Source organism: Lissotriton vulgaris, chromosome 10 (genome assembly GCF_964263255.1).
Source record: "Lissotriton vulgaris chromosome 10, aLisVul1.2, whole genome shotgun sequence".
Classification (NCBI taxonomy): Eukaryota; Metazoa; Chordata; class Amphibia; order Caudata; family Salamandridae; genus Lissotriton; species Lissotriton vulgaris.
In genome coordinates, this window is record NC_141698.1 from 1,047,399,524 (window position 1) to 1,047,471,612 (window position 72,089).

A 72,089-nucleotide genomic window follows, 5' to 3' on the forward strand; every position below is an offset into this window, starting at 1 on the left:
TCCTTAGTGCAGAGTCAACCAAGGAGAAGCCTCCCTGGTACAGCGTCATTTGGGAAAAGGCCCCAGTACAGATACATTGGACATCCCCAGTACAAAGGTATTTGGGTAGAAGTGTCTCTCTACAGATGTGCTTAGAAAGAAGCATTCTCTAGCAAAGAGCTGTTGGGGGTGAGGTGATCCAAATGCTGTAGAAAGCTTTGGGTTGCGGTGGTGATGGGGAGACCCGGGCCCAGTACAGACCACTGGAGAAGATTCATGCCCAGTACAAAGGGGGTGGAGATAAAGAGTCTCCAGTACAAAACTATTGGAACAGAATTCTTCCCCGTACTGAGGTGTAGGGGAGGTGTCCCCTGTACAGATGTATTGAACAAGATATTTCCCATTGCAGAGGTGTGTGTGGAGTGGGGACCCCCTGTAGAGAAGTGTAGACGATGGAGACACCCAAGTACTGAAGTAACCGAGGTAAAATCATCTGAGGGCAGGTTTTGGGAGGACCCATCCCCAGCATAGAGGTACTGGGAAGAAATATCTGCACTGTAGAGATGCTGGGTGACTAGTGTCCCTGTTACAGATGTTTTGGAGAGAAGTGTCAGCAGTAGACAGGTGTTTTGTCTCCCCCTGATACAGCTACTGAGACATGTCCTCAGTGCATTTGTGTTCAAAGAGGACTATCCCCAGGTGAGGTGCAGAGGTCTAGGAAGAGGGGTGTGTCCACTACTGAGGGGATGTGGAAGAGGGCTCTGGGTTAGGCTGGGGAAGAGGTGTTTCGACTGCATAGGTGGTAGTGGAGAAGTGTCCCTAACAGAGGTGCTGAAGGAGAAGGGTCCCCATTCCAGATGTTCAGAAGGAAGTCTGAGATGGAAGAGGCTCCAGCACAAACGTATTTGAGGATGAAGTGGCCCCAATTTTTAGTTAGTGGTGGGAAGGGCATCCAGACTGGTACATGGATATCACTATTCTAAACACACAATAAATTCCCAAATTTGGTGGGTTCTGGATCACACCATTAACGTGTTTTAATTTGTACAATTCTAAAACCAGTGTCTGCGAATCAGGACAGAAACCCCATCAGGTGTTTAAAGGAAGTGATATTTGAAACCATACGTGGGCGGATTGTACTGCAGTCCCTTGAGGGCTGTATGAAGAACATGTTCTCAGCTGTTTCCTGTGACTTCCCACGCTCAACTTGTTTTTTGTTGTTGTTTTTTTAAAATGTCTTAATTGATTCAAATAAAATGCTAAATTTTTTATACACATGCCTATCTAAATTGTTATAAACTAACGTAACCGTACTTGACTGTATCGGATATCATGATTTGCCATCCTTTAGTGAGTGTGCTTTCTTACCTGGGGGGTTTATTACATGTCTAAAGGAAGGTGCTCTTGAGAGTTGACTGAACATTGAATACAAATATTACTCTTCTTTTTAGCTGTGGCTGAATTATTAGTTTGTATGATTCTTGCTCGTCTATGTTTCTTCAAGAGATTTGGAATTGCTCTGACTATATTCTACATCTATGTTAAGTGTATTGAGGATTATTCATATGCGCTTAATGTCAAATTTGTAGTTCAATTATCCAATTCCAGCCCCCCTTGGAGGACGGCATAGTCCTTTTTATATCCACCCCTCGCTCCACAAAGCAAGGACCAAGAGAGTGGTAAATAGAAGTGAAGGCCCCAGCTAATGCTACAACATCCTCACTGACTTGTTATGTTTTTTTTTTATAGAAATGTTTTATTTTTGCAATACCATAATAAAAATTACAATGAATACATGAGGAATTATCATTCATCAGTAATGCATACATAAAATGAGAGGGGGACATCAGAGTATAAAAGCAGTAAATCAAGGAACCTTGGAAAAAGTAAAGTACTGCAGGTAGGGCTATATATACAAACATTTGCTTATCTACTAAACAGTGACCAGCCGTCATTAGAAGCAGGCTGCAGACCATCCTTTGAGGGGAAGGGGAAAAAAATAGGTAAGAAAAGTGATCAAGCAGTCCGTGAAGCTCTGTTCCCAGCCCTCTCTTCCTTCCATCTAAATTGGTTCCCAAATATGCCTGCCAAGCATTCTCCGTCTTCTGCCCTTTCTCTTATAAATCCCCTTTTCCAGGTTGAAGATGGCGAGCAACCTAGCAAGCCATTGCTGAAATGTCGGGCCGTTTGGTCAAGCCAGGCAGAGGCAATTCAGATTCTCACCACCGACATGGCCAAGACAAGCAAATATTGAGAAAAATCTTGCGTTTCATCACTGTTAAATCCCCAGAAGCATTTTGTCAGGCGTTAACAATACCTTTAAATTCAAAGTTTGATTCAGGAATTTTTCAATTGCATTCACTAAAGTTACGAGCAGTGGGCAAGGTTGAGAACATACGAATTAAATCTGCATCAGTGCTGTTACAACAGGGGCATCTAATTGCTTCCTGTCCCCCCCAACCCCCCTGGGCTATCTTCACCGGAGTGTAATGCAAAGATTTTTTTTTTTTAGGTCGAAGACCGAAGGCTGCGCTTGCGCAGTCTCCGGGAGGACATTTAATGTTTTGGAGTATGGGGGCTTGAACCGCCTCTCTCCTCCATTGGCTGGCTTCCTAAGCGGAGGCAGGCCATTGAATGAGAGGGGCATCACTCAGTTCAAGCCCCGTCTCTTTCGGATTTGGGGGTGTGTTTTTTTGCATTCTTTCGACTGTGACGTCATCCGTCACTCAGAACGCCAAAAACACGCCCCCGAATCCGAAATTTTCGGAGGTTTACGGCCGCCATTTTTGTTGTTGTTGTGCCGTCCCGCAGCTCTCCTTCGTCTCTCCTCTCTCATCTCTCCTCGCCTGTGCTGGTTCTCCAGTAAACCCAGGCTCAGTCGTGGACTTCACTTCAAGAGAATGGGGCAAAACAACGGAGTGCCATTTCCAAGGGCAGGGTCCATTTAAAAAAAATAAATAAATAACTAACTTACACCAGGGTGGCGAGATCCCTACCGAAGCAGGTGGTCATGGTTTCATTTTTCACTAACAATGGTGTTGAAAAGAAACGAGATTAAAATGCTGCTTTTTGGGCCAGGAGATGTAGTGCTTTCCACACTGTGTGATCCTGGGCGAATCGCTTAACCGCCCACTGCCTCAGTGCCCTTCTCTGCCAAAACCGGGAATGTTAAAAATGAGACGATACGAGGTGTTGAGCAATATCTGAAAATAATTAACATTTACAGTGACTTGTCTCCAAACTCTTTTCTGACAACATACCACGCGAAAATGAAGTTTTGCCCCAGAGGGCGCAAGCAGTGTTTGAACACCACACGTAGTGCTTTATAATTGAACATTTCCCTGCGAGGGGGGTGGTCCTCCTAATGCAGTCTGAGTGGTTATAAAATAGCTGTATTATCACCTGACAAGTGCTGACATTTTAAACGGAGGGCAGACATATGGGGAAATTGTGAGATTTCGAAACGGGAGCGTATGACAAAAACCTGCTGGAGGGGGGTAGTCGCGACTGACCCAGCCCTGGCCCTCCCGGCTTATCAGAAGCTCATTCCAGTAGGGACTACTCCGTGGTGCATCGACCCATTTTAAGAAGATTTCTCAAAAAAGAGCGCCAAGTGTGAAGTGGTGGGCGCCTGCCAGGCGAGTCGTGAGGCACCTGCAGTCAGTGCAGTTAATTGGCGTGTACACACCGTGGACCCAAACACCCGGCTGGGACCTGTGGGTCAGAGTGGCCTGTGCCATATGTTCTAAACCCGGAAGGGGTAACGCATTCCCGTGCACGTTCTCTGGATGGAAATCTCCCTCCTGCTAGACGTAGTGGTAAATTGTATTTTTCGATTGAGGCCAAACGACAACAGCAGCATTTCCTGGCTCCCAGCCCCAAACTTGGAAATGCTCACTTTAGCGCTTTGAAGTGGATCATTAAGCGCTTTACGGGTGTGCCACGAGGCACGCTAAGGCGAGTGGGTACCACCTGGCGGTATAGGAGAGTGGCCGTGTCCTCTTGTGTAGGGTGTACCCTCTTGAAGCCAATCCACCGGGTAGAAGCCCAAACTTCTCTTTGGCGAGGCACGCTCCAGCTACCAAGAGACAGGCTTCTATAATAGAAGTTCTATTAGAACCCGGATCGGGAACATTGGCATGGATTCGGTGAGAGTCCATGGAAATTCCCCAAGATGATAAGCCACGCCCTGAAAACTACCCAACAATCTGGAATTATATATCCCTGTTATAAGTCCCTTCAGGAATCCGGATGAATCACGACCACAGGCCGACGTCATCACAAAGCTCCGTGGGGTCAGTCAGGGTTGGCACCTCTCTTGGACAAAATGCAGACCATGTTTCGTCCTTGCAGATTCAGGGAACCCGCGGCCAGCGCTTGACACAGATGTGTTTATCTATTCCTTTTGAAACGATAACTTGGCCTCTGCTGACTTTCATAGTCATTAAGGTACGGAGACCAACGTTTGCTGGTTTTGCCGCTTTTCTTACAGGCCTTTACATAGGAAATACTGGCCAGGTGTAGTGGCGTTACATAGAGATGGGGCTGCATTCCCATATGTCACTGTCCTGGCACCTCCACCCCTTGGTGCCCAGCCCAAGCCCCCTCCATTTGGGAACAGCCACGTGATTCCTGTGCTCAGCTCACATATTCCTTTTTCTCCCATTCCCCAAGAAGACTTATTATTTTCAGGAATTTTATTTAATGTCGGATTTCATACAGCGCGTACTGTGAAAAAATTTGCCTCTATGCTCTGTGTGAGTTCAGGCTGCGGTGGGTGTTTATAACTGGTCAAGATTGAGAACTGGGAAGTTGAGGCTGAAGGCACTTTGATTTTCTCAGTGTCATATAATTCAGGGGTTCAGAATGCGTGCTCATCCAGTCCTTGGCCTTTCTGCAGAGCGCACAGAGCACTAACCGGGTATGCCAGTTGTGATTCTGTGTGCGAGAGTGTGAATGAGGCATAGATCTGCGGCAATAGTGTGCGTGTGTGAGGGGGCGGTGAAGGGAAAGAGAGGCAATTGAGGGAAAGGAGGCAAGGGATGAAGTGTGGGATATGCAGGTGGAAGATTCCAGAAAGAAGGCCAGAGGAAAAGATTGTAAGCATCTAACCGGAGGCCTTCAGGAGAGACTGGTGTGAGGAGGAGGAGAAAGAGGGTTGATGGACTGCTTAAAATATTTGTGACTCTGTATGTGCGTGTGTACACTTGCTACACACGTGTGCAAAATCTGGCCCCTTGTGTGCTCCCCTTCCCTAAAAACACTTCTAGAGATACCACCGGTCACGCGGCGACCCTGGGTCCAAGTGATCGGTGAGCGCTGCACCATACGAACACAGGGTAACGCGTCACTTTCACACTTCTCACAAGTGCACCGCCGGCTTGTGAATGTAGTGCCCCTCCCATGGGCACGGGCCCAGGCCACAGCGGGCCAGGGCCACACCTCGGGTCGCATCTGCATCAGATTTAGTGTGGGTAAAAGGGGCTGCCTGGTGGCGCTGAGATGTGAAGCCCTTGATGTGGAACATGCACACCGCCCAGACAGTGTGGGCTTCTTGACACTGAAAGGACAGACACGGCGCATGCGCAGCTCACCGCCTGGCACAGTATGAATGCGAGCGTAGGCGCCGGTGCCAAGGTAAAGGCCATTCTGCCGCACACATACAAACAACTTTTGAGTACACAGTAAACATTTTACCCGCGAGCACACGTCTTGCACATGTAAGACACATAGGAGCAATTAAACATCCTTGCATACATGCGCTGAATGTTTCCTCCCATCGTCTGCTAGACAAATAGCAGCGCCAGATTCTCACACCAACCACGCACGAGGCAGCTCGAGAGAGGTGCAAGCTTCCCTTGTACACGTACAACATGAAGTGCAGCAGTGCAAGCTTCTACCACCTTGAAGAGAGACCGCATACAAGGTGCAGGCTTCTCTTGCACAGAGCACGCGTGCAGGGTGGACAGCCGCAGCGCAAGCTTCACTCACTTGCAAGAGGCACAGCATGAGAGGTGCAAGCTTCTGTTACATGGAGCATGTGTACAGGACAGACTGTAGAAGTGTAAGCTTCACTCACTTGCAAGAGGCACAGCATGAGAGGTGCAAGCTTCTGTTACATAGAGCACGTGTACAGCACTGACTGTAGAAGTGTAAGCTTCACTCACTTGCAAGAGCACAGTGTGGGATGGTGAGGGCACAGCATGAGATGTGGGGGCTTCACACACACACGTGCAACTTGAAGTGTAGTAGTGCACGCTTTTATCACCTGCAAGAGGCAGACGTCGGTTCAGCAAGCACATGAGCTGTAACAGTGCAAGCTTGCATAACTTGCAAGAGCACAGCATAGGATCGGGCGAGCACATCGTAGGCTGTGGAGAGCACAGCACAGGTTGAGGCAAGCACAACATAGTATGTGGAGGCTTCTCTCACACGTACAGCCTGAAGTGCAGCAGTGCTTCCACAGCGCCATCCTTCCACAGCACCACCGCGCCATCCTTCCATAGCACCACCGCGCCATCCTTCCACAGCACCACCGCGCCATCCTACCACAGTCTGTGTGTGTGCGAGGCTCTGTCTGTGTGTGCGAGGCTCTGTCTGTGTGTGCGAGGCTCTGTCTGTGTGTGCGAGGCTCTGTCTGTGTGTGCGTGGCTCTGTCTGTGTGTGCGTGGCTCTGTCTGTGTGTGTGTGGCTCTGTCTGTGTGTGCGTGGCTCTAGCTGTGTGTGCTTGGCTGTGTGTGTGTGTGGCTCTGTGTGTGTGTGCGTGGCTCTGTCTGTGTGTGCGTGGCTCTAGCTGTGTGTGCTTGGCTGTGTGTGTGTGTGGCTCTGTGTGTGTGTGTGCGTGGCTCTGTGTGTGTGGGTAGGGCTCTGTGTGTCGGTAGGGCTCTGTGTGTGTGTGGGTGACTGTGTGCGTGTGTGGTTGATTTCTGTTTGAGTGGCTGTGTGCCCGCGAATTATCTCTACTACTCTCTAATGCTCACCTATTGCCATTGTAAATGACAATACCATTTATTTATGTTTTAAAAAACAAAAAAGAAAAAAAATGTCATGAGCAATGCCAATAGCTCTACCTTTAATAATGCCGAGACCATTGCATTGTAAATGCTTGTTTAATGCTGGGTTTGATCTGTCCTAAGTCTAAGGACTCCAGGAATCTATCTTGCTCAAATTGTAATGATTGTTTTTGCTGCCGAACAGTTGCTTTAGACCCTCTATGTAGATGGGTTGTTTTACGGTTCTAATAACCTCTGGAACTAATATGTATTTCCATGTGATATGGCATATTTTCTTGTTAAAGTAATGAAACCTAAAGGGAGACCATGAAACTCCGGCGCCGCAGGAAATATTTGATATTTTGATTACTTTCAGGAGTCTAAGGATACCAGAATTCAGGTTTACTAAGAAATGTCAACAGACTTTCACCCTTAACTGCTTTCAAGTGGGTCCTATGTAAACATTAAACACGCCTACACATTTCAACCTTCTTTAGAGTGTTTACTGAGCATGTGTATTCATGTCAGTGGACCCACAAAAGTTTTGCTTTCTTACGACCGTTTTGCACTCTTTTTGTGCATGTTTTTTGTATTCTTGCCCGAGCTCTTCTAGTCTTCTGTTTAATTATGCCAAACAACTTAAAGCAACACTTGTAACGTACGTATGTCCGGTACTAATCAATATATTTCTGATTAAATGTGCACATTTAAGGGTGAGTACAGTACCTCTCCTCCTCCGTTACTCTTAAATGTCCAGGGTGTGAACTACCCCTTCCTCCTCTCGTGCTTTGTCCGCCTATTTGTTCTGGATCCGGCCTGCGTCCTTGACACACTAATAATGCCTGCAGGCTATTGTGCACCACCTTCTGCAAAAGTGTACATTTGTATTTTGGTGATCACAGCTGCCAGCTTTACTAACATGTTACTGCATCTCTCATTCTGACACTAGTGAATCTGAAATTAATTGAGCAAGATTGCATTACTCGTTTTTGTTGAAGTTAGAAAATCAATAAAAATATATATTTAAAAAAAAAACAAACCTTAACTGGTCAGTCAGCTAAGGACAGTACACAAACTCATGGCAGGGTCTGCCCTGAAGTGAACCCTACAAATGTTCATGGTCCTACTTTGGACTTCGGTCACACCTCGCCACATTCCAATTTTGTTCGCACATGTTAATGCTTTTGTTCTGAAAAGGGAAATGAGAATCCTGTTGGCGAAGAACTCTTCGGTTTTGACCTCTAGCCAGCCTGACCCATCAATGACCTTCTCTTTTATATAGGAGAGGTGTGGAAAGAGTATCTCTAGCATTATGTATGAATAGCGCTTAGAGCGAGAGCTACAGGGAACTATTAATTCATTTTGTGTTGTATAAGCATATCATGACGATTCTATTGTCAATGGACTATGAGGACCCATTTCCTGTATTAAGAGGACTGTTCCACCTGACCGTTTCCGACCATTAATTGCTTTAAATGGCACTTTAAACTGCATTTTTTTCACATCTGGGAATAAGGCCAGCACCAATGGCATTCCACTCTGTGATTGAAAGTTTGCACACAGATTTCTTCAAAGACCAATTTATTTTATTTTTCATTTTTATTTTATTTTTCAACAATGTAATATTGGCATATCAACAGCCATACAGTGGTGACAAGTGCCCATCATGAAGTACACTGGACAGGAAATCAATAAACCAGATAAGTGCAAAAGAAAAAAGACAAAACAAGAAGCATAATTTATTACATTATCTCCTTGAGCAAATAAAGGCTTGCTCTAGAAATTCTTAAAGAAAATAAAAGCAATGTATAGAAGTATAATAAATATTTAAATGATTTTCTCAAGGCAAAGCCCCTCTTTATTTATTAAACTCCAATTATCCTCTCCCTACCCTCTCTTTCAACCTGAGATTTGTTAGCCAACCCTCGTTGGAAGGTTCCACATTCTTCCAATCTGCTGAAGGCGACTGACACTAATTCTCTGTGACCCACAACCATAAACAAGCATTTACAGTGCAACGGTTTCGCCTTTGAAAAAGTTAGAGCTATTGGCATTGTAAACGACAACATTTTTATTTGTGTTGGTTTTCAAAACAGATAAATATATGGCACTGTCATTTATTATTTACTGAGAGGGCTGCGTCCAAGGAAACACATTTCACCCTCCGCGCCCTGCACTCGCCCCTGCGTGGGGTGTATGCTCCTATCCTCAGCCCTGAGACACTTCCTCAAGCCCCCGTCCAAGCCCCATACCCTCTATTGACCCACTGACAGTTGGCGCGAGCTCAGTCTCAAACAAGCTCTGGGACCCACCTCCCAATGAGCTCTGGACACAAGCCTCCTTTAAATGCGCCATCCCCAGGGAATGATGCCACAGGCCATCGCAAAACTCTGCTGACGTCATTAAACAAAGCCACATTCAGGAATGCCTATCGTTGGGTATTGTTAGAGATTTTGGACTTGGAAATGATTTTGTTTTGCACTGGATCTCCCCTTTCAGGCTTGAGAAACGCATGCCTCCCCTCTCCCCCATAACCCTGCGATCAACCCCTGCTGGGTCCTCGAATATTACAGCCGCCTCTCCACCCCTGGTCATAAACCTCATCTAAAAGGGGCCTACGGGGAATGATGTCACAATGCGCCTCAAAACCCTGCTGACGTCATTAAAAAAGCCACGTTCAGGAATGCCTATGGTTGGTGCTCTAGAGATTCAGGACTAGATATTTTTTCTCTGCACTACATCTTTTAAGGCCCGGCACATGCATGCCTTCCATCCCCCTGGAGCCAACCCCACCCCGTGGGACACACGCATGCCCCATCCCGTCCAATGAAATGATCCTGAGGCCCGAACGCACATACGTCCAATATTATTCCCCCCACGTCCTTGGAAACATGCCCACACCCCACCTTTCAACCTTGTGCCACCTCAGATGCCCTGCCTTTCTCTTAGCCAGCTGCCGAGGTGCCCCTCCCCCTCCCACAATGACTCTACAGAACCTGAAATGTAACACCAATTCAAAAAGCTTGTGAGTGGGGGTGCAAAAAAGTACATGATGCATTGTGTGTTCTGCCAGGAGGGGCTTCTGAAAGAGGGGATGACCTTGAATCCCCATTGTTTCACTTTTCCAACCGCACTTACTGGACAACACTTTAGTTGTGAGATTCTTCTATCCATTAAGTCTTCCCACCAGTAATACGAATCAGTGAGTTTGCCTTGTTTTGGCAGCACGTGGCAGTGCGCGTTGACAGGTGCCCCGGCGATCACGTTTATTGTGTCGGAGTTTTGAGTTCTTCTTTTTTTTTTTTTTTTTTTTTTAATTAAATAATCATTTTGCAACTTTTAAGTAAGGAGAATCAGGGTCACCCTTTCCCTTTTTTCTCTTGCCTTCCCACCTTCCTGGTGGATTCCGGAATTTATCTTAGTGGGAAAATTGGGTCCCCTTACATCCATTTACTTATTTTGAAGGTTACTTTCCGGGGTTGATTGAGCTAGCCATTCTGGCTACTCTATTTGGCCTTCACATAAATTGTTGCTTGCACTAATCATAGGACTCAGGGGAAAAAAAAAAAAAAACAGAAAAAAAAGAAACACATCCCAAGAGCCATCTCGTTTTCGTTAAGTCTTTAACCGCTAGTATGATGATTCTTCCATAACTCCCAAAATTTGTATTTTTTAGAAAAAGGTTTTTTCTTTTTAGCTAACCTATAAATTCTTAGAATTGACGTGAGCCACTCACCCTTAGTAGGTGGATTTGGCATAATCCATTTTAGACAAATCTCCCTCCTAGCCAAGAGGATTAAAATAAACAGTAGATTTTCTTCATATTTTGTTAATTTGACTGCTGGAGAGCCAAATACCCCAAATAATATTAAATCAATACTCACAGTTAGCCGTTTTCCCAGTACCTCTTCGATAGTCTTACCCACTTCCTTCCAGAAACCGTCGAGATGGGGGCACTGCCAGAACATGTGTAGGTCATTGGCCTTCATTAAACCACATTTTGGACATGACTTCACCGTATCTCCGCTGAATTTGGATAATTTATCCGGCGTCCAATAAGCTCTGTGGGTGGTATAGAAGTGGTTTCTTTTTAATGCCGCAGAAGTTACTATAGACCAGCATTTGCACATTGATACTTGCCATAAATAATTCGTATCCATCGTTGGCAGCTCTTTCCCCCAAATTCTCTCCGGAATCCGAAATTCTTCCTCCCCCGCAACTATGAGAGCCCAATACCAGAATGATATTTCCTTCTTGAAAGGTTTTCCCAACATTTTCTTTTCCAGTGGGATATTGCCAGTTTTGTTTTCCTTCACAGACTTTGTCCAGCTCGAGAGTTGATAATACTTGAATTTAGAGAGTGAGGAATTCGTGATTTGATTCAGAAACTCCCACTCCAAGAGTTTATTCTGATAAAGCAGTTGTCCCCATGTCGCTATTCCTGCTGTTTTTAGGGGAGTTGCAAGGGGGTCTTTAAGACACTCCGGTGTAGTAGGTGAGTTCCATATTGGGGCTTTATCACTATAGAGTGGAATATTCACTGTCGATCTGACACAGTACCAGGATTTAGCCGCTGCCCTCAGAGTCTTCAATTTAATTTTTTTGAAAAATTTCGGATGGCCGAATTTAAACAGGAAGTGGCTAGTATTCTTGGTTAACTTCTGTAAATATAATGGGTAATCTTCATATGGACCTAGCATAATTCTTATATTTTTAAATTGAAATGCTCTACAATATTCCAGGATGTCCGGGGTAGCTAACCCTCCCTGATTTTTCTTTCTCCTTATTTTAGTCCAAGCAATTCTAGGTTTTTTGGATGACCATATAAAGCTTGATAACTCTCCCTGGATTTTCTTTAAGTATTCCCTATTAAATTCTAACGGGATTGCACCAAAAATAAAAGTAAACTTAGGCAAGATTGACATTTTTAGAATATTCGATTTCCCTAAAATCGTCAGGGGTAGGCCTTTCCATACATTCAATAATCTCTTGACCTCCCCCTGTATCTTATGGAGATTAACTTGTGCTACCTTATCTAGATCTTTGACCAAGTCGATACCCAAATATCTGATTTTTTCTTTATTATAAGGACTTTGATAGTTCTCATTCCAAGTCATGGTTTCTGTTTTGGACTTATTTATTAAGTAGCCCGATATTTTCCCAAATTTTGTTAATGTATCCTCAGTAGCTATGAGAGCCTCCTCCAAATCAGATGTAAAAATCATGAGGTCATCGGCATAGAGAGATACTTTTTTACGCCAGTCTTGATATAAAAAGGGGACAATGTCAGGGTGATTCCTGAGGCATTCTGCTGCGGGCTCAAAGTATAAATTAAATAGTATTGGGGATAGGGGACACCCCTGGCGTGTCCCCCTCTTAATTGAGATTTGTTCAGTCAATTCCCCATTTATTAGTATTCTGGCTTTAGAAAGGTTGTAGATTTTTTCTACCATCTTTAGGATATTAGTTCCTACATCAAACTTTTTTAACACCTCACTTAAATATATCCAGTTAACTCTGTCGAACGCTTTTGCAGCGTCGACAGTGATTATGGATAAAGGAATTTTCTCGCTCATAGCTATATCCACTGCTCCAATTAACTCATGGGTTAATTCTTGAAGGTGTCTTCCCGCAACAAAACCTTTTTGATTAGAATTAATCAAAGTGCCTACTACTCGTCCAAGTCTCTTTGCCATTATTTGGGTAAAAATTTTATAGTCACAGTTTAGTATAGATATAGGGCGATACGACTCACATTTCTTAGGGCTTTTACCTGGTTTTAGGAGAACTGTGATAGTTGCATCATTCCACGATTCTGGGAGGCTGCAATTTTCAAGGAAGATTTTATTAAAGAGTGAAGTAAGATGTGTCACTAAAGTATCCTTTAATTTAATATATAACTCATTTGGAAGGGCATCTGGCCCTGCAGCCTTACCTCTTTTTAGATTTCTTATAATTCCCATTACTTCATCCGTGGTTATTTCGGTGTTTAACTCATCTTTCATTTCTTGTGATAAATTAGGAAGCTTTTGTGTGTCTAAAAAATTATTTATCTCTTCCACTGTTGGATTACAGTCCTTGGAGTAAAGATTCCCGAAGAAGGCTGTACATTCTTGCCTTATTATTTCTTCTTCAAAACCATTAAGCGCTGGATTACTAGGGTCTATGTAGGCGATTTTATTTCTGGACCTTTCTGTTCTTATTTTCCATGCTAATAGTTTTCCACAGCCTTCCCCGTATTCGTAATGAGCCAGCTTACTGGAATCCCATCTTTCTTTAATTCTGTCTTCCAGGATCTCAGACAGTTTTTCTTTTTGCTTAGTTCTTTCTGATTCTAATTCCGTCCTCCCAGCTTCTGTTAAGATTTGTTGATCTATAGAGATAATCTTGTCTTCTATTCTTTGGATCTCTTTTTTTAAGCTCTTTTGATTTATGAGAGGCCAGACCCACAATCACCCCTCTAACCACTGCTTTATATGAGTCCCAAACTATATGAGATGGGGCACTTCCATTATTTATCTCGAAAAAATAGTTAGTTTCTTGCCTAAGTTTAGTGATAATATCGGGATTTAGGAGAACCGAGCGATCCAATGTCCATCTTGGGGGTTTCATTACTTCTTTTAATGATAGTGTCAGTTGGACCGCTGAGTGATCTGAAAGATGTGCTGGTAGATGGGCCACTTGTTGAGTCTTTTCTAACAGCTCTTGGTCTATTAGAAAGAAATCTATTCTGGATTGTATTCCTGATTTTTTGTTCTTGAACGTAAAGTTCTCAACTTTATCCCCTTTTTCTTTCCATATGTCAGTTAGATTCAGGTCCCTTTTATAAATTTTCAACCATTCTCTCATTTTTGGCAGGTTTGCTTGTTTTCCCCTTGGGAACCGGTCAGTTCGCGGGTCCGGGATGATATTAAAATCCCATCCCATAATAAGCAAGCCTGGTACCGAGATTAAATGATTAAATAAAGTCTGCAGAGGAGAAGGGTCGTCTAGGTTCGGGCCATAATATCCCACCACCGTTAGAGACTGATTGAGCACTCTAATGTTGGCTATCGCCCATCTTCCCTTAGGGTCCATTTCTGTAGATTCTAATCTAGCTTTTAAAGAAGTTTTAAATAGAATAGCAATTCCCTTTGTGACACAGTCCTGATTGGTGCATACATGTGAGTCCACCCACCTCAAATCTTTCATTATCTCCTCCCACTCTTTCTTCAGAAGGTGTGTCTCCTGTAGGATTATTATCTCACTATCTATTGATTTTAAATATTCCAAGATCTTTCTCCGTCTACTCTTCATGCGTAGCCCATTTACATTCCAGGAGGTTATCTTTATTTCTTTTACTTTCTGAATCATTTCTTTTTTCTATGTCGCCATTTCCCAGATTTCTCCTTCTTTGCTTTTCCAAAGTTTTTACGAGGACATTTTTTTATTTTTATTTTTACCCTATCTTGCTCCCCACCCACGTGTATTTCCACCTCTTTTTGTCCCCCCCTCTCTTTCTTTTTTTTAAAAGTGTGGCTATTAGAGTTTAGGTGAAAGTGAAAAAGAAGAAACAACAAAAGTGGGGAGACACACCCACCCTCCCTGGGGAAGCCTCCCTTTCCTCCTTTGGGCTCTATTTTTGGCCCCTTTGAGCTCCTTACCTAAATTCTTATGTTTTGAGGTGCGCTACTACAATTTAAATTTACAGAGGTAGCTATATACTTGCATTTAGATTTGTGTTATAGATTGAATCTTGATCTGATCACGCGTAAGCTCTATAAGTGCTTCTACTTCTTTCGGGTCTTTGATATTATACATTTTGTTCCTCCACATTATTCTAAGGGAGGCAGGAAATTTCATCTGTACTGTTGCGCCTAGAGATTTTAATTCTGGCATCATTTGACCTAGTTCCCACTGTCTATCCTGTGTAGCTTTTGCGATGTCAGATCGGATTTTAAAAGACCAATTATCTTTACTGATGTCCCCTCCTTTCAGTGCTTCACTCAGGAACCTTTCTTTTATAGTATATGTCTTAAAATCCACTAGGATTTCCCTCGGGTTCTTTCTCTCTTTTGTTTTCCCAAAGGGGTCTCGGTGAACCCGTTGGATGTCCTCATCTAGTCCAAGTGTCTTACTCCATGGAAAATGTTCTTCCAATAATGCAACCACAAAGTTTTTTTATATTTGAGCCCTCCTTGCCTTCCGGAACGTTAAGAAGTCTGAGGTTGCATCTTCGAGATTGATTTTCCAAAGCCTCCAACTTCTCCTCAATATTTCTGTCCTTAGCTTTCAGGGATCTAATTTCCTTCTCAGTTGTTTCCATCTTTTTGTTCATTCCTTCCAACACTCTTTCCGTTGTAGATACTCTCTCCCCTAGGTCGTTAAGCTTAGCGTCCATCTTCTCAAACTTATCATGCATCTTGTTTTGGTTGCTTTCCGAGATCTCAAATCTTGCTCTCATCTCTTCCATCATCTTCTCTAAAAGAATCTCTGTGTTGTTACTAGGAATAGCTTGTGCGGGTTCAGAATCCGTAACCTGATTCCAAGAGGCTGACTTAGGCAGATTTACACATATATTGTTACCAGGACTTTGTGTTGGGCTTTGAAGTGGGCTTTGAAGTGGGCTCGAGGTTGGGCTAGGGACCGAAATAGCTTTGGGATTAGTACCTTTATTAAACTCAAGACTGGAGAAGTGAGCTTGGACTGGTTCCTGGGAGGGGCACCTGTCCTGTTCAATTGTCTCCCCTCCTAAGCTTGCTAGGTCGGTATCATGGCTGTTTTCCATTTCCAAATCCAATTCCATTCCTACTTCACCTTCAGATGCAACTGGTGTATGATTGCCTTTTTCGCCGCTTTTTTCGCCGCTACTATTTTGGATCTTAAAATAAGATCTCAGTGAAGGAGTAAATTTAACCTTAGGAGCTTTACTCTCTATACATGCCTCTTTATTGTCCCTTACCTGACCTTTTCTATTGTTGGATTTATTTATTTGGGGCTTTGAGGCTTTACGAGTTACTCTCCTGGTAATTTTAGGAATCACCGGTTGTTTAGCAACTGGTAGGTGGCTAGTTTTAAGAAACTGTCTATTTCTAAGACAATAAGCAGACCTACCCTTATCGTCGGAATTACCTGGAGCTGGGGCCGAGCTTAAGTCTTTTTTATTTATATCTTTTCTATTCGTCTCCTTAGTTTTTTTCTCAACATCCCCCGGGGGTGTTAGACCGGACCATACCCCCTTCTTCTGGGTTGAGGCCGCCCCTGTTGATGCCACCGTACAAACACTAGCTACAGGGGCAGGGGAGACCGTTTCATTAAAACTCACGTTTTTCCCCTCCACTTTTGCTGAGATTACACTCACTTCACTCACTTCAATCACTTTAATCTGATTTGGACTTATAAGTAATGGAAACTGGGTAGATGATAGGTCTTTTATATTTTTACCTGGAGAGGGACAATTCAAACCTTTAACTATTTCATCCTTCAAGCCCCTCTGTAAAGTGCTTGGCAGTATTATTAGTTCTGATGGTTCTCCTATTTTCAGATTATTACCATCTCCGCTCAGAGCCGATCTCGCAACAGGGAATCCTCCTACAGCCCTCCCAGCCTTTTCTCGCAGGAAAACAGCAACGCGGCTCGCAGCCTTTCTACAGCGCCGTTGAGCCTCTGAAGCCGCTTCCCACCAAATCTCAGCTGTGTGAGGCGGGGGACTGGCTCCGCAGGGTCCCTGCTCCGTCAAATTTGCTCCCTCTCTCCCTCGAAGACAAACCGCCTCCTCCACCAGTATACCGATCATATCAAAAAAAAAAAAAAAAAAAAACATGCGATGCTGACACTCCGTTACCAGGTCCGGGGCAGAACACGCCACACCGGACCCCCAGCTGACTCTCCGACCCCCGTCTCGCCTCCCATCTCTCCCGTCTCACCTTCCGGCCAGCTCCAGTACACAGACCCAAAACTCTCTCCAAGGCTATCCACCAGGTGTGTAAAGCTTGCCTTGCGGGGGCCGCTGCAGCAAACCGATCCAGTCTCCCGTGCGCATACGTACTTGCAGGTATGTCCAGATCACGGGGTTTTTTCCTTTTCACGGAAAGAGAGTTCCGAACTCAGCTCCGTAACGGTGGATGCCGCGGGACGCAGCAAGGGCCCAGCTGGGAGTTTTATTTTTTTTCAGAATCAGACTCGACCACTCCTGTGTTTAACTTTGGCTTACACACTACCAAGTTTGACAAAATTATTCATAGCGCTTCCATTCTGCAGCAATTTCTCGCCTCATTAGGCAAGGAGCTCCCGACCGGCTTAACGTCCGGCCGCCATCTTCCCCCACGTGTCTCTCCGGAGTTTTGAGTTCTTGTGAGTGACTTCGGCACCAGTGAGTGTGTGCTGCGGGTCGGAACGCAGCCTCAGGCGGGGGTGGGGAAACCCTCCGGGGGCCCCCTGTACCCCAAGGCCAGTGAATACCTGTGACAGATGGTAGACTCGGGGGCCCTTCGTTACATTGTGCGGAAGTCTCCCCGCCCCCATCGTGTTGCCCCACTGAAGTTCCTTGTGTTAAATGCTGCTGATTGTGTTAGCGAGCTGGTACCGGGGGTGTTTTTGTTCTGTGGAAATTGCTTTGATCCGAATGTATGTTTTAGAAAGAAACAGCAAGAAAAAAAGTCAATTTCTAATGTCAAAATCGTGCCACCTTACCAGGTACTATATATTCGATTGCAGACGATCATCACCGTTTGGGGAGGAGACAGGCACCTTTTAGGGAATCCCAAGGGAAGAAAATGAATGAGCTTAAAGTAACTCATTAGAGAATGCGGTGCTGTGATTAAAAAAAATATATATAAAAAAGGAACCTGACAGCGAAAATGAAATGAAAGTGTTGAACGTTCCACGATAACCTTTCTCTCCTCACGTAGGCAAACATTGCATTTCGTGTAAATTCCTGTTTTGTGCACCCACCGGCGCATCTGCACGCAAGGTTGAGGTGAGTCTAGATTTATCCGATAAGTGTAAATTGAGTTTGCTGTAGAACTGCTTCTTCAAAGTGTCCCTCTTTCTTTACTATGTGGTGATCGTCGGGAGTTTGAGCCTTTGAGTGAGCGACCGGCATTTCATGTGCCCAGGTTCACACAATGTGATCAAGTGGCGAAGCCGGGATTACAAGGCACGTCTCGTGGTTTCATGCGTTTGTTTGTTTAGTGATCCATGTTTCCTATCGTTCTGAAATATGGGGGGCGGGGGGCGGGCAGCGGTAATATTTATTTTCACATAAGATTCATTTATAATGACAAGAAGCTCAAATCAAACACTTTTGTAACAATTTTTACAGTTTTTAGCGTGGCGGGTTATTGACAGTTTAGTGGTTTATTTACCTGTTAGTTTCATGTTGCACTTTTTGTACTGTTATGGCGTTGGTGTGAGCTCACGTGTTTACAAATATCGCGCTGGTGAGACGTCTTCTTTCATTGTTTACATACTGCGTCAGTTCGCCACCCTTTGCACGCAGACCACCCCTCTTTCTCGCCTGTTGCCTGCTAGCGTTCATAGAGCATTACGTATTATGTTTGAATGCAAATATACGAATATATACTCCAATGTCACTCTAAAACCTATATGGAACGGATTTAATTGTGTAAATGTTGTTCTATACGCACGAACGATTATATTCCAACGTTACAGAAATCCATGACAGTGCTGTACGTAGAAAGCAGATATTCTGCCTTGTAGTAACTGCCCCGTGTTCTAGTTCCTAACGCTTTGTGGAATAAGGGGGGGGCGTTATAGGCAAGTAAAGGGGAAGTTGCATTACGTTCTAAAAGGGGCGGGATGCGAAAAAATCGCCGGAACGCCCACGAATCTGCTCCGACAATTACGGACAGATCTCTCTTCCAATGGCTAGCCTCCATTTATGGAGCTAGCCAATGGAAGAGAGAGGCGGGACAAAGCCCCGTACTGCTAAAACATAAGATTTCGCCTGCGCGAACACTGCTGCGCAGTGCAACGCCAAGCGAAACCTAAAAAAAGTATGAGAAGGTGGGACAGTGCCTTTTAGTGTTACAAGAGGTCGGCCATGCGGAAAAAAACATTAAACAATGATACTTCAGTTCCTAAATTATATTTTTCCAGCATTATTGTTTTTACATAGCACTATCGTTACCGCTTATACAACAGATAAAAACATTATGAAAATTGAAAATTGATTCACAAACACAACAGAAAGTTAGGCTTAACTAAAGATCTAGTTGAAACTTATAGGAGAAGGTCTTTTGAGAGGAAAGGAATAAGAGTAGTGCCAGAGCGAATAAATGTTAAAAGTGACCTACAAAGCCCAAAAGCCATGACAGCCAAATGATTAAAGAAGGGTTTGACACAGTTTGGTTAAGAAGAGGGAAGTGAGCCAAAAATAAAGCAAAGAGTCCAGGCTTAGGATGACGAGGTGAAATAGAAGGGCTGGAATGCGGAAATAACACAAATGTACTCTTATATGGGGTTAAGATGAAGCAAATGTAAGACATCCATGCATTGGCCGGAGCTGGGCATGGATTAAAATGTCATTGTAAAGGTCAGAAGAAAAGTAAATAAAAGATCTGAGAGGCGTCTGCGTGAAAGTGGGAGTTTAGGGCCAAAAAAGAGGTGATAGAAGGTGTTCTTAGGAATCTTTTAATGCAAGTATCTCTTTCACGAGACCTTCCACGCTTGGAGAAAGGGGTGCGCGCGGGAAGCCTAGCAGGGAGAAAAGTGATCATTTGTTTACCCCACCTGGGTCTTTGCCACGGGGCACTGACTGCTCCTCTGGGAAGTGAGATGCTGAGTTCCATATGCTTGTCGCTTTCTTCTGTAATGGTAGATCTCCGTGTTGGGACTGCAGAGGAACTGAGGACTCACATTGATAAAACCCGATGAATTAAGCATGTTCCACCTATTATTTTGTCGTCATCACATCGAGTCTCACTGAGTGCCCCCAGCGCGTGCCCGTGCATGGGCCATGTGCTTCCTCTTCATCCGGGGCTCAGTCTCCATCACACCAGTGAGTCCCAGTCAGGACACATCATGGAGTTGTGTGTGTTGATGTGCAGAATGGGCGTGGCCTAGCAATTCTGTCTTGGCTGCTCACCTGTTGCCAGTTTGCATATGGTTGGTACCCACATACAAAGACGCATGCAAGCTAAAAAGAATGGAATGGAATGTTGCCCAGAGAAATCACAAGTGGACAGAATTATTTATTTTGATTTTTCTTTAGTACCAACATGGAGACTTTTCAAAACTTCAGCTTAAATGCGCAATAACATGACATACCTGGAGTATTTGTAAAGCGCACGTTCACGCAAGGGTATCTTGGCGCTGAATAATATATGTTTATTGTTACCTAACTCAATGGTACTTATTTTATCGACCTCAGTCGGATGAAAGGCTGAGTGAACCTGCCGGGAGTTAAACCTGTGACCAATAGGCCGAACATAGGCCCCTCCTGCAGTGGACGCATTAGTTCACAAAGTCTTCAGACCAGGCTGGAAGCAAAAGGGGGTTAGCTTGGGAGGTCAAGGACAGAGGAGAGGAATGTATGTAAAGATGGAGAGAGAGGATGAAGGCCAGCAGTAACAAGGAGCTCCTAGAGGGACAAAGAGGCACATATGTTAAGATGAGGAGGTTAGGAGGAATCGAGATGCCGGATAACGAGGAGGAGAGTGGGCAGAGAGAGCATAGAAAGGGAGATGTTAGAATAAAGATGAGACGTGGTGGTGCAGGCCGGAACCCAAGTAAAGATGAAAAGATCAGAAGAAGGGTACAAAGATGGAAGTAAACATGGAGGAGCCTGATTAACAAATGGCAGGGGGGGAACGTTGGAAATGTGTTCCTATGTGGGATAATTTCTACATGTGAAGCATATGTCGAATTTATCAGAGATTCGCCGAGAATCCAGGGGGCTCACCTGGAATCTGCACAAGTTGTAGGATACTCTCATACATCAAATGTACTCATCCAGATTTGCCACAGGTGGCAGGCCTGCCAATGTGCATTACGCATTTTTCTTGTGTTTCCACCAGGAAATGTTGTTGCCTTTTGAGGAAGCTCCACCTTCATTACCTTAGGGTGGGTTGTCCCATGTTCCCAACTGAGAAACTTGCTCCGCCCTGCTCTTGACACATGTAAATATGTGAACTAATTCTAGGTATGAAACGCCCTACAAATGGTTGCGAGTTTGCTGGTGTTACCCTAATTTTGCAGGCAAGATCCCACAGGAACACCCAGAAACCTACAGCACATCCCATGTCTGCGGTTGGAGACATTGCACCGCACTGGTGGAGTGTCCGCATTTGCAGATCACATTCGTAGCAGTCACATTTCACCAATGCTGATCCTGTAATTACAATGTTGCTCTTTTAATATCGGTGTTTAACACTGGAGTTGAACATAGATGCACCAACACCTCTGTGGATCAGCCTGGGGGACCGATTGGTCGGGCGAGCAGAGAATGCAAGTGCCCACCTGGGGAAGGAAGCTACAGAGCAGGCAGGAGTATTCTGGCTTCTGAATGATCTGCCTCTACCAGGGGGACTGGATCATTCCTAACTAATATTTGAACTGGACTCCTGCACTTTTCTTTATCTAAATAGGATATTGAAGTGGAGAAGTGTGGAGTGGAGAAGTGTGGCTCAGGCAGACCTGAAGCAGAGGTCAGACCCGGGGCCAGGGTTCAATTCCCGACGCGGCAGGGTCTTGAGCTCAAATGTCCATGGACTCGATAATTCTCGCTTCGGTGCTTGACCTAATCATGGGTTCACACTCTGCAACTCTGGGCATTAAGCTTGCTTAATCTCCACAACGTAGCGGGATGCCTGGCTTTCACCTTGGGGATGCCCTGTAGGGGCTTTCTCACAGGGAAAAACCAGGACGGGTTCCCAAGGCAAGCGCGGAGATACCCCTTCGGGGGTCGATTCCGGCGCTATATAAGAAACATAATAATAATTAATAATAATATTCAGGATATGAGTTATGTTCATCGTAAACATTATTTAAAACCTATTATGAAAAATTGCTTCACTGAAAAAGATAGAGGTATTTAGAGGAAAACGTTGATTTTAAAAACCTAATTCAATCATGTCGGGCAGCAGTTCGTCAAATGTATATGAACTGGAATTGGGAGCACAAAGTAAGAAGATGTATAATGCTCTGTAGAATGAATTGTTTCCATTAAAAACTGTGACGGATGCGTGGCAGAATGTAGGAGAGAGTATACACTTTCTGTTATGATATTTGCATGTCCTGCTTTGAAAATTTATCAACAGAGATTTCCAAAGCCACTTTTTTTTCTTCAAATGGTAGTGCAATGCCAAGAGCTTCAATGGAAATGATAAAATGCCCAGTTAATGAATAATGTGCTGTAAAATATTTACGTTTTTTAGCTCCTTTTAAAATTTGTATTAATTAAAGTACTTTTGTATACTGTAGATTTCATTGGAAGATCTAAATATTTAATAGAACTTGAGCATGTCTTGGGAAGAATAAAAGTAAAGATAAGGGGACCATAGGATGTGGAATAGGGGAAGGGGTGGAAATAAAAATGGGGAGAGGGGAAATTGGGGCACATGGGGTGAGAAGTGAAAGTCAAGATGAGGAGAGGTTGCGCCACAAGAGAAAAAGTAAAGCTCGGAAACCTGGAACTGGGCCACAGCGGGGGTTGTGACGCAGAGACGTGGTCAAGGAAAGAGGGGGGCAGATTGGGAGGAGGGTATGCGGAGAGCCAATGGAGGGGGACATAAGGACAGTGACCGGAGTTGAAGTAAAGACTCCGAGGGCTTGAGAAACCTACAGAAACTGACCGGGCCCTCTCTTCAAGCGCTTGCATTGCTCCTCCTCTGCCTGTGCACTTATGACTCCGCCCTCTTTTCTTTCCCTCCCAGGTGTGCCTGCTGATCGGCTTTCTTTGTGTTCAGTGCTCTTACTGGACGGATTACACAGCATACAGCTACTTCGTGGTTGTCTCGCTCTACGACCTGATTGTGATTTTCATCTTCTTCGTGGTGTACGTCTTCCGAGTGTACAGACTGATGACCTGCCTATCCTGGCCGCTCGCGGTGAGTATCTTGAGGACCAGGCACCCCTCGATTGTAAAAACTGCACTAATGAAGGGTGGAATCAATAATCAAGAGCATTGGTGTATTGATTACCTAACAAAGTTCATACTCTGCAAAAAGGAAAACATAATTAATAGCAGGACACAATACATTTCATGATCACAGATATAATGATTATTGATAGGACAATTTAAGCCTTTTGTGCCTGACTTTGCCTTACTTTGCCTTACTTTGCCTTACTTCGGTCCAGGATCTTACTACAATCTCTAGAGAACAAAGGCTCGCACACTGTGGGCAAAGGGCCCTAACTTGGATCTTGATGCTCCCCGGTACACATGGGGTCACAGGTAGACCATAGATCTAAACTGGTCTCTGAAATTGAAGCTATGGACGTCCATTTGCTGGTGACCTATATTCAGGGAAGCCTGGACCTTCAGGTGCTGCTGCCCTGGTTACCCTCTCGAGCTCTGAACTGATGCTCCTAATATTCCACCTTGGACTGGGGCACGTGCACCCTGCCTGTTGGATCTTAACGGGTCTAATCACTGTGCCCCAGATCTTTCCCAGGGCCAATTTCCTCTTCACTTGGGCAGCAAACTGGCAGGCAAACAGACGGTTGCATGATCTTTTGTAAGGATTGACTCAAGTGTGTCCCGTGAGTATCAGGCAAGTAGTTGGGTAGGCCTTGGATGCTTGGCCGAGCACCTACAGCTTGGTACTCGGCCTCTTTCTTCCACCGCTCCACAATATGGTAGTGACATTGCTGATGACCTGGTCAATCTACCCCTCATGAAGAGGGTTTGACCACATTTTGTACACCGGGGATGTCTGAACCACGTCCAGAAGTACCGGGCCCATGCCACATTTTCATGAGGTATACATCCATGTGTTATATGTGCCTGCAAATGTAATATACGTAGTTGTAGGTTATCCCAACCTGATGGACTTGCGTTAAACTAGAATCACACGCCCGTCCACCCGCTGCAGAGAAACATTACTATTCATAAAAGTCATAAAATAGGTCTATAGGAGCAAATTCATCTAGGAGAGGCTGAGAGTATTTTACTAGATTAGGCTTCACCAACCTGTAGCTTGTGGGCTGATATTAGCTCTCCGCCTACCTGTAAGCAGCTCTCCTAAATGCAGCCCATCCTAATAAATTACAAGTTTTTCCTTGGTTGAATTAATATACGTAAATCCCAAATGGAAAAACTTATTGGAGTTTAAAATTTATGTAGTTTCAAAACCCAATAACTGATGTTTCGAGAAATTAAGAAATAAAGCTAATATTTCATTAATAACTTAATATTATTGCCTTGGTACTTTGAGCACTGTACCTTTGGCTCTCCTACATAACTCATGCAGAGGCATTTCAGTTGAAAGTCTTTTTGCATTACTGCTGACAACACTTCCTGCTGCACTGTGGTGACCATGGTGGGTAATCTTGCATGGGGTTGCCACTACTGTTATCTTGTCTGACTTGGTCACTATTACAACGCTTACAATAGCTCGGAATGATTTTCGCTGAACATAAGTGGCTCTTATTACAGAAATAGTTAGGAACTCCTGCACTAGTTGCCGGAACAAATGCAAGCAAAATCCAAATTTTTCGAAGAAAGTATGAAAAATATTAGGATTTTATGAAAGGCACAAATGTACAATTATGCGTAGCTTCTTTATTGCTGTTCCTTTCTCTACTTGAGGCCTGGAGCCCAAAAAATACCTCTGCTTTCTCCTTCTATGATCCACCAACCTACCTTCAAACAGAGGAACTTCTTCAACAGCATTGAACCACCATTTGAATGCAGCAGCAAAGTAACTAAGTCTACTCCTTCATGATTACACTGCTGCACTCTCCTCCTGTGAGCAGGCTACAACAACAGAACAAACCTTGGCAGTGCCAATAGGTCTGGCGTTGGCTACCAGCCATCTGACTTAGCAGTGCCCATTTTGTTTTGTCATGGTTTTCAAGGTTTTTTGTAAAACTATTTTTGGGTGCACTGCCAGTCCCTTGATAACATAAAGAACACTGTTTGAAAGCAAAAATATTTTTTCACTAACAAACTACTTTGTATGTGTATGTGATTGTGTGAATGTGATTGTAGTTACTCATAGTGAAGTTAGCCAATGACAGAAGTGTGTTGACCCATTGGTAATAATGTATGCTGTAGTGAGAAAAAAAAATGTGAATATACCGTTAATAGACCAATTGATGAATAGAACCGTATAAAAGACCAGATAAGTTTGTAATAGAAATTATTTCAGTAAAGTTAAAAGGTCTTGGCTAACGCAAGACCTAAAAATTCTAACGCCACAATGGGACGAGAGTTTCAACAGCGAAAGTTGATATTAAACTCAATGTCTTCAATAAAATCATAGTTTTCTTCCTGCTCGATGGAGGGGATTACCATTTTATGGCAGGGTGTGGAAGGTAACTGCAAAGTCTTGCTAGTGCCAACAAAGCTACTCAATCCCAGGCTTGATGTAACTTCTCCGACTGCACTTGATCCCACTACCCAGCCACTTGTAAGATCTTTCAGACTGTTGTTGAAAGCATAAGTAAGATCTCTTTCAGACTGTTGTTGAAAGCATAAGTAAGATCTCTTTCAGACTGTTGTTGAAAGCATAAGTAAGATCTCTTTCAGACTGTTGTTGAAAGCATAAGTAAGATCTCTTTCAGACTGTTGTTGAAAGCATAAGTAAGATCTCTTTCAGACTGTTGTTGAAAGCATAAGTAAGATCTCTTTCAGACTGTTGTTGAAATCATAACGCGTCTTGGCCAATGAGTTTCTGTAGTGAAGTAGTCCAGACGTAGATTGTATTAAGAGTAGGATATTTAATGAAATAACAAGATAAAGTAATACAACAGGTGGGAGCCAGGGAAGCGATGTATTCAGTCCAACAGCTTCATCAGAATGACACCTACCATAGAACTAACATCATTCTACATTCCTAAAACGAGCTCTTAAAGAAATATAAAACATAACACATCCCCCCCCCATGCAATGAAAGAACAAAATACACAAAGAAAGGAGAAACAAAAATGAGGGAAAATAGAGCAAAAACATAAGCAAATAATTTACATAACGAATCCCTTAAGCCAACAAGGCAAGGCTCTAGTTCTTTTATCAGGCAAGACATCAACTACATTACTCCGAAGAGTATCACATACATCCAATTGAGCAGTTGTCTGAACATCTGAACTGCAACCTTCACCCATTCCCCCCTCATCACATAAAGAAGTACTGGGTTGTCTGAAATTACTCCGTTCAGAATCAGAAATAAAATCATTAGCAAGTTGAGATTGCAAATGACTATTCTCAAAATGGTCTTCAATCCAATCAAAATCATTATCCTTAGGATTGGAACACTCCTTCACAAAACCTTGATCAGGATTAATGGCGATGCTTTTAAGATTCCATACCCTTCCATCATCAAGTCTCACAGAATTTTTTAACACCTCAGCAACTCTACATGGTGGTTCAAAACAGCTCACACCTTTAGGTACCTTGAAAGGAGGCTTCCTAACCCTCACCCAATCTCCAACCTTGACTAAAACCTTCTTAGTGTTGTGATGATAATCATAAAAATCCTTGCTTTTAGCATGGGTAGACTCCAATCTATTTTTAACTTCCACAGGAGACCAATTGGCTATTTTACCATCAAAAAGCCACCCAGGGTTAAACTTACACCTCGCTGTTCTGCCCCTCATCATGAACGGTGACATGCCAGTGCTATTTTGTATCGTAATCCTATAAGACCAAACAGCCTTTTGTACTTGCACTTTCCAATCTAACTTCTTATGCACCGAAGCCTGAATAATGCCCTTGATCACTCTGTTAAACCTTTCAACAGTGCCATTACCACTGGGATTATATAATGCCGTGGTTTTATGTTTGATACCACACTTTTCAAAATACTCTTTAGCAAGCTTGGATGTAAATTGGACACCATTGTCCGTAAGAATGCAAACAGGCAAACCCTCCATGATGAAGATCTTATCTAAGAATTTAAGAACAGTCTGAGTATCAACTTTGTCTACGAATTTGACAATCGGCCACTTTGAGAAAAGGTCGATGGCTACCAAACCAAACTCCTTGGAGTCTCCAATTGGTCCAATAATATCAATCGCAATAGTATCCCAAGGAAAATCAGGTATCAGACTTTAAGGTCCTAAGCGTCTTGTCAGCAGACTTACAAACATCACATCTTCTTACAAAATCCTCCACTGCACCATCAATACCTGGCCACCAAAACATTCCTTTAACCACGGATTTGGTCCTCACAATCCCAAAATGTCCTTCATGACAAAGTTGCAATATTTTCCTTCTTAAAGATGCAGGTGGAATGATTCTGTCATCCCTAAAAAGTATACCGTTCTCTGAAGACAATTCCATGCGGATCTGCCAAAAAGCATTCAAACCTGGAATATCCCTTATCTTGGGCCAACCTTTGCAAATGTAATCAATCACATTCTTCAACACAACATCCTTTTCCTGTTCAACCATCCATTCAGTCTTGTTTATGGCAGGTTCACCACAATCATGTACTAACGCCACACAGTATTCACTCCAAGGATCATCATCACACTCCTCCAGAGGAGGTGGAAGTCTAGATAAGCAGTCAGCAATGTGATTATCCCTTCCAGGTATGTAGACCATTTTATAAATATACTCCTGCATACGCATAGACAATCTAGCTAATCTTGCTGACGCACCTGAAATACCCTCACATGACAAAATACGAATCAACGGTTTGTGGTCAGTTCGAATGACCACAGGTTTGCCCCACACGAATGCCCGAAAATGCTCCAAAGCTCATGCACACACAAGAGCTTCCCTCTCAATAATGGGGTACCTACTCTCAGCAGGGGAAAGAGCTCTAGAGGCAAACAAAATTATTCTTTCCTTTCCATCCAAATCATATTGTGATAACACAGCACCCAGGCCTTTGTCGCTTGCATCTGTGGTTAACAGACAATCAACATTGGGGTCAAAACTCGCAAGTGCATTCACATTTTGTAGATCAACCTGAACCAACTTAAACTCTTCTTCACACAATTCATTCCACACAAATTTTGTGTTTTTCTTTAAAAGTGCACGCATATTGAAAACTTTTGCAGCAAAATTCTTTATAAACTTTGCACAATACTCAGCCATGCTGAGAAAAGCTCTCACTTCATCGTTGGAAACAGGTGCAGGAAACTTTACAATGTTTTCTACTAATGCGGGTTTAGGTTTGACACCTTCTTCACTTATAATGTGTCCTAAATAAGAAACACACCTCTGACTAAATTTGCACTTGGATAACTCCACAGACAGACCTGCTGACTGTAAAGTTTCCAAAACCTGTCTCAGTTTTAAATCATGACCCGATTTGTCACTTGCAGCCACCAGAATATCATCCTGGAAAAAAGAAATCTTGTCCATATCCCCAAAAAGTTTATGCATCAGCCGCTGAAAAACAGAAGCGGCTGAAGCCAACCCAAAAGGCATACGCCTGAATTGGTAACAACCAAACGGCGTTATAAACGCCATTAATCTCTTAGAGTCAGGATCTAACATTACCTGATGATATGTGGCAGAGAGATCAATCGTGGAAAACCACGTTGCGCCATTAAGGGAGGATACCATTTCATTGATTTTAGGTAGGGGAAATTTCTCAACTACGATGTTATTGTTCAAGTGGCGTAAATCAATGCATAAGCGGATTTTTCCATTGGGTTTCCGGGCAACCACAATCGGAGAAATCCATTCAGATGTTTCGATTTCTTTTGCAAGCAATCCCTGAATCTCCTTCTTAACCTCCTCCCTGATTAATATGGGTATAGGTCTTACTTTGTGTACCTTAGGTTGTGCACCAGTCTTCAAAATAATTCTATGTTCAAACCCCTTTAAAACACCAAGTTCATTGCTAAACACCTTTGGAAAGCTTTCAGACAGTACTTCCCCCATTTTACTGCAATCATCCAAAATCAGCACCTTTTCCTTGCTGTTAGGGTCCAAAATAATGTGCAATTTTTTCTGCTCAAACCATCCTAATACTGATGGTCCCACTTTTGCCACATATAACTTTCCTCTTGTGGACCTCCCTTTGAATAAAAAGGTAAGCCATCTAAAACCAATCATGCCAACCTTATCTCCTGTGTAACTGATTGGACAAACATCAGGTGTATTCAACTGCTCACCAATTTTGTCCACAAACTTCTTCCAAACTTCTTCATTCACGATTGTGTATGGTGAACCAGAGTCTGCATAAACACTCACAATTACTCCACCCAAGTATATCTCACAAATGGGTTTACCTTTGAGGGAACTCTCTGAAATGTTGATAACATAATTCCCTCTAACATTTTTTATACACTCATCCTCTGTTTCCACTTCGTCCATAACCTCTATATCCTCCTCATACACATACTTTACATTGCTACGTCTACGACACATTTTACTAATATGGCCCAATAGTCCACATATTCCATATTTTTTCCTTAAAGCTGGACAGAGTTTACTAAAAGCCAGATGCTCTTTGCTATTGCATCTGTAACATCTCCTTTCATCTATGTTCCTGTTCTGAAACTTCATTGGTTGACTAGTCCACTTTCCTTGTCGTTGCTGGTGACGATAATTCTTCATAGGACCTTGAATTTTACAAACCGTTCCGGATGCCTTAGATAAATCTTTGTCTGTTTCTTTCACCACGGTCGCACACCTTCCAGACATTTCTGACTTCCTCATAATAGCTACCACATCGTCTAAAGGCGCGTCTCCATTAACCCAAAGACGATCTTGTAAAGCAGAGTTGTTATTATGCATTACTAATTGATCGCGTATAAGGTCGTCATGCAAGTTATCAAATTTACAATCAATGGCAAGTTTTTTTAAATCATCCATCCATTCATCCACAGTTTCCTCTTTTGTTTGTTTTCTTTGAAAAAATGTATGCCTTATGACGCCTATGCACACTTTGGGTGCAAAATATTTATCCATGTTTTTAATTGCATTCTCAAACTCATCCACATTAGGGTCGTCAGATTTATTCATCCTTGGAAAAAGTTTTTAAACCAATTGGTTCTAGAGAATGTAGTAGAATTCTCTTTTTTGTTCTGCTTTCATCTTTTTTGTTTCATCCACTGCCGCAATATAATTTATAAAATAGTCCTTCCACTCTATCCACTTAATATTGGGTTGAGTGCCTTTAACCCAAAATGGTTCAGGAGGGCTTATAGAAAAATTTTGTTGTGCCATGTCTCTGTCACCAGCAGTGCTTACAGTGCAATCACCTCCTTCCATGCACCATAAAGCACTATATAAAAAAAATAAGGAATCAAAATAATATAAACAAATAAACCTTCTCCCGACTTCCTCACCTGTTGTAGTTGTCGAAGTAAAAATTATTTTATTTACTTAATATAACCGTAATGTTCTCCTTAATATTTGGTTCGATGTTGACCCTTTAGCGCCTTCACGCCGTCAATTTCTTTTGTAAATATCCTAAGGCTGTCACTTTCCTTCGTAAATGCCTTCGATCGAAAATTACCCACAAAATGGCCGTGACGCAGGGTCACGTTGCGTGACCTTTCGTCCGACGTCACCGCGTTAATAGCGCATCTGCGCAGGCGTTGTGACACGCATCTTCTTCTTCTCTGACGCACACAGTCCTCCCCGCGCCGGCTTGGCGCACACAGAGCAGAATAGTGGTGCAGATTGAACAATGCAGTCAACCAGATGCTTTAACGGCTCTTAAAGAATCAAGGTATGACACAATAGTAGTGTCTTTGCGTAAACTACACGAAAAGCAAAAATAATTGTCACATAACTCACAGAATGTAGTTTCCTCTCCGATCCGTTTTTAAAAAAAATAAATTTTCCTCGTAATCCAAACCTCACGTAGAATCTCCAATCAATGTAAAACAGGTCAAAAATGTCCAGTTTCCCTCGTCGCCAATTTGTAGTGAAGTAGTCCAGACGTAGATTGTATTAAGAGTAGGATATTTAATGAAATAACAAGATAAAGTAATACAACAGGTGGGAGCCAGGGAAGCGATGTATTCAGTCCAACAGCTTCATCAGAATGACACCTACCATAGAACCAACACCCTAACATCATTCTACATTCCTAACACGAGCTCTTGAAGAAATATACAACATAACAGTTTCAAGCAGAGCCACATCCTTTGCCTCTTCTCTATCTGCACACACCCACAGTGCTGCAGCTGATGCCGGGCCATGGGGGATGTCGAAATAAACCCAACCGTTGCTCTCTGGCGAGCTAGAACTTCTTTCTCCTGCTGGCTTACACAATGCGCCACACACACTTTGTGCAAACAATGAAAGAGATATTAAAAAGACTCTACAAGATCTTTGTAATCTTTGTTTGAAAAGTGAATTTATATTAACCAACTTATCCGCATTCAAAGCTCTGCCCCCGACAAACTCATACACATGACCTTCTCATGTCTGACGCTCTTTTTCATGAGACCAATCAAACCAATCTGTGGGAGAGCTTCCCTAAACAGAGCTTCCTATTACATGACCATTGTGAAACACAATGGCAAAATACCATTCGCATCACCAAATAAACGGAATATCTAGGCTATCAAGGTCTGACCAACTAAATTCTTCTCCGCAAATGGCAAACTCGTGGATAACAAGCGAACCACCAGGCATCCACCAATATGTGCTCATCACTGCTAACCTATAGCTATTACTAACCAAGTATGGCAAACTCTTTATTAACCATTTTAGACAAAAAAAGGTTACCACCATCACCAGTGGAGATGTAACTGGGTCCACACATTTCTGAATTCTAGATAGAGCTCTGTTGAGAGGTGGATAGTCGAGTAATCTACTTCTGCTAACTTGTTTAACAAGTTGCATGGAAAATTCCACCTAACTTGTACAATGGGAATTGGTCTGTCTTCCTGTCATTTAGTGAACATTGGTTTGTATACATTAAGTAAAGCTCATACTTTCTTATTTTGTTTCCAACAGGAACTTATACATTATATAATTGGTACACTGCTGCTGTTCATTGCATCGATAGTCGCGATTACAAAAAGCTACGGCTTATCTGGACTTATAGCAGGAGGGGTGAGTGATTCTTTTTTTTTTCAAAACCTATGTAATATGTGTGTTTTTTAAAATTTGACACTTAATGCTGGCTTGATTCAAAGCACTCTCACATATGACAGGTAAGAGAACCCGGGTAAAGTAGTTTAACCAGGATCGCACAAGTGGGACAGCTTGGATTAGAACGGGGATCGAGCGGCATTCTGCGACCTCTTCAATGGAGCTAATTTCCTTCTGCAACTAACATCCACAGTAAGCCAAATTACAAGAGAGAGCATGTCTACAGAACATTTTGTATACAGACACATGTTCAGACATGAAGATGGACTGATGTCCTTCAATGTTTAGGGACTGTCCACCTTTATTTATCCATCCATTCTTTGTCTATGGCATTCCCGCTGATGCAGATCTCAAGTTGTCATGGCATTCCTGCTGATGGAGCAGATCTCATGTTGTCGTGGCATTCCCTCTGATGGAGCAGATCTCATGTTGTCATGGCATTCCTGCTGATGGAGCAGATCTCATGGCATTCTCGCGGATGGAGCAGATCTCATGGCATTCTCGCGGATGGAGCAGATCTCATGGCATTCTCGCGGATGGAGCAGATCTCCTGGCATTCTCGCGGATGGAGCAGATCTCATGGCATTCTCGCGGATGGAGCAGATCTCATGGCATTCTCGCGGATGGAGCAGATCTCATGGCATTCTCGCTGATGGAGCAGATCTCATGGCATTCCCACTGATTGAGCAGATCTCATGTTGTCATGGCATTCCCGCTGATGGAGCAGATCTCATGGCATTCCCGCTGATGGAGCAGATCTCATGGCATTCCCGCTGAAGGAGCAGATCTCATGGCATTCCCGCTGATGGAGCAGATCTCAAGTTGTCCTGGCATTCCCGCTGAAGGAGCAGATCTCATGTTGTCTTGGCATTCCCGCTGATGGAGCAGATCTCATGTTGTCATGGCATTCCCTCTGATGGAGCAGATCTCATGGTATTCTCGCTGATGGAGCAGATCTCATGGCATTCCCGCTGATAGAGCAGATCTCATGTTGTCATGGCATTCCCTGTGATGGAGCAGATCTCATGTTGTCATGGCATTCACGCTGATGGAGCAGATCTCATGTTGTCATTCTCGCTGATAAAGCAAATCTCTTAGTATTTAATATCTTCCCTGATGTTGCTTGTTGTGCAAGTCCCCATTTGTCTACCTAAGAGATTGTACTTGGCTATGAATGAGGAAGGCTGCTATGTTTGCACCGTTACCCACAATAGAGCACGCAATTGTGAAACTAAAATCCGATTGCTTCTCTTATTAGTCCAGGTTCCGATATTTAGGTAGCGATTTATAATCCTGCAGGATCACCTAAACAAATCCTTAATTAACACGTGCCTTTGAGCAGGAACACTGTCTGTGCCACTTGCAGTCAGCCTTCTCCTAAAGTAGAGGCATTCCCAGTGGTGGCTGGTGACATTTCAAAGTGGTGGGCGTAAAAGTTGGGTATGTGTTATGTCAAAAGCAAGCAAGCCTGACTGACATGAGAGTGGTTTGAAGGGGGGTTTCTCCCCCAAGAAGAGTGGGCAAAACTGTGTATTTTAAAACAAATTTGAAAAAGCAAGACGGTTTATAAAGCTATTGTTAACATGTATTCATTACATTTTTAAACACATTCAAAACTGCCCCATATCTTACTGCTTTAAATATGTTCAAGACGCCAGAATGGAAGCTGCCCACCTGGTAACCCCATGGTCACAAGAGCAGCATGCACCAAGGCAAGGCAGGGATCTCTAAAGTTCATTGTCGAAGCCTATATGTCATGTCAACATTACCACCACCCACTCTCAAATGCAGCCATCCGTTACCTGGCATTTTGAAAGGGGTGGAAAAAAGCTGCAATCAAAGCAGAACTAAGAAGTACCAGTCTTCTGCAAACAACCGTTTTATCCAGGCTACAAGCCATTTGTCACACTGCCACGGTCACATTCATGCTGCGTGACATGCACACAAAAATAAAAAAGTGACATCACATTAAAGAACTGTTTTGCTGTGGTGCAGTGCTGTCGTGTAACCCACTTAGGAGTGCCTGCCCACTATGCTGACTGCCTGGGGGCGTAAAGTAAAGAAGGAAGTGAGCAATAACTACATCTTTGTGCCTGCATGACAAATTAGGAGAGGCTGCCAGCCCACCTTAAAGATTTACAGAACACAAGCACACTGCATGTCTGCACTCAGCACACACCATGCAGGTGGAATACACTTCCCGGTCCCTGAAACCTGCCTCACACCCTCGCCTCGCAGCAGGAGCCCATTTCTGTGCTGCTTAAAGATAATCATTCAAGCCCTGCCGTATTCACCAACTTCCTCCCTTCTTAAAGCTCCACGTCGCAGTGCTTATTTTTTCTTTTCTGGAGACTAAGTGAAGGAATTTGTGAATGCTCCAAGAGAGGAAAGTTCATCCGTAAACAACCCAATATCACGATAATGATGAGGAGTAAGCGGAATAAATAAGTGATCTTACAATTCTTGCTATATAAATCAACAATCCAAATATCTTGGATTGACGATTTACATAGCGAGAGTTGTGATATAACTTGTTTTTTCTAACTCAATGTAACCTTCGCTGCCTGAAAGAACAGGCCAACAAGCGGCTTTTGTACATTAAGGGTAGTGTTTTTATCTTGTTCTACAAGCCAGCCTGCATGCTCGAGGGAGGGAGGGGGAATAAAACAAAAAGCAAAAATAAAAACCTACCTGAGTGCCGCACCGCCTCTGCTCCTGGCCGGTCATGCTGTCCTGCTGCAAGAACCCCGAACCAACGATGGCGCCTTCACAATTCCAACCGCGGCACTGGTGGGTGGCAACCCCTCTCAGCCAATCCTGGCGCTGCCAGCAGTGCCAGGATTGGCTAAGGGCATGGTTACTACTCGCCCGCCTGCCCATTAGAAGACCGAGGTTTGAGCCTTTGCTCAACCCTCGCTCTCCTAATGGGCATGCGCCAGCAGACCAGACAGTAGTGCGCATGAGTGGGCAGGGTGCCCTCCGTCCCTACTCATGCGCACTTGTGCTGCTACCTGTTCCTCCTGGTTTGACCATCATGTCAGTCAACATGACGCCAGACCGGTGGGCGGTCTGACGTCATGCCGACTGACATGATTGTCAGTTCGTTCTCCCTCAGGCCGGCGTCTTTAAACTTAAGAAAACTGATTCAGTTTACTTAAGTTCAAGGATGCCAGAGCTGCAGCCGGGCGTGGGGGGCTACGCCCCCACGCCCCAATGGACGCACCGCGCCTGGGCATTCCTCAATATTCCATCCCTCTATGTAAATATAAGTTTAAAGTGTTAAACGCAGCTTCTTACCCCCGTGGAGCTGATCCATCTCACAGCTGCAGAGCATTACAGCACATGGTTTGGGCTGAAGGAAAGTCGGGATTATTGTATATATTTTATTTCATGGGGAATACTTTCAATTGATATTTCATGTTTATATGGTTAAATAAAAAATAAATGTGATTTTATTTCCAATTGACCTAATAATGCATGGCTTCCTTTATGATTTTCTTCATACATATTTGATCTAATTGGCGGTCATATGCTTGACCCTGACCCTTCACTAGAACTTGTCACGCATTTTTTGTCCTCTAACCCACTATCGGAGCATTCTGAGATAAGAACCTATAGCTTGTGTACTTACAACACAGTAATTAACCTCATTGTTAAAATTGTCTTTTAGTACCAAGTTAAGCTGCTTTCTTCAAACATCTTTGTCCGAAAAGTCTGGAAATACCAATATGTAACATTCAAGGTAGTCTCCATCTATTGTGTCTCCCCTTAAGCTTATGTATAAGCGTATTTAATGTGAATGAAAGCTTGTACATAAAATCATGGTTTCTTCTTGCATTGATTTCTTCTTGCTAAAGTGATGGTTTTTACTTAAGGGCCTGTGGCTACCTCCATGGTTTCTTTTAGAGGGCTTATGAATAAGGCCATTGTTTCTACATGTCGCCAAGTACACAAAGCCACTGTGTCTTCTTAATGACTTGTGGCTAAATCCCTGGTTTCTGATGCTGGAGTGTGACTTAATTCCTGGTTTGTGTATAATGCATCCACGATTCTACTTGATGACTTGGGCAGAAAGCTTAGATTTCTACTCAAAGTCTTCTTTAAAATATCTAGGCTGTACACTAACTTATTCTTTCTATCTGTAGCTTGCCTATTATTCTGTTGTTTCTGCTCGAGGACTTGTACTTAAGCTTGTGCATAAACCTAGAGCTTTTCTCTTGTGGTGAGTGCAAATAATTCTTCTGTTTTGGATTGATGTGTTAAGTTGGGTAATGACTGTTAAGCTCTATAGTAATGTTTATTTTGTTGTGTATTTAACTGACAATTCTTCTCTTTCCAACCTGCTTTGTGTGTCCTTGAACAAAGTACTCATCTTCTGCATTTGAGTGAATCTTCAAGACCTTATAAACAATGCAAGAATGCAGTTTACAAGAGGAAATTCTATATTGAGGAGATATCACATCAATCTTGTGAATCTTAAATTGTCCTATGATTCTTGTTGACTTGGCTTAAGTGGTAACCTCAACATCCAAGGCTTGCAATCCCTTTACTCTAGCTACAGTCTGACGCTCAATGCAGGCCGCACTCTAAAGAAAATAGTGTCCGTTTGCCATGAATCAAAATGTGTGGAAGGAAAAACCTGTGAAGGTGTTGTTTGTCGATTTCTATACCCTATATAGATTTCCTAATTCATGCCCTTATATAGGTACAATTCTCATTGCCCTTACTTAGGCATAGGAATCAGCCCTTATAGGCATTGCTCATGCTAACCAAATACAGGCATGGTCAACTACATCCGATCCTCTTCGTCATAACGAGTTCTTGGAAAACCAGACTCATAAGCCTTTAGGATTTAGGACTTCCCCTTGCCTGGATATCGATTTCTCCAAGAACTAATTTATTATTCTTGAACATCTGTTCCTAAGGGTTTTATTCATGACGTTCGTATGCCTGACTTTTACGTCAATACTGCCATTCCTAAACACCTTCAAGGTATAAATATACCTTCACTTGCTATGGCAAGGCACGGTGCGGGTCGACTACCGATTTGCCCAACGCGGCTCAACCGAAGGAAGTCCAGTCCCCAACTGACGCACTGACCAGACGCTGTCGACCTCCTCGCCGAGAATCCAGCTCCAGTGCTTCTGACTCTCGTTGCGGGGTATTAGAGATCGAGTCCCGAAAAGAGATACCAACCTCTCTCATTCTAAGGTATGGAGCTGAGTAGAACCTAGAGAAACTTTTGGCAACTCTTGGCAAAACTAAAACGAAACTATAGCTAAAGCAGCACCTACTTCTTCCCTCGTACTACACATAGGTTAGGTACACTGGGGTAGGATTATTTTAAAAGCATCAGATGAGTATTTTAGCCTATGTTATTTATGTATGTATTTTAATGAATATGTAATAGCCACAAAACCATGCTATTACAGTATTTTATCTTGCTGCTAGCGCTGTATGTATTGTACTTCGCATTCTGTCTTACGATTGTAGCAGTTCACATCTCTTGCATGAGAAGTAAGACTGTTCAATAACCCCTTTATTGAAACTCCAGTTTCTCTATTACTATGCAACTGCAGAAACGAAGCATGCACGATTGAGTAAGTGAAACTGTAATCTATTGTTTCCATGACTCTGAAGATATTGTTCCGATTCTAAGGGAAACAAAGTTGTCATGTTTATGCGGTTGTCAGAGACTAATACCTTCTTGTTTATTCAAGCAGTTTCTAGTGACCTCTGAGTAAGCTGGCACACACAAGTAATTAAGTTTAATGTACTCGATAGAGACATACTGACCTCAGTCCTTTGTCAAATCTATAGTGTATATTATTCCAATGCGCTGAGCCTTTCAGAGATATAGGAACTACACTACAAAGAAAACCTCTGAAACTTGTATGAACCACGTGCTCCACATTGTGCTTCAAAAATGGTCCTGTGGATGCTGTGTCCACCACCATCCTCTGCATTAGCCCTATTGACTGTAAGGACCCAGAATTTACAGGATGCTCCTGCCATCCTCATGAAATCCCGAATTCCACAGGAAGCCACAAAGATACTTTGATGGGATTAATAGCCCTCAATAATGTTCAGCACTAGCACCGAGGGCTGGACAACATACGGAAATCATACCCTACATAAGATCTCTTTAATTCATCTAAGCAATTCTTCAAAGACCCTAAATGCCACAAGAATGTGAAACAGTAGCCCTGGGGGCATATTAAAGAGATTGATGTAGCAATAGAGATCCTGGGATCTACAAAATACCTGGCTATACTCTTAAGATTTAATGGGCCATGGAATGCAACAATTCCTTGGAGCGCCCACAGTTACGGAGAATGACCCAAAGAACGGATGATTTGAGGACCCCATTCAATAACCTCAGTAAGTTTGCCAGTGCTAGAGAGCAGGTAGCCAGCAGTGTGAAAATCCAGATTACAAAACACCATTGAACAGCCAGGTTTTCAGAGCTTTTCTAAAATGCGGATGATTGATGACTGGCAGAACATGAGGATGGAGGGAGTTCCAGAGCTCGCCCTCCTATTCTTACCCTGCGATAGTGGGAGAGGACGAGAGGAATGGAACAGGAAAATCATAGTTCCCAAGAACTAATGATTTTTTTTTAAATGAAGCTGATGAAATTGAGGCCCAGATTCAGTTAGGGCTTTATGGCAAATACCTAGACATTGTGGGATTTAAAGTTAGGCAGTGTTTTCTAGATTTTCACCTGAAACAACCAACATTTTTTCCATTTGTAAGTGGTCTTGTGGATCATATGGAACTACTTTGAATATTTCAATTCAGTGGTGTAGTATATAAGGCCAGTTGTCTGGAAGTAGTTTTGATTCTCACTCCAAGACCATGATATCATGGAATGGAATACTGCTTCTAAAAGTAGGGGTTATTAAAAATTTACATTCTAATATTGTCTGTGGACCAACCTCATTGAACAGCGCAAACAAAGCACTTGACTAGTAAGCAAAGACTCATTGTTTTAGACTTTGGTAGCTTCATTTGTTAGAAGAATGTCAAAAGCTTGCATTTCAGCATAGAAAACGAATCGCTGTTTGCTGAATCTTATCTGTACTTTTTTCTTTTCAGGTATTTGGCCTCATAGTCTGTGTCCTGTGTTGTGTGAGCATGTGGTCATCTTACAAGGTGTCATTCGTCACTCAGTCCACCAGTGAGTATGAACCCTACACAGGTCATGTGGGTTTTGCAGTTTCATTTCCTAAACTCATTTTCCTAAACAGCTTTTGCTACATTTTCGTTTCCAACACATTTAAAAATAACCTATAATAAAGTCCACATTTACCACTGCATTCTATGTGCAAAACAAAACGTTGCCTAAAATATGTATTCTAAATTGGACAATGTAGTTTGATCTGTTAGGTGTGTTGACTATCACTCATAACATTTTGTATGTATTTCAACATTTACATTTCAAAATCTGTAAAAACATTTCTTCACATTGTATTAAGTGAGTAATGTTAAAAAGGCCATTCAAAACAACAAAATAGTATATTCAATGTTAATAAGTTCGAAAAGTCTTAGAATTTGTTAAACCACATAACCCGCGATTTCTGACCAACGCATTCAGCCAAGAGTAGTTGGGTAAGGCCATCTTATTTCTGACCTCAGTTTCTTACACCTCCCAGGTAATCTTGATAATGTTATGATCCCCGTAAACTCTAACTCTATGAAATGTCTTGATAACAACATAGTATGTTCACTAAGTAATTCACACTTGTTGTCTATAAACTGCTGCAAAGCTCCTGCGTGTTGCACTAATCTTCTTCTGTGTTACTAAACAATAAAATTCAAATTTTCGGTCCTATACCATTTGTTATGCTACCCACTATACATGCTCCTACTATACACGCTGGAAGAATGACTATGTCTAGTTACAAACTATTGATGTTGCTTCATATTTACCCTCATTGTATTCCACATTCCTATCGTTTAGTGGTTCGGCTTTCTGTGCTCTAATCCAGGCATACCCACAGCTTATCCTGCAGCACACACCACTTCACACAGTAGTGTTTTTTGCAACGACAATACTTCATAACATCTCCCAAACAATCATATCAGTTGCACCACTTAACACTATGCTTCTGCACACTATACATTCCAAGGTTCTCTGTTGCCTCTTACTCCCCAAAGTCAAAGACCTTTATAGCCGCTCACTATACTCACCACAATGTTCTTCCACCATTCTCACATATCACTCTTCCAACTCCTCTGCCCCATTGTTCACGGTCTCTTCACTCTAATAATCAGTTAACCCTGTCACCTTGTCTTACTCCTTGAGCTTACCAAAAAAGGAAACACTAGAATATAAGAGACGCAGCTCAGAACACGTTCCCAATCATTCTCTCGATGGAATAGCCAATTACCTGTAAGAAGACAACCTACACTACTGACCATTTTGACTCTTACCTCCCCATACTACAATTCAGACTTCACGAAAAACTCGATCTATCCAAATTACACTGCAACACCAGCTGCTCTCAATACACTACTCTCCCCATTTTCTCACACACACCACATGAACATCCACATTGTGTCATCTATCACCTGCCAGGAAAGTTTGTCAATGACTTTGATGTCAATTACTTTGATAATGTGTTTGAATCTCTGCTGCCCCCCACTCCAGTCAATATTCTTGGTGACCAACACCTCATTGCAAACCATCACCAGCGTGTGATCATATTTGGCCAATTGCGACTGTCTGACAACTCTGAAAAACACTCTCTTTATGTACTCACCTGGCAATCCACTAAATAGGCTTTTACTGTCTAGAACACATTCCTTACCCACTATTATCCCTTCTCTCATGGAGCATGCCATTATATTTCACACATAAAGGGCGATGAGAGTAGTGCTTAATTTGTAAATAAATGTCAGTGCTCTTGTCAGGAGGCTGCTGCAGCGTGGACCACCCATTGCCCCTGCCACCACTGCCAATGACAGTACTAACACATCTACTAACCGTCATACACCTACAAGTGTGACATTTTAGACCATTCCGGGTCCCCAAAGCTATAGGAATGGATTGGATGGCAGGTATTAGTCATTTTTAAAGCATATTGAATTGAGAAACAACTGCTGTTGTGCTGATCGCTAAATTAGGCCAACTGCGCCATCATGTGGCAGACTGTCATAAGTGCCTGTGTTGACAAGTAAGTCCTGGTGCCGAGCACTGAAAACAATGGGCTCAAATTAAGCACTGGGTAAGAGGAATGCTTGCATATTCTCTAAATCGCTGGCAATTGGTCTGGGTAGCACCCATCATGGCTCTTCCCCATAATATCTCGGATCTGTCCTACGAGGATAGGACCAAGCTCTTATACTGAGGGAACCTTTTATCTCCTGGTCACACCCATCATTTATGTGCATCATTCAGATTTCAGGCCTGCTAACTCCTGGGCCCAGCAGCCCTGGAATTATCTTCCTGCTAACACACACTAATTCTACTTCATCTCAAGACTGCTCTTAATAAGTACCTCATGTTGCAGTAATCTAGATTACTAACCAAACTCTATTCTCTTTCCATACCAAATCTGGCCATGTCACTATGTATATATGATAAATAGATGTTTTTATTTTCATCCACCTCCCTTCAACTCCACAACAACTTCTAAATGCCACCATTCTAATTGATGAATGGTAATGTACAGTGTAGGTGCTGCTCTGAACCGCAGTCCTTGTCAAAATGTAAAAAACAAAATATCTAAAATTAAAAAAGAATGTGTTTTGGTCAAAATAATAGTATGCATAGAAAAACATGATTATTCTAAAGCATGTTTTGGAAAATATTTTTTCCCGATGATGCCTGCTACAGCTCCTAAAAGTCCGATTCCCACAGCAGTTTTGTCTCGCTGAGACCGAGTCGATACGGCTGTCTGAATTGTTCATCGTACTCTCTTGTTCAGAAGCCGGCTCCATTGTGCGGCACGATTCGGCTGCAAACAAGTCAGACTGACAGGATCGGGTTCGGAAACAATTTGGTCGACACGGACGAGATCTTTGCATCGTACGTGGTCGGAACGGGGAAGATTCTGTTGGAAACATAGGCTCCGAATCGGATTTGCTTGTTTCGGAACCTGTCTAGAGGCCTTCCTAACGAGATCGTAATCGGCCCTTTGGTATGAATCAGTGAACAGTCTAAGAAGAGTCTGTTCTCTAAGCCAGTGCAAAAAGTTCTGGCCCATCTCCTAAAATCATCTTTTATATTATTTTTGGCATATACTCAGTATGGTCTGACATGACATAATGGGTCTGGATTAACAAAGATACATTCACGTAAACCAATCGTTATTCAAATACAAAAGATACATCTAGTGAACACCTACTTTGCATCATATTAATAAAGAGATGTGCATAGGAAATGAAGATGACCTGTATATAATACTGAAGTATAGTATACCAGGGATCTCATAAAGTTTCTAGATTGCGTTAGTGGTCACCTATGCAAGATTTTCCGCAGTGACCACCTCACTGCATCATGCAGAGTTGCTAGCACTAAAGTAGTTTTTTTTAGGTTGGAATGCATCTACGTGGCTAATACATGACAGCCTTATTTGGAACAAGGGTAATATTGCATGATTTATCAGTCCAATATCAGCGTTAGAGATATTTTGGAAATCCATTTTCCCCAAAACATCAGCTTATGAGTTCTGCAAACGCACAAATTTTCATTTCGAAGACACATCTTTCAATTTTGGGATGCATATATTATTTCAACTAGCCAAAAGATTCTTATTTAATACAGTAACCAGCACAATGAACAAGGCTTCCATTTTGCTGATTTTCTGAAATGGAAAAGCATACAGAGAAACACGTGCATGTGGAGAATGCTTGTACGCATAAAATAAAAGTGCACTTTATTTGTGCAAATGTGAGATGATGTCAATGCAAGCTGGTTAAAGCCTCGTCAGGCTAACTTAAACACATCCAAATTAAAAATGATTTCCTTTATTATTAATAATACTTCCACATTTCCAAAGGGCTGCATTGCAGACAGTCATGTAGCTGGTCTGGACATCTGAAGTCCAGTTCAACTGTATTGTTGACCTTGTCTTTTCATAGATATTACATGCACATGATGGTCAGCGCAAGTTAAGATAACAAAACTTCCTTACACAATAGTTCCTAAAGTATGTAGGTCTTAAGGCAAATATGTAATGTCATTGTACAGTAGTACTTAAGATTCATAAGAGAGGCACTCCTCGAATGAAACGCCTCAAGAAGGAATAGAATGTTTTTTTTTAATATATACATGCTATATTCTTACCTTCTTAAAATATAGTGCACAAGTGCTTTGTTTCTGTCTGTTTTATTGCTAAATAAAGCTAGAGAGAAACATTTCTCCCATCCCACACCGTCTACATAAGTTGTGCATCAGTGAAAGGATAAGCCTTAAATGTACAGGTATGTGTAAGACATATCATGTTAGCTGTCGGTGCATGATGTCAAAACATGCAGTTAACCTTTGCCCTCCAGGGCAGTCTTCAAATCAGGTGCCGCCTTCACATACCACACAACTCTGAGCCAACTCAGAAATAAGTCCCATGGCCTTTAGGTTGTTCATTATCTCCCATTATTATATTGGATTGGCATTTGTAGAACATATTCTTACTCAAATACTAATATTGCAACAGTAAGACTATCTGTGAGGCATCCTGTTATCTTGTGGATTTTCCATTTTTGTGTAGTGTCGAGCCTTTTTGACTAAAGTGCACAATAGTGAATATTTACGAGAAAGGGAGAGCAGGCAAGACAACATTTGGGAAAACAGGGGAAGGAGATTCTTGAAAATGTTGGAAATCAATGTCCCTATTGATATATATTGAATGACAGGAGTTTACAGGAGGCCGAAAGATTAAAAACAGCCAATTTGAGTGAGAGCTGCATGTGTGGTTTGTATATTACAGCACACCCTTGTTCCCTGTATATGGCATCCTAATCCTTTTGGACGGGTTGCCACTTCCCATCATTTGGAACAATGAGCCTATATGTCCTGTGTCTTCTCTAGCAAACTGAAAGATGTTTCCTCCACGCAATAATCGATAAAATGAGACATGTGTACATTGGATGGGTTTGTTGTGGTACCCTACCAAATTAGCCTAAATGAGTTATTCTATAAGATTCACGCTTTGGAAGGATGTGAAACCCTCTCCCATTGTTGTCACGAGCTTCATCCGCGGGTAGTCCTCGTCACAGACCTTGGTGATGTCTGAAGCTGGCACTCTGTTTGGAAGTTCTTGGCCTACTCTTGTTGGTAACGCAGTGTACAGTGAGTAGCAGGAGCTGTTCCCCTGTGATTTTAGTGGGAGCTATGAGACAAAAATGTTCTTGAAGTAGACTAATACCATATTTATTGGTGTTTCCCTTCGGCAAAGCTAAAATAGAGGGTTGTTTACGGCGTTTCATGCTTACTTTATTGCCCTTCTCGGCTCATAGACACTTCATCTGGGCAGTGCTGAATACCTTACCAACTATATTCTTTGTACAGATGTTTGAGTGTTGTAGGAAGATAGTTTTTTTATTTTTGCCTGGGCGGTCAGCTCTGTTTGTGGAGTTTTCCACGCTCAGCGGAGCACGAAAAGTTACAAAAACTCTGTTCCGTGGAGCAGAGTTTTTTCCACGTTCCGAGGGAGGAAAATCCAGTGTTAGACCATGTCCCAGCGAGAGTTCTCAACACGTGCGGTCATGATCGCTCGCGTTGAGAAACCATCCGTTCGTGTTACAGAAGCTGCTGCTCAAATAGGAAATCTACTCGAGCAGCAGAAAGAAGCAGCACCCTTTTGCGCTGTGCATGGTGCCATTCACGCTGATTTTCCAGCGTGGGACACACCCAGTGCTGTAAATCGACCAGTACGGCGCGACCTAATGAACTCTGCCACTTGCGGAACTCCGCGTAGCGCGATGGAGTGTTCTGCTTACTGTACTTGGCACCACTCCTATGGACTTTGCTCACAATGAAAAATATTTGTAAAGAGTATCGTAGAACAGACACACTTTACCAGTTTTCATTTTAATACCTCTTTGTATTAGTGAAATTGTCAGATGCCAACACTTGGCTTCATGCTTGTTTTTTTAGATATCCATATATTAACACTTAAGATAGTGTGCCTTCCATGCATTTGGTATCTAATTCAGCCTTGTGGCTGAAGAGGTGAAGTGCAGAACTGTTTCATGCATACCACTTTCCACCCTAGTCGCTTACTTCACTATGATTTGGGTCAAGGCTGCTAGCATAGTCCGGTCGTCTCTGCAACCCTTTCTATATTGGGGCTCAATTAGTCTTGGCTTTTTTTGTAGTGCTCTGGTTCAAATGGGTAGCACCTGGCACTCAGCAAAGAAATATTAAATTACTCTTAAGTAAGCAACGATGGACTGGAATCCAGCCTCCAGTTATCACCAGTGGCTGAGATTAATTCGAGCATTCCATCCATCACCTTGCTGTTTGTTGTAGTTGATGTCCTAAGTGCATCATGCATGTCCAGACTTTGGTCCTGTGCTCATTGTTCCATAGGACACAAGATGCACTCAACTGATGAGCCTGAATTAGGTCAAAAACAGTCTGGGCTTCTGGCGGGAGCCTCATCTGGCAGTTTGAGGTGGGATGGTCCCATGACAAGCAGGAATGGTACTGGTTTGCATAAGGCGGGCCTATGTCTAGAGTTGCATGGTGGGTGAAAGAGTATATAGACTGGAATCAGGCTAGAGTGATTGTCAGTGGCTGAAATTAATTCAAGAATAATTAAAGCATTCCATCCATCACCCTCTTGTTTGTTACATTTCATTTGTAATCCATCATCTGCACTAGAACTAGTCCTTGTCCGAGACCATGTTGAAGGGATGTTTTTTGACAGCCCCTAATTTGTAGTTGTGATACTTAAATGTAAATATTTGTGTACGGTCAACAGAGCTCCTTTTCACTCTGCTTCTCTGCTGTATTTCTACTGTTCTTAACTCTGCATAGTGTGTGTTGGGTTTGATTCCTGATGGACGCAAATTCTAAAATATGATACCAGTCAGGCACCATTTCATAACCATGTTTTTGCGGCCCCATGCTTGTGAACGGTTCATTTTAGCAGAATACTTCCCTCAAGTCATATTAATATGTGTGTTCCTAGATTCTAATATTGCACATAACACTAGTTCAATATGTCAAAAATGTATTTCAAACAAGGTTTTAGTTGGGTATCTTGGTAAGTCGGGTGGTTGACAGCACTCTATTACAATCCTCTTGGTGTGTGGATTTTTCCTTAAGCTACAGGCTCAACACTTGTGACTTTTTTCATTGGATTCTTTATTCGATGATTAAAAATCACCATAAAAGTACAGACATTCAATATACATTCAGTTCATTTTAAAAAAAACATTAAATTAACATGAATCCTAGTATAAATACAACAAAGTCACAGTGGGTTAAAAACATTATGAACCTTTAAAAACAGTCACAAAAGTCTCACAGTTCCTCCCCCCCCTCTAGTTGCCCTTAGTCGAACCGCTACTTTGATAAAATTGTGACTTTATTGTTGTGTTCTTTGCCCACCACTACTAAAGCTGAACCCTGTCTCTTTTTCAAAGGTTCGACTGTATGAATATTCCAGATGTGTGCAAGGTGGACATGCCCATTGGAGGAAGGAAGCCAGAAGTGTCCTAGAGGCTGCACAGTACACCCCCAGGAGGGACCTGGCATTCTGCAAGCAAAATATAACTATATTGTATTGAAGGAGCTACAAAACCAAAGTATTCTGCCAAAAAAACTACGCTTTAAGAATCGATATGGATCTATTGTCATGGACCACCCACATTTTATGAAATGTGATTTCCAGTAAAAAATAAGTGGGATGTTTGTGATCACCTTTAAATAACTGGTGCCACTCGGAAGTAGTGTGATAACAACCAAAACAATTGAGACGGGTGCTCTTTTTGACCCTACAGAAACATTCTTGGATTGACAACACAAGCATACCCTTGGAATCACACTATAAACAACAAAAAGTTTTTAAAAACTTGTCACTTTCAACACTTTCAAGTGAAAGGGCTCTACCCTTGTGGTCTGCTCGCTAGGTCTTCAAGCAGATTGCCATGACAAAGCTACTTAATGTGTGCTAGCCACAACTTTAGAGCTTGGGGGCTAGTACCCAGTGTGCCACAGTGAGCGGAAAAACCAACATCCATGACTCTACAGGTCCACGCGCAGTCATGGATTTCCTTGTTTGCTACTATGTGTTTCACTTTCAGTATTATCATTGGGGCACCAGCCAACCCTTGTACTGCCATCCGTAACCGAAGTATACATTTTGCTGTGCACTCAGCATCCCCCGCGCAGGCAACTGAAAAATATGTATATGAGTGGAAAAGGGAACTAATATCATGGGACCTATTTAGGGATCTAGAGATTTATAGTTTAAACATTTGCACCTGGGATGTGTTGGTGTACGTTGAGATGATCACGTATATTAAAAGTGGAGGTGGTAGGGCGGCTGAGTAATGAGGACATTGAGGATGGTGAGTAGGTGGTGAAAGGATCAGTCTGAGGGTTGGCTAGGTAAGTATTTTGGTAGCAGGGTAAGCTGGGTGGTATCAAACAGTGAACAGAGTAGGTGGGTGGTTATCTGTGGAGAACAATAGGTGTATAGTGTTCTCCGTGAACAGGTAGGTGGGTGTAGTCTGAACAGTTATTTCTTTGTGCATTGGTGAGGCCGATAGAGGATTGGGTACCATAGAGCGGGGTAGGTACTCTGAGCTGGTAGCTGGGTCGGGATTGGTGAACATGGTAAGTAGGTGGGTTCTCTGCGCACAGTAGATAGGTAAAAAATGGGAGCAGAGTATACGATTGTCTGCTGTGAGGAGAGTTGGCCGAGTGGGGTTGTCCATGCACAGGGTGGTTGGATTGGTTTTGGAGACTTGCGAAGGTGGGTAGATGAGTGCTACATGACCTTGGTAAATGGATGAGATTGTGCGCCGGCTAGATTTGTGGGTGTTTTGTGACCGGGTTAGTGGGTGGATATCGAACAGAGGTGTTGAGTGGTACTCTGAGCAGAGCGGCTTGGATAGAGTAACCCAGGAGCATGGTATTACTGAACTTGCTTTGAGTAGGGAACTTGGATTGGTACTCTGAGCAGTGTAGATAAGTGGGTAGTGGTGGGTGATAAGGCTAGGGTGTTGGGTCTGTTAAAGGGTACTCTAACAGGAAAGATGGGTGGAGGCTTTCTGTGACCAGGGTGCCAAAAGCAGGGTTTAAAATTTGTCTTGTGGGCAAGGTTCCTGTAGTAGAAGGTTCAATGTCAACATAGTGGCCCTGTTATTGAGACTCAAAGATTAATTGAGATTTGTATCAGTAGTTTCCATTTTCCAAAATGTTTTCCATATCTGCTGTAGGGCGCTAAATGGAAAAACATATAAAAGCGAAGTGATGCATCCTAACTGCACTTCACATGCATCAAAGTAAGAATGCTGGAAGGGGTTGCGGGCTGCTATGGCTTTCTCTTTTTAGAGAGACTGGAAGAGAATGTGTTGCCTAAGATCATGACACTTGCAAAAGCCCAACACAAAACGCAGTTCGCTAGAGCTGTTCTGTTCCAAACCTTGGGTTTCGTGTGAAACTTGCAGCATCTAGGCACAGCCCTTTTATTAAGTGAGTATTTTTTTCAGAATCTAAATATAACAAAAAAAATTTAACTATGAGGTTCTGACTTACTAGGCCTCACTTAAAAATACAAAAAAGTGATGGGTGCAGTGCTTAAATTAATCTCAGGCACTAGTAATTACTCTAGGCCATGTCCCAGTCCATCATTTATTTGCCAACTATGCCAAATTAGATCCACCCATGTGCCTGCCACCCTTGCTTCTGCTTCATCGGGAGCAGAAGTGCCAAGCCTCTGCATCTCTCAACCAGAGTGTAAGTAATCCCAAGACCAGTTTCAGCCTATTTGGGCTCCTCTGCTGGGTAGAGCTTGGTTCCAGTGGCACAGGGAGCACAGGACCCATATCTGGGCATACTCTTCACACTTAGGTCATCGCAGTGTAAAATATAATAAAAAGTGCCTCATAGCTGTTCGTAGGTTTCCTGAACTTTTAGCTGCGTTCCACAGCTGTATCTGTTCCACTCCACTTTGGTACAGGTGATGGTGTAGTAGATTCAACGTTGCGCATATGTCTCAGTACATTAGTTCTGATTTACAAACGTACATTTTGTTTTCAATGTAGGTTTATGACAGAAATAACTAGTTTTTCTTCTCTGATGCACCAAGAAATGTATTTCATGGAGGCATAAACAGATTTACAGGAATGGCTGATGTCCACTGCCTGTGCAGAGAATCACGCACACAAGGAGTGGGAAATCAGCATTCCAAGGACTGGTCTGTCTGGGAGGTTTTGGAATGTGCACAAACATATACTTTTGTAGGCATTGTCCAACTCACTTCAGCCTTTTCTCACTCTTGAAATGGTTGGATATGGATTTGAAGGGGAACAGATCAATCCCACATTTAGTAGGGTGTGGTGGATGCGTGGAAGTTCCTTCTCCAAGGGATAAAAAAAGTGTCTTCACAGAGGGCTCCATTCTACCTTTACTTTTCTGCTATGGAGAAATCTGCGCAGAGAGGATCGGACCTGGAGGGAATAGTTGCCTAATGATCCCAGAAGTGTGCCTGGAAACCTGCACCGGGGCATCTTTACAGGTGTACTATTGGGAATATTGGAAAGTGCACAAAGTAGTAAATCTGCACCACCACATAGACATCAGTTTATGGGAGCAGGATTAGTAGATTTTTTCATGGATAGGGCCCATTAAGTATCAGTTAATTGCTTGCTTGGCCAGCCCCTGCTTGCTCCCTGCACTTCACCTAAACCTGTGTCCTGCACTTTGATAGTTATTTAACTGGAACACCTCATGACCCAGTTTGCCGTTTCTCCTCCTACTCATGCCGCATAATTAAACACAAAATGATCATGTGCCCATGTCTCTTACCCCGTGACATTACCCAATGTCCTCCCCTGCTCCCTCCTCCAGCCCTGTCCTTGCCACATAACCAGTCTCTTGCATTCAACACCCACCACACTTCCCGGTCACTGTTCAAACTGTGTTGCAATGATCTGATACCACCCTCTGGGAACTGTCCTTCAGTAGCGGCTGCAGGCAGGGAAAATCAGTGGGGCATTGCGGTGGTAAAAATAAAAAACAAACAAAACTTACCTGCAGCCTGAACTCCACTGCCTCGTTGCCTCTACAGCTCCGATGCTCACACAGACCCCTGCAACAATCCAGACGCTACTCTCATGCTGGTTTTCACCACAATGAGAGAAACGTAGTGATTGGGCGGGCGGGCTGGTTCCACTCCCCAGCATGGACTGGGAGCTTGTGCTCCTGAGCCTGCCGATATCTCCAAGGAACATGTAGTACCCTGATGTTATGGATTGCCTCTCCCTTGTTTCCCTGTCCCTGGCTGCTCAGCCTGTGTGAGTGTTCTGAATGGAATGTTTGGTGTGGGGTCTATGGGTTGAATGCTTGGGTGACTGAATGAGGGATGACAGTTGATGGATGGGGCTAAGCAGCTAGCAGGCTGCTCCCGGTGGGGCTGCTGTGGCATTATACCTGGATTTGATCTACCTGTTTACCTGCTACCTAAATAAACCTACGTTGACTTCATCACTCCAGCGTGGTCCCTTTTTACTACATTTATTTTGGCGACGAGTTGAGGACATGCCAGCCTCATCGCCAAAATAAATGACAGAACGTTGACACAATCCAACTTGATACGCAAATGGACAATACCTCATGGCAGCTTATTTATTTTCCCTGCTTTCGGTATTAAAATATTTTAAATGTATTTGCTTGAATACGCTCCTCATGTTTTGAATTACTTGAAGACCCTTTTGTCAAGTGAGATCTCTCCTTTATTCAGCCAATCTTTATTTGGGTCTGTATTTTCCGACACACATTATGTGTCACAGTGTTGTTGTTTGTGCACAGATTGTGAACCTAATACATGTCTGAAGGCAATGTACAATTACTGCACCATTAAAATGTTAAGTACACAAATAAATGCTCTTTTCTTCTACTAAAAGTATGTATGTATATATATATATATATATATATATATATATATATACTGTTTAACCTTCACATATATGAACTTGTGATAGTTTAGCTGGTAACCGCTCTGTGCACGATGGAAAATGATAGTCTATTTTTGGGCTTCCTATGATATATTTACTCTACAAGCAGTTGATACTATATGTCTATGCTCTCCCAATTTATGATAGATTTGGGGACTGGAGCTCAAGAAGACAGCATCATTTCACCTGTATCAGATAACTGGGTGAAGTATTGAGGCCAACCATTCAGAGCTGTGATGAATGTCACAAATGTGGGATAACCCTTATTCCCCACTTTCAGGTGGAAAATGCTTTTAAAGTGATGACCGGTCCTACACACCCAGTTCGAGAGGCGACTGTTCTGACATTGTTAGCCTGGAGTATGCAGTACAAAACGTACTAGTCAAAAAGGCCATAACAACCCAATAAAGAGAACATTATTGATCAACTTGGTATTGACAACCTATTGAAGGTGATGCTTACTGGTAACCTAAAATGACCCAATAAAGAATACAATCACTTTACATAGGCTTGACCATCCACGACCGATACCAGTACAGCAACATCCTGGAATCCTGAAAGTATGATTTTTCTGTTACTTCAATGTAGTTGACAGAGGATAGTGACTTGGGGCTCGATTTAAAGTTTGGCCAAAGGGGTACTCCATCACAAACACAACGCATTACCCTGACCGCCAAACCGTTGCTCCTCCTGTCTCACTTATGGATGGTTGAACCTTAAGTATTCCATCAGCGTGCCACCCCATTGGCTCGATGGTTGACATGCTTCCTGATGCCACTAAAACACACCCTCCAGCTGATATCCTACAAATAATAATGATCACATTGGAGGTATTCATGGCCAATGGTAGGTCATGTGACAAGTTGAGGTATTTGAGGGGGGGCGTGGCCAGCAGCATGGCCGACTAGACGTGCCTGCACGGAGCTCCGGCCGAGCCAAACACTTATCCGACTACACATATCCCCCAAGACTCAAACAACACCACACGGATGTCCTGACACCCGAGTACATGGCACGGACGGCTGCAGTGGCGATCCGACGCGGAACTCGCCTGTGAGCCGTTGAAAACGACATCTCCGAGATCTGCCAGCGTCCATGATGGCGGACGCGACGCGCGGCGGAGAGATGCGCGCCTGAAAACTCGGCGGCGCCCGGTACAGCTGATCCTAACAGACGGTGGCTCTACAGCCTGCCTGGCCGTCTGATCGGTCCACATAGTCTCCCCCGGGAAGCAGGAGTCAGACCGCGGTGCTCGCCGGCCGCCTGTTCCCAAGATGGCGACCGGCACGATCGGCGGAGGCTGGTGAAGACGAGGTGCCCCCTGCGACCCCTACCCGAGACAGGGTGAGACCGGGCCCTGCAACAGAGGCGGCGCGGCGGACGGGCCAAGGTGAAGGTGGCGAGACCGGGACCTGTACAGCGCCAGGAGCGGGGCACACCATCAGACACGGCGGCTGCCTTTACCAACATGGCGGCCGCGAGGTAGGAGCACCCGGGGGGACGGCGGCACATTGGAGGGGCGGAGCGTTGAAGCCTGCCCAGCCTCGCGGTACTGGAAGCCCTGAAAACCGCCGGGGGGCGGAGGCGGCTGAGTGGCGCCTCGCAGCCTGCCATACACAACGCTGCAACACGCATGCCTGCACCTGGGGCCTGAGACGTCAGGACTCTCGGTGGGGGCTACCTGAAGACGCCGGCGGCGGAGCCCCCCACCGGCTGCCTCCCCCCCCCCGAGCCGGGAAGTGAACGGGCCCGAACCAAGTGGCGGTGGGGACACTGAAATAAACCGCCCAAGGGACTCGGGCAGTAGAAGGCCCTCTGCAAACTACAACTGTCCCCGACGCACGACCGAGCCCCGCTGCTACACAGAGGAAGGGGGCATTTCAAGGAGACCCTTCCCCTGGGCTGTGCAACCATGGGAAAGAGAGGCGTGGTGCCCAAAACCACGAGACGAGGCCCAATGGACAACTTTGCGGCCCCGCGTCCTATGGTGGAACAACAGTCCGTACAGCCGGGCGCTCGCAATGACACGGCCATGTTGCTGGAGGCCATACAGGCGTCTAGAACGGACATCCAAGCATCACGAGCAGCTTTGGAAACCAAAATTGGGGAGGTAGGGTCCGAGGTAACGCTACTGCGGCAGGACTAAAGGAACTTGACCGAAAGGGTCACGGAGGCCGAAGCGAAACTGACCGACAACGAGGAATCGATCACGTCTCTTAAGAAAGACATGGCGGAGATGCAGGCCTCTCACCGTCAATTACTCTGGAAGGTAGATGATGCCGAAAATAGGTCAAGGCGGAACAACCTACGCTTTGTGGGCTTTAGGGAAGGAATTGAGGAAAAGAGTATGACCGTCTTCCTTCTCGACTGGCTGAAAACCACCTTCCCGACGGCACGGTTCTCTCCGTGCTTCATCATCGAGAGGGCACATCGGGCACTCCTGGCCAGACCACCGGAGGGTGCCAGACCGAGACCAGTGATAGCGCGGTTCCTAAACTTTGCAGATCGTGATCTGATCCTGCGTGAAGCCAGGAAGATGGGAGAGATCCGCTTTGAAAATACTACCATAATGATCTTCCCGGACTACAGCCAGGAAGTCTCGAAACAGCGCCGCTCCTTTGACGCCGTAAAGGCAAAACTGAGGTCCCTAAAGATTCAGTACATGCTCCTCCTCCCGGCCAAACTCAAGGTCATCTATCAGGACAAATCCGTTTTTTTTCCACACCCAGATGATGCGTGGCAGTGGCTCGAGGAGCGCCCCATCCTAAATAGCAGAGAAGCAGCGGGCCGCGAGGCACAGGACAGGTTGCTGCGAGAAAGACCGAGATGGGAGAGACCGAAACCTCAGAGACGGAGAACGCAAAAGACTCAGCAGAAGACACCGGCAACACCCTATAGGCCACGAGGCATACACGACAGGGGAAGGGGCAGATCGACGTCCCCGGGCAACGACTCGGTGACAGGCTCGAGGTTCAGTAGCCTGAGAAATGGAATCCGTTCTGAAGGAGAAGATATGGAGGAATCTGAGGGCCGCGCGTCCGGTGGAGAGGAGGACGACAGCAGAAGTGATTCACTGCACCCGCTGGCCAAAGAAATACAGCAGCTAGAGCAAGACTCTACAGGTCAAGGAACTCAGATGGACACACAAGACTCGCTATCATGAACAAATGGTGCACTGAGACTGGGAAGAGATGGCGGCTCGGCGATGCAGAGCACGCAAGTTGACACACCCCCTCTACTGTTCTTTGTGTTTTTAGTGCTGGTTATTGGTTAATACGGGTGGGATGTGTGGGAGGGCGACAGGCCTTCTCCCGTGGATAGTTCATTCCCATATGGGGCTGCGACTGGAAGGGGAGGGAGGTGGGGAGGGGGGTGAGCGAGATTACTTTTTACCTCATGTTGGGGTTGTTGAGGGGAACGGGGGGGAGGGGGGAGTTTAGCAGAAAACAGCAGGGCTATGCCAGCCCATACCTGGGGTCCATCCTAATCGAAGGTCCCGCTCGGGGGGGGGGCGCTGCGATGCAAGATGGCAAGTACACTAGATATCCCACACAGCACCGACTCAGGGGTCAAGGTGCTGACATGGAATGTGAACGGCTTAGGGTCCAAAATCAAGAGAGGTTTGGTTACAGCCTACCTCAAGAGACTGGCACCTGATATTATCCTCCTCCAGGAAACCCACCTAAAGGGGAATCACTGCGCATTCATAGCAAGGGGGCGATACACGGTCCTGGCGCATGCAGGCTACACAACGGACTCCAGGGGGGTTGCGATTCTCATAAACAAAGCAGTGCCATTTACGATTACACGCACCTGGCTAGACCCACAGGGCACATATGTGGGGGTCCAGGGGATGTGGAATAGACGTAGATACACGATATTGTCAGTGTACGCCCCACCCAAGTTGCAGCCACGCACACTGAAGGCAGTCTCCGCCATCTTGCTGGACACGGCTGACACCACGCAAGTAGTGGGAGGGGACTTTAATGATGTGATGTGCACCATGCAAGTTAGATCGGGGCCACCGCACACAGGGGGACACACAACAGCCTTAGCACGGCTCATGACCACCATAGGCCTCACTGATGTGTGGAGGTGGCTTCACCCCACACAAGAAGCATATTCATTTTACTCCGGGGCACACAAGGTCTTCTCCAGGTTAGACTATGTTTTTGTATCCCGACAGGAGATTGCGGCGGGTGACCTAGCGGGATACAAGGCGAGAGGGATCTCCGATCACTCCCCGCTATATGTCCACTTGGGGCGGGTGAAGGGAGTCAGGAGGCCGCAATGGAGATTAACGGCATGGGACATTCAAACGCCGGAAATACTCGGGGGCGTACGGGCGGACATTAGGGTCTACATGGCTGAGAACGAGGGTTCTGTGGAATCCGGCGCTACCCTCTGGGAGGCGATGAAACCAGTGCTCCGTGACCGCATCCAGAGTAGGCTGGGAGAGGCCAGGCGTGCACAACAGGGCAAGATAGCGAGTGAGGAGGCGAATGTCCTGGCCTTGGAAACGGAGTACCTCCAGCAGAAAGAAGAGGTGCGCCTTAGAAGGCTGCTTGACACGCAGAGACACTATAGGGAGTTGGCCACAGACGAAGCACGCACCCAGGCTCTGGCGGCGCTACACAGGCTGTACGACGTGGGCGACAAGTCGGGTAAACTTTTGGCTTGGCTGAGCAGGAAGGAGCGAACGTCGCGCTGGGTGGATCAGGTCCAGTTGACCGGGGACAGGAGGGTGACCACTGATGAGGGTATAGCGGAAGCCTTTGCATCCTATTATGAGGACTTCTACAGGGCCAGGGACCTGGGGGACAGTGGGGACGCCCAACAATACATGGGTGACATGGAGGTGCCTACCCTGTCCACAGAAGCTAGTGCGACCTTAGAGGCGGACTTAACCCTTGAGGAGTTAACGGAGGCCATAGCGGCGATGAAGCCAGGGAAGGCTCCGGGGCCGAATGGCTTCCCGGCGGAATTCTTTAAACGAACTGCGGACTTATTGCAGCGGCACATGAAAGCCCTCTTTACCGAATCATACCGGGCGGGGAGCCTCCCTCCAGACCTAGACCTGGCCATCATTGTGCCAATCTACAAAGAGGGGAAACCTAGAGATGACTGCTCATCCTACCGCCCAATCTCATTGCTAAATATAGAGACAAAAATTCTGGCCACAGTCCTGGCTCGCCGCATGCGACAGGTCATCACTGAGTTAGTGCATATGGACCAATCCGGCTTTCTCCCAGATAGGGCGACTAAACTAAACCTCCGTCGCACCCACAATTGGCTGCAGGAGGTCTCCGAGAGAAGTGAACCCCACTGGTTCCTCTCCCTGGATGCGGAGAAGGCATTCGACGCAGTCCACTGGCCTTTCCTGATGGAGACCCTCCGAAGGTTTGGGGTTGGACCCAAGTACTTGAAATGGGTACAGCTCCTCTACTCGAACCCGAGAGCGAGAGTACGAGTCAATGGGAGGCTGTCCCGTGAGTTCCCTATCGGGCGGGGCACGTGACAGGGCTGTCCACTGTCCCCCCTCCTATTCACCCTCACCATCGAGATCCTCGCGATACGAATCAGACAGAACCAGACGGTCAAAGGGTTTACATGGGGGGGCTCAGTTGCCACACAGGAAAAAATATCCCTGTATGCCGACGACGTACTACTGTTCGTGACAGACCCAGACACGACTATCCCAGCACTATTCGGAGAGCTCGACGACTTTGGGGCGCGAGCAGGACACAAGATAAACTGGCACAAATCAATCCTCTACGATCCACAAGGCATGGAGAGGGGAGCCTGCCTGCCAGAGTCACTTATACACACTAACGACGGCTTCCAATACCTGGGAGTCTTTATAACACTGGATAGGACGCGCTCTTTCACTACCAATTTATCCCGCATTATGCTGGAGGCCGCGGCTGAGATGGACAGGTGGAGGCAGCTCCCGCTCACCTTACTGGGGCGTGCTGCACTATATAAAATGATCATCCTCCCTAAGTTCCTCTACGCGCTCCAGAATGAGTACTATCCACTGCCGAATAAGACCCTGGACACAATCCACGCTGACCTGCGAGCCTTCCTGTGGCTGGGGAAACAGCTGAGAGTGGCGCTCTCCACCCTGCAGCGACATCAATACAGTGGGGGGATTTCGCTCCCCAACCTAGAGGCCTACTACTGGGCGGAACATCTCGCCCCAATTAACGAATGGCTGCACGCTGCAGCCGACCACCCTACCTACGCCTTGGAAAGGTCTAAATGGTCAAGTAAAACTATACTACACTATCTGTATGGGGAAGTGGTGGGAAAGCAGTTCCTCCCTGCCACCAGGATTACGTTAACGGCCTGGAATAGGGCATCCAAAAGAATGGGCTGGGAAAAAAGGCCCACTAGACAGACACCCCTCTGGTGCTGCAAATGGTTGGGAGAGCTCCGTAAACTGAAAGGCTTTAGAAGGTGGGACGACATTGCCATCTCCACAGTGGGGGACGTGATAGCAAGGGGAGACCTGAAAACATTCCAAGCACTCAAAGACGAATTTGGCCTGCTCAACACCCAATACTACAAATACGCTCAACTAAAACACGCATGGAGGGCACAAAACATTACACTTTCGGACCTTCCTGAATATGCTCCATTAGAGGGTAGGCTGCTGCAGGAACAGATAGGGAGGGGGGCGGTATCCCTCACATATAAAACCTTGACCAACAACATGCTAGGGGATCTGCAGGGGCTACGAGCTAAATGGGAGGCAGATGTGGGGGACATGGAGGATCTAGACTGGAAACTCACCCTCATGCATCCCCGGGAGGTGGCAATCAAGTCGAGGCTCCGTCTCATTCAATTTAAGGTGCTACACAGATCATATTTTGACAGGGTGAGGCTATTTAGGATGGGCAGAGTACCTGACACGACATGCCTTAGGTGCCGCCAGCAGAGTGCGGACTTCTTCCACGTAATCTGGGGTTGTGCAGTCATCCAAGAATACTGGGAGGGTGTGTTCCTGGAACTGGGGGAGGTGCTGGGGGCGGACCTTCCACGGGACCCTAAATTGGCACTGTTGGGCACGACCACAGAAGTAGACCTACCCCGCCCCTTGATCATCTTTCTGGTATTAGCACTAGTGGTGGCAAAACGGGATATCGCACGGCGCTGGGGGGCGTCTGAAAAACCAGACTTAGAGGAATGGAGGCGTGGATTGGATCTGTACATGGCGGCGGAGAGAGTGACCTACAAAGCCAGGGGTTGCCCCAAAAAGTTCCGGAGGGTGTGGGCCAAGTGGAGGCAATACCACGGACTAGAATGAGACATTGTGAACTGGTAACGTGCAGCCAATGGAACCCTAGTCAGTATAGTCTAGACGCCGGGATTGCATGCTTGATAACTGTATACCGTACTGCCCAGTTCCTATGCTAGGGACGGACAGGAACACTTGAGCGGGGGGAGAGGAGACCGGGAAGGGGGCGATGGGAGGGAGAGGGTAGAGACCTGCTGTTTTACGGGACGTTTCTAGTTTGTTTTCTTTTCTGTGGCTGTTTCAAAAGCAAGAGTTCTAATAAGGGGTAATATGTCTAATAACACCAGAAAAGTTGTGTGGCTGTCGGCTAGAGCGGAATGTTGACGCTCTACCGTGTGCTGATCCTTTGCATGTGTGATCCTTCTGATGCAACAATAAAAAGAATTTAAAAAAAAAAAAGTTGAGGTATTTGAGCCACCTCTCCTTCAGAAAACAACTCAAAACCTGGATATCTGATAAGTAGCGACCCCCTCCCCCCCCCCCCCCCCCCACCCGCCATGAGACCCCGCCATGAGACCCTCTGGGTGAGTAGTGCGCTATACAAATTTTGACTTGACAAGGAATCTCTATTTTGAAGAACCGTGTTGTAGGCATCCCTTCCAAATGGTAATCCTTATCATATGTAACAATGGTTTGAGATGAAAATAATGTAAACTGTTGAAATGTCACCGACAACCAAGTTGAGGTGGTAGTGGTAACCAATTTGTAAAAGGGAAGAGGTCAGATTGAGACCCCTTGACCTTTGTGAATGTTATGATAAAAAAAAATTTAAAATAGTTTGGGGACTGATAGTGCTTCACAGACCACTGCCAACTCTGAAACATACTTTTTTTTAACGCAGCCCTGTTTCCTTTAAGAAAAATTAGCTGTATTTTTTTTACAAATGTTTACATTGTGGGAAGACAATTGCAGTCATAGTCTGATGACTCCATCCGGCCACCATCCCTGTGATGGATTCAATCGGAGTGAGTCGCAATTTGCAACCTACCTCATGAATATTAATGAGGTAGATTGGATTGCGGCCCATTCCGAATCTGAATTTTTTAAACCTACCTATTTGATCGTAGGCCGGTTGCGAAAATTATCTAGCGACCAGTATTTTGCAAGCTGTAAATAATACCCATGGCCCATGCTTATTGGCAGAGGGAATAATTATATGAATAATAAAATATACATTGAGTGCAAAAAATAATACTAAGATCACCTATTCTGCATAAGTGGGGGTTGTCAATGACAAGAAATAACACTTAACATATAAACAAGTAAGTTTATAGTAATTGTGGCAAAGAACAGGAGGGTTGAGGTCCATCAGTGATCACCATTTGCCCAATGCAGGTCACAAGGTAAATGATGTTGGAACAACAAACATTTCCTCTTTTTTACATGATCCCTCTGGCCAATGTCTTCTGCACGAAACCAACGTCTTCTCCTATGCTAATGACACACCGCTCATACTCTCTTCTACAGCAGGACCCCACACACAAGAAATAAGTTCACCACCTACATGACCAAAGTCACTAACTGGATGAAATCCAACTGTCTCAAGCTCAAACACCGTCAAGACAGAAATAATGATCTTCTGCAAGAACACCTTACCAAGGGACTCCCAACTGGTGGTCGGTCTAACTCTGACCCCCCACTCAGCACCCACAACAGGAACCTAGCAATAAACATTGACCGCAAAACTGCATCACTGCATCTTGCTTCTCCACCCTCATGATGCTGAGGAAGATCTTCAGATGACATTCAAGCAACACAAGAAAAACTGTCACTCATGCCCTAGTCAACAGCAAATTGGACTACGGGAACACCACGCTGGGATAACCAAGCAACTCACTAGAAGACTACAAACCATTCAGAACACGGCAACTGGACTAACCTCAACCTCCCACACAGAACCCTCCTCCCTGAACAGTCGCATCGCTTTCCACCAATCACCTCCACTCCACAGGACTCCTACTTGCACACATACACCGAACCAGATCAGGAGGACAGGCGTTCTCCTACATCACTCCTAAGCAGCATTCTCTTCTAGAATTCATCAAGAAGCCGAAGACATGACTTTCAATTAATCAATCTACCGTAAGCATGGCTAGGCACACTTACCTGCTTCAGGCATCCGGATACCCAGGCAGGTGATCGTGCACCTTATAGATACACATAAGCTAACACTAATGTGATTATACTTTCTGGAACCAGTGACCACCCTCGATATAGCCAGGAGAGAGGCCAGCCAAAATTAGTACCATGATTTCACAAGAAGGGGGGAGGCCTCTACAGATTATTGAGAAGGTTCCTTTAAGACCTTGATATGACCTTGCTGGACGGTGAAAGTGCATTCATCGCGATCTTCTCCGATTTACTCGTCAAACTTCCTGTGCCTTGAGAACAACCTGGTGGGTCATGAGTTCAACCAGCACAGCGTAAAAATGAAGAAATAAGTGTAGTAGATGTGGTCATGGGTACCTGTGAGTAGGAGTGGGGACCGCGCCCGAGTTGTGTCTTTAAAGAGCAAATAATGTATGAATTTTGTTAGCTTATCACTTACATGGAACTGCATTTCAAAATATTCAGTCCAAACACACATACACACCCCATTTTATCTTTCTGATTGACTCTATACAGGAGACGTATATTGGACATCCGCTTTAGAGGACTCTGTTGGACCTTAGGCAAATACCCAAAGGTATACTTATTTTCTTATGGGGACTACTGCCCCCCATGACCAGGAGTAACCTGGTTAACGGTTGGTGGCATCTGGTCTATAGTCATGGGTTATTGGCCTCTTTATCTCCACCCCAGTGAACCGGCTGGCTCATTTGGTCAGTCGATGTAATCTGTCACTGGGACTCCCAACCTCCACTCCCCCCTAGTGAAAGAGATGTGTGTGTGTAAAACAGTGCTTGAACCTCCGAAAGAGCTAACACCCATCACAGGTTTACCACTTGTGACTTGGCCGTCTCAGCCTGCAAGAGCTTTCCGATCACTCAACTTTGCTCCAGTTGCTGGGGACCCCATCGCTCCAATGCGAGTTAGTGATCTCAAGAAATGGAACGACTGGTGACAATCAGACCTAGGACCTGCACACACCCTCCAACCATGCCAGAAACCGCAGAATCATCATTGACGCTAAACTCACCATGAAATCACAGATTAACGCCTTATCCTCAGCCTGCTTCCTCACTCTGTGCATTCTGCGTAAGATATTCAAGTGGCTACCCCTACACACGAGACGCACTGTGACACAGGCCCTCAGCCTACTGGACCACAGCAAAGCACTCCATGTTAGACTCGCCACACGCCTTCTACTCGTAGGACACCCCCGCGCCGCACGGCCACCAGCTGCCGCGTGTGCCCCTGCCTGCCGCTACTCTCAGACTCGCTGAGCCCTCCCGCCCCCGGGCCACGCCCCCCGCTCGTTGCTTTTCCGCATTTGTGTCACGGTGTAACTCCGTTCGTTATTTTGTGTCTCTGTGGTACTTTATCCTGTTACTGAAACTTTGTTAGTTACTTTGTCTCCTGGGCTAGGCTTTCTGTCCCCCCCCCTGCGCTGCTGTCCCCTGCACCCACCCGCCCCGCTCTGCTTCCCACCGCCGGGAGTGTAGCCATGCCCCCTTCCTCCCCGCTCCCGCCTCCCAGCTGCTCCTCCCTCCCAGCACTTGGCCATAAATGGCGACCGTGCGACACGGGTGAGTGTGACCTAATCGTAGGACACCCCCGCGCCGCACGGCCACCAGCTGCCGCATGTGCCCCCGCCTGCCGCTACTCTCAGCCTGGCTGAGCCCTCCCGCTTTCGGGCCACGCCCCCCACTCGTTGCTTTTCCGCATTTGTGTCACGGTGTAACTCCGTTCGTTATTTTGTGTCTCTGTGGTACTTTATCCTGTTACTGAATCTTTGTTAGTTACTTTGTCTCCTGTGCTAGGCTTTCTGTCCCCCCCCCCCCCCCCTGCGATGCTGTCCCCTGCACCCACCCGCCCCGCTCCGCTTCCCGCCGCCGGGAGTGTAGCCACGCCCCCTTCCACCCCGCTCCCGCCTCCCAGCTGCTCCTCCCTCCCAGCACTTCGCCATTAATGGCGACCGTGCGCACGCGCTAAAGGTAAGCCCGTCTGCGCCCATCCGCGCCTGGACCTCGCCCAGTGCCATGTCCCCTGGCCCCCGCAGACTCCAGCCCACCCGCCGGACCTACCTCGCCACCGAACTCAATGCCGGCCGAACCCCGTGTTGCTACCAAGCCACCCCTAGATGCACCCACGGACCCTTCTGCTGCCACTCCTGCAAGTTCACCTGCCTCCGGGCCTGCACTACACCAGCACCGACCAAGGCGAACAACAGCAGCAGCCACCTGAAGTGCATCCTGCTCAACACCCGCTCCGTCCACAGACACGCCACAGAGCTCTGGAACCTGCTCGACACCACAGCCCCAGACGTCACCTTCCTCACGGAAACCTGGATGAACGCCTCCTCAGCGCCCGACATCGCCATCGCCATCCCAGACGGCTACAAGATCATCCGGAGGGACCGCATCAACCAGACTGGAGGAGGCATCGCCATCATCCACAGGAACACCATCCGCATCACGACCAACACCGACGACACCCTCGCACCCGCCGAGCACCTGCACTTCCAGATCCACATCAACCCCAAGACGACCCTCAGAGGCACCCTCATCTACAGACCCCCGGGACCACGGACACAATTCAGCGAGGACATCGCTGACTTCGTCAGCCCGCACGCCCTCCCCTCCGCTGACTACATCCTCCTTGGGGACCTCAACTTCCACCTGGAGAACAACGACCGCAACACCACCACCCTGCTGGACAACCTCGCTAACCTCGGACTCAAGCAACTGGTGACCACCCCCACCCACTACGCCGGACACACACTCGACCCCGTCTTCTCATCCAGCAAGGACATCGCTTTCAGCCACGCCACCGGACTCCACTGGACGGACCACAGCTGCGTCCACTTCAGCTTCAGAAGGACCACGATCCACCACCACCAGCAACAGGTTGCACGCAGAAGCTGGAACAAGATCACAGCCAACAAGCTCGCGACTTCCCTGAGCAAGAACCCACCCACCAGCGCGTCGAACCCCAGCCAAGCGGCCACCAACCTCACGAAGTGGATCAGCGACTGCGCAGACGACCTCGCCCCTCTGAAGACCCCGCCCAGCAGACCCGGCAGCAAGAAAGCCCCATGGTTTACCGACGAACTCAGAGCTCCAAGAAGAACTGCAGAGCCCTCGAGAGACTTTCGCAGAGACCCAACACCGAACAACATGACTGCCCTCAAGCTCGCCACCCGGAAATACCACCAACTGATCCACGCCACCAAGAAAACTGCATTCAAGGACCGACTGAACAACAACGCACACAACAGCAAGGAACTCTTCAACATCGTTAAAGAGCTCTCCAACCCCAACGCCGGAAACAACGACATCACCCCTTCGCAAGACCTCTGCAACTCCCTCGCCTCCTACTTCCACAACAAGATCGCGGAAATACACAACAGCTTCAGCACTCAACCGACACACGCCACGACCTCACCACCGCCCCCCACCACCACCCTCCACCCCGATCAGCACCGAAGACACCGTCCGCGCGATGAACTCCATCCACTCCGGATCTCCGACCGAACCCTGCCCTCACCACGTCTTCAACAAGGCCGACGCTGTCATCGCACCCCACCTGCAGGACATCATCAACACCTCCTTCGACACCGCCAACTTCCCGGAGAGCTGGAAGCACGCCAAACTCAGCGCTCTACTAAAGAAGCCATCAGCCGACCCCACCGACCTCAAGAACTACCGCCCCATCTCGCTGCTCCCGTTTCCTGCAAAAGTCATCGAGAAGACCGTCAACAAGCAGCTGGCCGCCTTCCTCGAGACGAACGGATCCCTCGACCTCTTGCAGTCTGGCTTCCGGGCCAACCACAGCACCGAGACCGCCCTGATCGCAGCAACCGATGACATCCGTGCACTGCTCGACAACGGAGAAACAGCGGCCCTCATCTCCGCGGCCTTCGACACTGTCTGCCACCGTACCCTAGTGCAGCGCCTCAGCGACGTCGGAATCCAGGAGAAGGCACTGGAGTGGATCATCTCCTTCCTCGCCGGAAGGACACAGAGAGTCCGCCTCCCCCCGTTCAGATCAGAAGCCACCGAAGTCATCTGCGGCGTCCCTCAGGGCTCCTCACTCAGCCCAACCCTCTTCAACATCTACAAGAGCCCCCTCGCAGCCATCGCACGCCAGCACAACCTCAACATCATCTCCTACGCCGACGACACCCAGATGATCCTCTCCCTCACCAACGACCCCGCCACCGCCAGAGCCACCCTACACGAAGGGATGAAAGAGGTAGCCGAATGGATGAAGAACAGCCGCCTGAAGCTGAACACAGACAAGACGGAAGTCCTCATCCTGGGCTCCTCGCCCTCTGCCTGGGATGACTCCTGGTGGCCCCCCCGCCCTGGGCACCGCACCCAAATCGACCACGCACGAAACCTGGGCTTCATCCTGGATTCCTCCCTCTCCATGACCAGACAAGTCAACGCCGTCTCCTCGTCGTGCTTCAACATCCTGCGCATGCTACGGAAGATCTTCCGGTGGATCCCCACCGAGACCAGGAAGACGGTCACCCAGGCCCTCGTCACCAGCCGTCTGGACTACGGCAACTCCCTCTACGCCGGAATAACCGCCAAAATCCAGAAGAGACGTCAGCAGATCCAGAACGCCTCAGCACGACTCATCCTGGACATCCCCCGCCGCAACCACATCTCCAGACACCTGAGAGACCTACACTGGCTCCCGGTCAACAGAAGAATCACCTTCCGCCTCCTCACCCACGCACACAAAGCCCTACACAACCAAGGCCCAGGATACCTCAACAGCCGCCTCAACTTCTACGCTCCCAAACGCCAGCTTCGATCGACCGGCCACGCCCTCACCGTCCCCCGCATCCGAAGAGCCACCACAGGGGGAAGGTCCTTCTCCTACCTTGCCGCCAAGACGTGGAACTCCCTCCCGACCCACCTCCGCCTGACCCAAGACCACCTCGCCTTCAGGAAGCAGCTCAAGACCTGGCTGTTCGAGCAGTAGCGGACCCCCCCCCCCCCCCCCCCCCCCCCTAGCGCCTTGAGACCCTCCGGGTGAGTAGTGCGCTATATAAATGCTTTGATTGATTGATTGACCTAGACTTCAGGCCATACTGAACGCCGCAGCCAGACTCTTCCTCTGCCTTCCCTGATGAACACACTTCACACCCACCTCAGGAAACTCCACTGGCTCCCTGTACGGAAAAGATGCCAATGCACGCTGCTGATCCACGCACACAAGGCTCTACACAGCGAAGGACCCGCCTATATTCACCACTGCCTGAACTTCCACTAACCATTGAGAAGGCCACGCTCTGCCTCCCTTTCTCTTGCCCAAACTTCCGCATCGACTGAAGCAGAATTGGAGGACACTCTTTCTCCCACATTGCAGCAAAGACCTGGAACAGCCTCCCCACACACGTTTGGACCATCACCTCACCTCAGGAATTCCGAATGGCCCTCACGACCTGGCTGTTCGAATGCAGAGGCTCCTCCGCCTGCCCATTCACCCCGCGAAGAAAGAGAAACTGGTTTGGATGGGTCATTTTTAGTTTAACCCAGAGTCATCCAAAAAAAACAAGAATCAAAAAAAAAAAAATATATATATATATATATATATTCTATATCTCCATGGAATGTGGTCATGCCCATCCTGCCCTTCAGGAGCCATGATAAACCCAGTGATGAAGCATGTCACTATCGGAGTGAGGGAGTTTTGTAAAAAAAACAAAAGTTATCCTCTCCCCCATCTCTCCGATCAGTTTCACTGGACCAGGTTTTTAGAGGGTTGCTGATTGTGACTCCGCTTAGTTAGCTTGTTGACCAGGAAAGAGTGAGTGTTTGTCTGTCTTTTCCTAGTCACGTGTCAGTCCTGAGAGTTTGGCTGAGGTGTTTAACTTTCGTCTGTGATACTCAGGGGGTGTGAATCTCAAGTTTCCCAACAAAAAAAAGGGGGAAAAACCAATACAGATGAAGCAAACCTGACTCTAGGGACCCCAGATACAGCTACCAAGCCAAGAATGCATTTAGTTGGGGATGTCGCACCCCAAACACCCCCCCCCCCAAACCTACGCCCGTAGAGTTTAGTCAAAACCACTTTGCATGGTGTTCATTTGGCTCTCTGTAAGCTCTGTATCTTCACGGCATCTGCTGGGAAATTGCTTTAGCGTTCTTCTCACAAATATTATGCCAGTCATTTTGGTGCCTCACAAGGATAATATGCACATATAGTGTTTTTTTTGGTTTGGAGTATTCTAAACGTCCGTGAATATGAGCAGGTGCTTCGCGAACTAGTTCTAGTGCTATTGCTATATCTAAACAGCGTGGTAATCCTAACTCCCTATGTTTTTGATTAAATTTCACTTTGAAGGCACTGTGGTCCAAACCTTGATTATAGGTCTTACATTTAGGTAGGAACATTGCTAGCAATTCACTAATGACCCTGCGTATACACTAGATCTAATCGCAAAAATGTGTGTGCAGTTCTGAAGCCTTGATCCAATCCATTTATTTTAATAGACCTTCCCAGAAAAAGGTCACCAAAGGCACCTAAGTGGTAGAGCATAAGCCCTCACCCACCTACTGGTGGCATGTTTCATCATTGGGCTGTGCTCTTTATCGGGCTGGCGCTACAATTCTTGATGGGCCCAGCACAGGAGTCTTTGCTGGAGTTATTTTCAAGGTAGACCTAGAGTCTGTAGTATCAAAATATTTACCAAAGCAGATTTTGATATATTCCTTTGAGACCAGCAGTGGGTTATTGTGATTGGGCCTTCAATATTACTTCATAAAGGTGAGCCTGTGTAGATTAGGCAAACTGGACATGGTCCTGACAAATTGCCACGGGTCTTGAGGGGACAAGTTGACCATTCCTTTTTGATACCCAGGAACATTATCTCTTTGGTAGTCTCCATTGGTTTTAATCTTAACAAAGCCTGTATTTTTTTGTTGTCAAAATCTTTTTTTTAAAATGATTTTGCACAAGAAAAAGTAATACAATAATAATAATAAGTCAAAAATAAACTTGACAATAACATAATCAAAAAAACATAGCCGTCTAGCCTGGTCAAGTAGCCAATCTTGACCGCCATCACTAAAACAACCACAAAACATAGTAAACATTACAAACACAATCGACAACCCAACTAACACTGCTTCCGACCATGGGTCAAGACAGAGGAAAAGGAAAAAGAAATGTTCTCCGCACTATCCAGTCTCCTAACAAAACCACTATTCAACTTTTTTTAGAGGGTGATGTAGTTAATTTTGATGATTTGTTTTCTCTTCATATTTTGGCCTATCTACAGCATGCCTACAGAGTCCTATCTTGAAAAGAGCTTTGGTGAAGATCCCCTTGCGGGCCTGTTGGTCAAACCATCCTGAAGGGGACCAACACCCGATGATGAAGCATGCCACCAGTGGGTGGGTAAGGGCTTGGTCTCTATGACTTAGATGCCTTTGCTGACCTTTTTAGGGATGATCTATTGAAATATATGGACTGGATCACTACTTCAGAACTGAACACACATTTTTGTGATTAGTATATGAGGGAGGACATGTGCTGGACTGTTAATCCTGTCTTCCTCTCATTATGTAGCAAAAATACACCAGATCTGTCCCGGACAGCTGCAGTGCTGTGCATGCAACTCACAAACTGTTAAGCGTCTGCCGCTTGTTGGTTGTTGCACCAACATTAAGTTAAACTACTTGCAGGAGTCTCCTTTACCTTTGAGGTATCTTGATGTTTGCCCTCCACGCTTATTAAACTGACATTAAGCTAAATTGTTAAGATGACTCTCCTTCATCCTTTAGATCAATAAAGATTTGGTATCTAAATGCCATCCTTCAGAACACCTTTTTTCCACAGCTGCATGACCAATACTGTGCTGAATAGTTATCCTTTTGCATTATAAACAGATGTGTCTAATTAAATCTTCAATTTGTACAAAATTAAACTTCCCTAATGAAGCATAAATAGTGTGAGAAATGCATGGGTTGAGGGACAACTTAATATTTCACAATAATAATGTAGGCAAGTATAATTATTGATGTACATAGTGATATTACATAAATAAAACCTAATCGTTTAAGGAAAACTTCTGTTAAGTTTTTATTCGAGAACAAACATGAACAAATATGAGAGTAACAAGGAGAGAAATAGTAAAAGCAATAATTAAAGAAATTGGACCATTCAGCAAGTTAGTGCTCTAGTGTGAGAAGCTGCATGGTATATGATGTCCACTAATGTAAGCGGGCTCCCTGCAACAGTCCAGAAAACCCTTATGGTGATTAAGAGGTCTTAGACAACCTTAGAAAGCTCTCTAAGTGGTAGCAGTGAAGAGCAGCTTTCAGGCTTAGTCCAGAATGAGTGTAAAGCAGCTTGTTTTACCAGAACATAATCATATGTATTGATTAAGTGAAAAAGGTACTTATACAAATATGTATTTATTATATAATACTCTCTAATACGTTTAAGTATCTCCCACCCAGAGATATACACATTGCACACAATTCTTTGCAAAGAAATCACAGTAAATACACAAAATACATAGTGGACCCCAGGAGGGACCAAACCATATACTAAGAAAGTGGTGTAAGAACCACAACTCGTGTCAAGATGACTTCGAGAGTATGTAGAAGTGCTTGGGTACCTAAGGAACAACCCAATGTGAGTGCAGTGTCATAACACGACTGCATGCTCCTTACAAGTCTTTGTGAAAGTCACGGTAGAATTTTTAAAGAATAAGGACTCTTCCCAGTGGACCCTAAATTAACCATGTGGAAGACAGAAGGTTGGAGAGCCACCCCACCCGTGGATACCAAGTACCCTTGTTACCAAAACCAGGGAAGCCGGGTGCATAGGTGGGAAGTGGTGTCGGAAACCACAGTCGAACCCCATGGAGGACTTCAACCCAGATCTGTGACTGAGGGTGAGTGTCTGAAAAGTTTCAGCGCTCCATCCATTATCTCCTTGTGTTCGATTTGGGTGTCATCAGCGTATGATGCAAGGGAGAAACCAGAATTTTTTATGTGTCGCCAGCGGTGTCACATAAAGATTATAGAGCGTAGGGCTCGAAGCCAACCCCTGAGGGACTCCGCATGGCAAGGAGAAAGGCCTTGATGAGATGTTACCCATCACCACCCTTTGTAGTCTGTTGGCGAGAAAGGATTAAAGGAGATGTAGAGCAGAATCACTGATAGCAAGGTTGAACCTACGGGCAACCAGAATCTCATGGTTGACCGTTTTGAATGCTGCGTAGAGGTCCAGCAGGATCAGGGCGGTCATCCCTCTGCTATCCAACTTTTCTCGGATTCCTGCTGTGGCTATTATCAAGGCCGATTCTTTGCCCTGGTTTTTCCTGAATCTGTGCTGTGTATCGTCTAGAAGAGCGTTTTCTTCTAAGTACTCTGAAAGTTGTACATTCATCACCTTCTCCGCCACTTTGGCGGCGAAAGGGAGTCTTGATAGAGGTCGATAGTTATTAGGGTCTAGTGCATTCAAGTTGTCCTTTATTTTTTTAGCAGAGGCTGGACAGAGGCCAGTTTCCACTGTAAAGGGAAGATTCCCTCAGCAAACATCTTGTTAAATAATTGCCCCATGATTTGTGCCACTTGAGCAGGGATCAAGTGCATTACTTTAGGAGGACAGGGGTCTTGCGGGGCACCCAATTTGATTAATGGAATTATCTTAGTGAGTTGTTCTATTGAAGGGGGCTTAAAAGAGTAAAAACTGGCTTGAACTGATGCGTTAGTTGGAGGTTGCACATCCTATTGCGTAACGCTCAGGAGTGACCAGAAGATCTGGAAGACGAATGCTCACCGATGTCGGGAGTTGACGAGGACCTTGACTCTGCAGCTGTGAGGACCAGGCGATGCTGAGGAAGACCAGGAGCATTGAATGAGCTGTCCCATGTTGGATGTTGATTGCTGTGGGGACAGTGTCTAGCAGGAGCACCAACAAGCCTTGGCAAATGCAACCCATGCAGAAGCCGATAAAGGTGCAATGTCTGAACCAGCAACGTCCAGGAGACTCACCAAAAGCAGGGGAGTCCGGGCAGGACCAACAAATTGGAGGAGCCCAACAGAAGTAAAAGTGACCCTCAAATGGAGGAGTATCTCCAGAGAGAATCGTGGATTCTTAATGGGATGTGTTCTGGGAAAAGGAAATAATTTTTCCTTTTGTAAAAAACCCCTCACTCACCAGCCTAGTGGTGACATGCTTCATCATCGGGGTCCACCCTGATGACTGAATGCCATCAGGGTGTGCTACGACACCTGAACTACAGTGGAGCTGGATTGTGAGTGAAAAGTGCAAAAAAAGGGTGTGTTAAAAATTATCCTGGTTTAACTTAATAAAAATTGTTTATTTGTAAGTAAATGGACAATGTTAAAAAGAAGTGTGGAGATACTTTGAGGGTAATTATCACCAAGAGTATCTCTGGAAGTGGTCTGGTCTACATGTTTCAACCTATGTGTGGAAGTTACCTGGTTTTCGTCAGGACCAAGGGTGGAGAAAGTGGACGGTATACACGCCTAAAAGGTGTACCCAGTCCTAAATTCTCGTGACTAGATAAGCAAAAAAGTCTGCTATCGGTATAAGGTCCTGCCAAAATCGGCGGGCTTGTAATAAAAAAAGACCTGTTGGAGGAAAGGAAAGGAATCATAAATAAATTTAATTACGTGCCTGTAACGTTGTGATGATTCACACGTGTCAACATACATCATGCCATTCCCATTAAGTTCCAGTGTGCCGACTGTCGAAGGTTCAGGGCGCTTGCTTGTAGATAGATCAACTATGCGGTGCTATAGTGTCGCTGTTAAGTAACCCCTGAGGGGTAAGAAGCCAACGTCATTCACACTGATCAATACGTGTGTGAAAGGTGGCATCAATTTAATCACTCGCGCATCCAATCTGTAGTGGCGTGCTAATGCATCCTCGCAATATTATGTGTGAGGACGAGATTAAAAGCATGCAATTATTACCAGTATTTCAAAAGGACAAACTTAGACCAACATAAGGACAAGACCAACAAACAAACATACAATACGGGTTAATTGGCCCTTCTTACTCCTATTAGGTGTCTTTAGGCTTCAGAGGGCAGGGGATGGGTATTTCTCTGCTAAAACATATTCTGTGGGTAGTGAGAGAAAAGAGTAAAGTTTGTACGGTAATAGTCAATGACCGCATGGTAGTGCGGTTCGTAGCGCATAGTCCGTGCTCAGAGAATGGAGGAGGAGAGCATGGGGGCTGTTAAGGAAGGGATTACTTACAGTTTCGCTGGGTGAGCGACGGCTGTTTACCTATCTACCATGTCTGCTGGCCCCGCTACAATTGCCGCTGCTACCCGGGTCTGTTAAGACAGGAGCTGGTTTCCGGGGTGGGCGTGGCCAAGTCGCGGTCACGCGAGGGT

General features: G+C 45.3%; 1 protein-coding gene across 1 annotated transcript; it reads left to right on the forward strand.

Moving 5' to 3' along the window:
- Positions 1 to 20,607: 20,607 nt before the first annotated feature.
- CMTM7 (CKLF like MARVEL transmembrane domain containing 7) lies at positions 20,608 to 51,212 on the forward strand. Its single transcript, XM_086939911.1, has 5 exons — positions 20,608 to 20,727; positions 22,847 to 23,020; positions 32,011 to 32,109; positions 39,247 to 39,328; positions 46,747 to 51,212. The coding sequence occupies exons 1-5, from the start codon at positions 20,608 to 20,610 to the stop codon at positions 46,758 to 46,760; spliced, it is 489 nt and encodes a 162-aa protein (XP_086796037.1). The 3' UTR covers positions 46,761 to 51,212.
- The last annotated feature ends 20,877 nt before the right edge of the window (positions 51,213 to 72,089 follow it).

Coding starts and splice junctions, on each gene's coding strand:
- CMTM7 (XM_086939911.1), top strand. CDS start 20,608: ATGCCGGATAACGAGGAGGAGAGTGGGCAGAGAGAGCATAGAAAGGGA. Junction 23,021..32,010: donor GCCTATCCTGGCCGCTCGCG/GTGAGTATCTTG, acceptor TGTTTCCAACAG/GAACTTATACATTATATAAT. Junction 32,110..39,246: donor CTGGACTTATAGCAGGAGGG/GTGAGTGATTCT, acceptor TTTTCTTTTCAG/GTATTTGGCCTCATAGTCTG.